Source organism: Eupeodes corollae, chromosome 3 (genome assembly GCF_945859685.1).
Source record: "Eupeodes corollae chromosome 3, idEupCoro1.1, whole genome shotgun sequence".
Lineage (NCBI taxonomy): Eukaryota > Metazoa > Arthropoda > Insecta > Diptera > Syrphidae > Eupeodes > Eupeodes corollae.
In genome coordinates, this window is record NC_079149.1 from 16,382,853 (window position 1) to 16,443,800 (window position 60,948).

Here is a 60,948-nt window from a genome sequence, read left to right on the forward strand (position 1 = left end):
TTATTGTAGGTGCCAATTTATTTTTTTGGAGTGCTGTATTTGGTTTCTCCAGACTTTTGTATGACCATCACAACGGAAAACGTTAAGCTTACTCTCGTCAGAGAAGAGTACATCATCCCAAAAAGCGTTTGGCTTGCTTCCGTACTCAAAGGCATATTCCAAACGTATTTTCTGGTTAACTGGCGAAATCATTGGCTTACGCCTAGCAATACGTGTATTGTATTATTTTATTTAATTCTAAGTTGACTTCAGCAGCTATTTCACTTGATGTAATTTGAGGGCTAACTTTTACTTTCCGCACAATGCGGCTGCATTCACGAGCATTCAAAACCCCAGGACGACCAGAATGATCCAGAATCGGTGCATAACGCTGCGAATTGTGTATCGACTCCTGCCCATAACTTGTCCAGTCTCTTCATATAATCTGCTTTGACTATGCATGCAAATAATTATTTTTATTTCCGATTCGGTAGTTTCCTTCTTTTTTTGGGCTTATTTTAATATTGAAAAAATAGCGTGTTTCCAAGGCTCAAAATGTTGCATCAAAGCTTAAATAGCTTGCTGTGTATTTCCTTTTATTTTTACAGTTCAGGAAAACTCAACAAATTATTAACAAAATCATCATCCACTCTGAAAACAAGGAAGTCAGAACAAGGGTAATTTCTTCCCTTAACCTAAACTACCAACTTTTGTTTGTTCTAATATTCCATATTTATCAATCCTTTCTAGTTTTTAGCCTTTTCCCAGCAAGTTCAATCAAATATTCCAAATTTTACTGTTTTTGAATTTTTTCAATTAGATGGATCAGTTATATTTTCTGTAAGTTTTTATTCTTCTTAACATTAGTTCAAGACATTAAAAATAGTTTATAATATTCTAGATGTTATCAGCAACAACAACATACTTAATTATTTTGATTCAAGCTCTTGGAGGTACAAGTCAAGTGGATCTATTTGTTTCAGCATTCGACAACCAGACTTCAAATATTTAATTTCGAATCAAAAACAAGATGATAACAAGTGTACCTATCTTTTTTAACCCCAGTGTTAGAAATATGATCTTTCAATTATTTTCTTATCAAGTTTAACGGTTTAAAAACTAAACAAAAGCTTTTCAATACTCTAAGATTTCTGCATTTAACATAATTTTGTATTATTAAAATGTATAAAAAAAGACCCAAGCCATGCGTTTTGTTTGCTACATCGAATCTAACTACTTTGTAAGGCTTCACATAATGAAGATACATTTAACATTAAGAATTAAAAAAACGACCTTTTTGAAATAAGTTGCATTTTCAAAGGATTCCAATTTATATATTTTATGGTATAATGTAAATAACTGCCTGCTTTCAGGCTAAGTTGAAAAAATTCGCATTATTTATGCTTAAATTGAATCCCTTCAAAAGTCAAACACTAGAAGTGTCTTTGGACCAAACTACCTGTCTCTATTGTGGAAAGACCGGTTCTGAAGTTGTAATTCACCAGGCAACGCATACAAAACTGCTGCACGACGCGAACGATCGATGAGAGAGGCAGTGGTAGTGGCAGAGGCAGAGGTAGAGGTAGAGGCAGTGGCGGTTAACCCAAAGCCAAAGCAATGCTCACAATTCACAGCTCACTCTCAATAGTGTTCTTCATCATCTCGGTTTAGCATTATTGTTTATCATTTATCTCTTGTCTTGTAGTCTTTCGTTTTGGGTTAGTCGTCTCGTCATCGGAACGACCAACGTCGTCGTCTTCGACGTGAGTGTTTTGTTTTGTTTGAAGTGCATTTCAATCAAAAATAATATTTGTTTACTTTTTTTTCTCATCCGGATGTGAACTAGGAAATCGATTAAAATTATTCGTGGATCTACATAAGGTCCCAGAAAACTAACTTGATAGTCTTTTTCTGCTTTTACATAACAACATTCATAGTGTATTGTGACACGCACGCGAAGGCAGAGCAAGGTCTTTCGGTCTTAATTCGTGTGCAGCACAATCTGTGAACTGTGGATGCTGCTGTACGCGATGATGCATCGACAGAGTGCTCAAGTTCTTGGAGTGTCTAATGTTTTAAACTCGAATAATTGCGGTGGCAGTGCTGCTGGTGCCGGAGATAATCCAACTGACCTTAAGGGCCATTACCCTTTGGAGACGCTGCCAAAACAGTTTGTAATGTCGATGAAGAAACTCTTCGATATACTGGACGATCAGAGAACTGGTTATGTGAAATTTTCCGATATACAGAAAGGATGGCAGGACGATGGGTGTAAAGGGCTTCCGCGGGGTGTTATTGAAAGTTTGCGCAAAGTCACGCCAACAAGTGGTCTCTTGTCGTTCGATAGATTTTGTGCGGGTTTAAAAATTTGCCTGCTGCAAAATCAACAAGTAGATATTTCGAATGCCACTCGCTCGGACAATAAACCACCGAGACCCCCGTCAGCCCCTCTATTGGACATTGAGAATCCAGTTCCTAATGCTCAGTGGTCGTCGAATACAAATTGTAATACAGCCACAGTTCGTCCGAATAATATTATTCCCAGCCAAAGGGCACTGAGTTTGCCTCAACTTAGCCCGGAAATCGAGTTGGATATAATGACCCACACTGACTTGGCTTCGAGGGATATCTACAGCAGTCCCCCGCCCCCACCGAAGCCTCCTCGCAGCGCAATGACGGCAAATAATGGAAATGCCATAGATAAAGCTGAGATTCGTCATGCTTTGCAAAATTGGCAAATGGGAATTCTCATGAACGAAATGGATGCCAAGGATAAGAGGAAATCATTTCAGGTGCTGAGGGGTACTGCCGATGGAGGATCATCGACTACACCGGACAGTGGGGCACAATCTATACCGAATGGGGGTTATCAGAAGAAACGAAGGGAACCTCGACGACACACCCTACAAAATGGAATCGACTACAATATGCTGAAGCGGATGAAGCAGTTCGAAGAGGAACGTGACGTGTTGCTTCAGGGTCTTGCAGCTGTTGAGAAGGCACGAGAATGGTATTTGCAGCAGATATCGAATGCTCAGGAGAAGATCAAGTATTTGGGACGAATGGGATCTCATGTGGTGAGTTCGAATAATAGAAAAAAGAATTGAAAAGCTCTTGAATTTATAACTTTTTTAAGAAATGAGCGTTTATATATCTGAATATAGAAAAGGAATTATATTTAAAATAAGACTTTTTATTTTTATTTCTTAGGAACAATGGTCTGAGGTGCAACAAGAGAGGCTAGACTTTCAGCGTGCCAGAGTTCTGGAGATAAATCGCCATCTCTCAACTCTCGCTGAGACTTGGGAACGTGGCGGCTTCCCAACTCACATAAACCTTGCCATACGCCCCACAAACCATCAAGGACTGCTCCAACCAGTCGATCGTCTTCGCCAACAGAATCGTAACCTAACCAACGAAGTTAACCAGAAGACCGATCGCATTGCAATGCTCGAACGAGAGAAACAAACGCTCATTCGAGAGCTATTGGAACTACAACAACGCAGTGCCAATCGAGGATTGATAAGTGTCGTTTCACAAGGATCTCCAGGTTGCATCAGTTCATCTGGGCTCGTAGATGCCGATGTGGTGTACTGATTCTACATATTTTTGTGCTATTTTGTGCCGTAACATGATTAACTTTATTTTATAAAAATAAACGTTCTATTAAACTTTTTTTTTCAAAAACTATTTTTACTTGGGATTAGGATAGAGACGCATAAATTTGTTCAATTGTTTGTAATTAAGATCCTTGCCAGGAGCGACTATACCCAAACTATCTGTTTTCTTGGCCTGGAATTTAGTGTCCATGTGAACTTTGTAGCACTTCTGGAAGGTGGCAATCTCTTTGGGACAGAGCTTTTCAGCGAATTCGTTGTCCTTCAAGCAGGCGAATAGGACAGCCATTTCCTGGAGGCATGCCACATCCGAGGAGGAATCTGATTTTCCACTAACCCTATTACGAATGCTGAGAGGGAGAAGCTCTTTGAAGGGAACCCTGTGTTCACGTTGTGGCCGGCGTCCTTGGCCCTGGACGATTCCAACAAATGGCATACGCATCCTATCAAAAGCTTTTTTTATAAATAAATAAATAATTCTGTACTTTTTACTTATAATTTTTACCTAATATATTTTTTAAGAAGCAAGGAGCACCAGGTTTCGAATTGGAATTTTTTGACAGATAGAGAAGAGGTAGTGCAATCAGCTGTTCTTTGGAGTTATAAAACACAAGAACAATTCACAATGAACGGAATCGTACAGCTCTACATTAGTAAATATTTTGCAAACAATACTTTTACAATACCAATGGTTAGTCTTTTAATTTTGCATTTCTTGCAAAAAGGAAAACAATTCTGTAGTTTCCCTTTATTTTGTAGCATCTCTTCAAAAATTACAAAAACTCTTAATATTATGAATAAAACTAAATCCCTACCAAGTGACGTTTACTAAGTTAAACCACCGAAGAAGCTATTTAGCGAAGGAACGTGTCAAAATTGTTTTGAAACAAAAATAAACAAGTGAACATTGCTTATTTAATTTTGTTTTGAAAATAAGTAGTAGTTTTTAAACCAGTTCCAATTATTGGACAATCAGCTATCAACCAAAAGTAAAATATACAAAACTAGGTATCCAGCGCAAGTGCTAAAAGAGGAGGATTTCAGGAAGAAATATAGTTTCTCCAAGAAAAATATGAGCAAACTTATTGTGGTTGTTGAATATGACCTAAATGGAGGTACGGGAAGTTTACATATTCCTTTAGGTTTGCAAGTTAAGGTTTCTATCAGACTTTGTGAAATCATAATGTGATATTACTAAAATAAAGAGGTTTAATAGCCTTTTCACACCAAACCCAAAACCTGGTTTTTGGCAAAATGTTTTCGAAAGCCCGAAAATCGTTTACACCGAACATTTACACGTTTTCTTTTGACATTTAAATTTGTTTAACACTGGCTGCCAAATTTTGTATTGATCAAAAAATTTGTTGGTAAAAAGTTTTGTTCTTCACAAATTATTTGTGAAAATAAAATGAATTGTAACCAATTCAAATTGATTTTAACGTAACACTAGCTCGTCAAGAAAAAGAGTTTCAACTGAAGTTCTGGGGACGGGTGCAATGGGCTCACGACATGAACCAACAGCTATCCTCGTTGTTTACTTCAACTAGTCCCAACAATTCGCTAAGGAAAAGCCATTTGTTTAAAAAATATATGTATATCATAGAATAAACTAAAAAAAAAACTGATTCAATTAAAATGAATTTTATTTAAAACATTTTCTTCCTCTTTCATAACAAATTCAATCCAAAATACTGAGCTTATGACTATTGCTTCTGCTGGCCAAATGTCCCTTCAGATTCGTCATATATTGTGGATGTCCGAGCATTTTATATGAGGGGTCGAGAAGATTCTGAACGATTTCGTGTAAGTCATTATGGCCGGAGCAGAAAAGGTCAATTCCTAGTTCCAGATTCGAACTAAAACCACACTCATCAGAACGATCACTGAAGCTGTTATGATGGGCTGCAATTTCTCCGTGACTATCTCTTTGGTTTCTTCCTTTGAGGACTCACCTGGCTTTTCCAAAAGACTGAGGATCTTCTTAATGCTGTCCATCAAGGGGCGATAGCCCACTGTTGTGGTTTTATTTACTGGTACAACGATTCCCACATTGCCTCCACCAGAGATTTTCTTTCATACTTATTCTCCTCCACAAATCAATTTATCGCCATTCTCATATTCTCCCAAACCCTTGTAATTGAACGGAGTTACCGAAAGGTCTTTCTTGTAGCGACGAGTTTGAAAACGCATCCCTTAGAAATGTTATTACGAACTATGAGCAAGTAGCCATAGTGAATTTCGATTCCTCGCATAAAAATAAATGATCCATTTAAACAAATAAAAACAAATTAGAAAACAGACAGAATGATAATAATTTTGACACAGAAACATATGAACAAGATAATTCGTAGATATGTTTACAAATAATCACAATTTGATATCAAAAACCATACGAATTTAATGTTAAAAATAGGAATCGAATTATTAGTAGTCGATTTTCTTAACGGATTTTTGGTAAACCTCTCTTTACTATTACACAAACATTTTGGTTTTATTCATGGAACTTATGGAATACGAGTTTTTCTTATTTATAAGGTTGTAAAGGTATAATCACAAGTTTTTGTGGCCAATTGCGATCAACTCTTCATTGTCAGGAAACTTTTCACAGATTTTGGAGTGAATTTTAACAATTTTAGTGCGTTGTTGAAGCTTTTGTTGTCCCATTTAAAAATATGAAAACTTCAAAGGTGACGTAATAATCAAAATTAAGTCATTTATTAGAAAACCCTTTACATTTATTGAAAGAAAATTGACGACCACTTGCATTTTCATTTATGTTTCAAGCTTCATAGTATTTTCATGGCATTTCTGTCTCTTATTTTAAAGTTTTTGGATTGTCTACAGAATATAAAGACAAATCAATATCTTTAAAAATTTCAAGTCTAATTTTCTGATAGAAACTATTAATAGAGATACGAATGTTAAAAATTTGCAAAAACAAAAAATCCTTTTCCCATTAGCAGAAAACTCAAAGAAATAATAATAATAATAAAAAATAAATAATAATTATTTGTGCACTGAATGATGCAATAAAATGAAAATTTATGAATGGTGTAAAATATACCACTGTGACTGATCCCCATCGTTCGCCGATAATGTAGTGCACATCTATCAAACAAAACAACTACGACGCTGTCATCTCTAATCCCATTCTCATCTGTCACTTGTTTTTTGTTTTTTGAAAAAGAGAGAAAATTTATTTCCTTTTCTTGTACTGCATTTTCTGTGCTAAATGTGTAAATAAATAAAGAAAAATATAAAATATTAAAGCCCAATACCGCCAAATTAAGGCGAATTTAATATCCGCTAAAAGCGTGTATATCTATCAATTCAATTTTGCTGCCATTTCCTTAAGCCAAAGTCATTTTATCACAAAATAAAAACAAAAGCACACAATAAAAAAAAAGAAAAACACAAAAACATGATTTCATCAACATCAACTTCAGCATCATCTTCTTCGCTGAGTGCGCGTCAAACGAAAGCTACACGGCAGGCACTTTCTCGATTCCATCCTTACCATGGAGCCAATATCATCCTTTGCGATGACAACACAGTGGCTCTGCGGAAAGCTAGCTTTGCCGATGCAGTCACATTCTCCGAGAAGCCACTGATGCCCGGTGAGATATTCTTGATTGAGATTGAGGCCAACGAACGTGGATGGTCAGGTCATATGCGATTGGGACTGACACAGCTGTTGCCAGAGGTTATAGTCTCCTCAAATGATGGTTTGCCACAGTATGCTCTTCCTGACTTGGCCAACATGGGTACAAGTTGGATTTATCCAATATCAAAGTTTGAAAGGCTATTGAATGATGATGGTGCAGCAAGTAGCAGTGCTAGAGATGCCAATGGAAAGAAAACTAGTAGTAGGTGGTTTTTGTGGGTTTATTGAAGATTTTGTTAAACTTTTTTATTTTTATAGCTATTCTTGGAGATTCTGTTTATGTAAGAACTCCACGTGGATTGATTCCAAGACGAATTCTCAAACCAGAATCTGATTATAATTCGGGAATATTGCTGACAGATAAGGGATCGAGGATTGGAGTGGTGTTCGTGCCGACCGACACGGACAAGTCTAAGGCGGAAATGCACTTCATCATAAACGGGATCGACCAGGGTCCGTGCACAAGAGAGATCCCCTACCAAAATGGACCACTTCATGTCGTTGTCGATGTCTATGGCACCACAAAACAAATCCGCATCGTCCAGCTTTATGGAAGTAAGTTAAATCATTTTTCTTAGTTTAAAAATGTTCAGAAATAAGTTACTTGGCTCAAAGAAGTATCCTTAAAAGTCTCATATTTTCTGCCTACTAACTCCAATAATTGTGTCCTTATTTTTATCTTTCAGTTATTTCTCTTCAAAATGCATGTCGTGATGCAATCCTTTTGAATCTGAAGAAACACGACGTCGACAAGCTGCCCCTTCCAGATAGACTCAAACAGTTTCTCATGCGCTATGACTAAAGCAAAGCAAACAAAACATCATAAATGAAAGGACAAAATATCTTCAAATCAAAAAGAAGAAGGAAAAAAGCTGCTAAGAGCACATCAGCATCTTTAATTTTTGAAACAAAAAATCTAAAATTTCGAAAAATTGATGTAATTTTCATTGCGCTAAAGCCTCCATATGTTTTTATAACAAATTACATACATACATTTTTTCAAAAATCTTATTTCAAGAAAATAAGATAAAAAAGTTTTAATCCCACTTAGTTGGTGTAGTTGATTAAGTTAAATGGCTTTGGGGCCGCATCTTTCATGGACTTTCATTCCTTTCATCATCGTCGCCGTCGCCGCCATCGCCGTAGCCGTTGCAGACCATAAATTTGCATTTAAATTAACAAATTTTTCCTCTATATATATTTTGCCGCACCATGTGATAGTATATGTTTTATACATTTGTACATTCGATTATAAAGAAGAAGAAAAAGAAAATGCATAAAAAGAATAACATTACAAAACAAAACAAAACTAAGATGTTATTAATTTGTTTAGTATTTAGTTACTAGAACGTACACATTATAAATATATATAAATATAAATATATTATATTATTTTTTTTTATAATAATTTTGAAATATTTATTTAAATAATGAGCCTAGTTTTTATTTTTGTATTTTTATTAGTTTTTTTTGTATTGTTTTTGTAACCTCTTCTCCTTCAACTAATCTTGGAGAACTATATAATCCAATTTTATTAATTATACAACAACACATTTTATGTATACATTAAAAAAAAAGAGTACTGTAAAGAAAATAAAGAAGAACTATATATACACATTTATGTATACTATAAAATATATTATGTATTATTAATATAAATCAGAGAGACAGTTATTATCAATATACACACTACAATTAATACGAATTCAAAAAACAAAAAATAGTAGAAAATGTTAAAGAAAACAAAACAAAAAATCAACATTATTTTTATTGAGAAAGAAAAACTACAATAAATACACAAAAAAGTCTATACATTTGCTCTGTGAAGAATAAAGTTTATTTTTTATTCAATAAGATAACAAAATAATTGTGTTTTATTTCTTTTTCTTGCGATTTCCTAAAAAATTAATGAGTAACTCGATTCTACAATGAAATTGTTCGAATTCGAAAAATTGGTACTATGTATCTATTTGACTTGTTTCGAACCAACGAGAACGTTGGTAGTGCCAACTTTCGAATAAACGAGAAACTATTAGAAAGTAGAATTCAAAACAAGGCAAAATCGAAAATAATCACTCTATATCAAATTTGATTGCGAGCGAAGTTTTTTTTTGTAAAAGTGTAGGTTAGGTTGGACTGGCTGTCCAGATGTCATTGACGCACGTAGACCTCAAGGGTCCTTCTTAATCTCCGAACATGGTTTCTTATATTTAAGATGGACTTCATTTCAGAATTAGTATGACTTTGCAGTCTCAGGTTGTGCGATACAGCGTATTTTTTAAGAGCTTCTGTAACCATTTCTATTTGTAAGTTACGATGTAGATCGGTGTTTCTTATGTACCAAGGTGCATTAACTATTCAACAAAGGACTTTGTTTTGGAATCTTGTTATCCCCTTGCAGTTTGTACTCAAGTCCCTCATGCCAAAACTTGTCAAAAGCTTGAGCAACATAGAAGAAAATAGCTGAACATACTTGTTTTTCTTCTAATGCTTTTTCTATTACATCCGATATTCTATGAACTTGGTCTATCGTGGAATGTTTATTTCTAAAGCCAAACTGATGGTTTGGGTTTAACCTTCTTTCTTTTATGATTTTGCTAAGTCCCTTCAGAAGCAGTTTTTCAAAAACTTTTGCCATAATTGGTATAAGCGATATTAGAAGCTGTCACTTCTGTAGGTGGTTTATGATGAATAATTCGCAGTTTTCTGTAAAAGATAAAAATATTCCAGAAGAAAAAAACACAACCAGTCGTCTTGAAGTTCGTTATAAAAAGGCACAGTTTTAATTTCAAAATTCAATAATACCAAATAGCTTAAATAATGTTTTTACAAAAATGATACCAAAACAACATCCCCACTAATAACTTATTTCATTAACAAACCAATTAATACAATAAACTTTTTGATAATAGGAGATGATAAAGGCTTCGTTAAAATATCTGCTGCCATTTCATCGGAGCGGACTGATTTCAGCTGGATCTGTTTTTCTGCCACTATGTCTCGGACGAAATGATGTCGGATGTCGATATGTTTCGTGCGAGGACGATAACATTCATTCGATGCCAGATGAATGGCACATTGACTGTCACAAAAGATTTTCATAGATGATTCAACTCCTGTTAGTTCCTTCTGGATTCCTTTCAGCCACATTGCTTCTTGTACAGCGACTCCCATAGAGATGTACTCAGCTTCGGCTGTAGACAATGCAACGGTCGCCTGTTTGCGTGATCCCCAGGATATTGCTCCTCCTTGAGCCAGAAACACGTATCCACTTACTGATTTCCTTTCATCTAAATCATTCGCGTAGTCAGCATCACAAAATCCAACAACTTCTGAATTTCCATTTCGATTATAAGAAAGTTTCAGGTTCAAAGTTCCCTTCAAATACCTCAAAATTCTTTTTGCTGCCAACCAGTGAAGTCGTCCTGGATTATTATTAATGAATTTACTCAAAAAATTTACGGCGAAGCAAATATCTGGACGACTGATTTGGGCCGCAAAAAGCAAACTTCCAATTAACTCTTGATAGGGCACATTCGACATTTCAAGTTTTTCCTTTTCAGATTTGGGACAATTTTCCTTGCTTAACTTTACATTGACATCCATAGGACTTGACACTGGATTACAATTATTCATGTTAAATCGATTCAATAATTTTAAAATATATTGTTGTTGATTTATGTTTAAATTTTCATTCTTTCTATCATAGTCTATGGTCATACCCAAAAACGAACTAACTTCTGGTATCTCTTTCATATGGAATTCTGACTTTAAATAAGACTTTAATTTTTCGGATACTTTAATGTCTTTAGAAAAAATTAACAAGTCATCTACATAAACTGCCAAAAATAAAATCGATTCAGTATTTGTATCATTATAATAAATACATGGATTATATCTTGATTGCTTTAAATTAAATACTTTTAAAGCCTTGCTCAACTTAAGGTTCCATGTCCTTGAAGACTGTTTGAGTCCGTAAATGGACTTCTTTAACTTTAAAATTTTATTTTTAGGTATATCTAAACCTTCAGGTGGATTAATGTAAACATTTTCAGATAACTCACCTTGTAAAAAAGCGGTGACCGCATCAAGCTGCTCGATGTGAAGACTCATTTTTGTTGATATCTCAATGAGCTGTATCGAATTACCGGTGAATATACTTCGTCAAAATCGATACCTTTCCGCTGTGCACATCCCTTCACCACTAGCCTTGCTTTGTAACGGATCACTTCATCGTTTACTCCTCTTTTGGTCTTGAATACCCACTTTAAATTCAACGGTTTTATTCCATGGTGACGATCGATAACATCCCAAGTGTTATTTGCTTTCAAAGAATCACACTCGTCAATGATTGCGTTTTTCCATTTCAAACCATCTGATCTTGAAACCGCCTCATCGTAAGTAACAGGATCATCAGATGAACAGACTTCTTTTTCGTTGACAAACGCTACGAAATCTTTCAAAATCTTAGGTTTCCTAACACGACTTGAACGTCGCAAAGATCCATCAGCAACATCCCCACTAGATGATAAATTAGTTGACGGTTCATAACTTGAATAAGTTTCGATATAACTTTCGTTCACATCAGCGCTAGCATCGTCGAACATCTCATCATCCGAATCATCAGCGAACATCTCTGTGACATTGTCAACATCATCACATGAATTTTCAGATGAACAAATCTTTTCACCAACAGCAGGCTCAGTCTCAGCAACAACAACACGTTCATCGCCAACAACAACAGCATCATTCTGAGCAACAAGAATAGGATTTGCTCCAGCAACAACAATAGGTTCAGGATTTCTTCCCAAATTCCCCACTAAATTCTGACCGTCAAAACGCTTGCCTTCCTTGAATTTAACTTCTCTGGTTATATGCAGTTTCAGAGTAACCGACCATTATACATTTAATGGCTTTTGAATCCAATTTTGTTCTCTTTTGCTTTGGAACTAACACCATTCCAACAGAACCAAAAACTCGCAAATGTGTAATGTTCACTTTTGAACCAGTCCACACTTCTTCTGGGCAACGATTATTTAATGATTTGATTGGAGTTCTATTTATCAAATAAGCTGCTGAATACACTGCTTCACGTCAGTAACTTTTGTCTAAACCAGCATCGAAAAGTAGACATCTCGCTTTCTCGACCAGCGATCGATTCATCCTTTCCGACTTCCCATTTTGCTCAGGACAATAAGGTGTTGATGTTTGATGAATTATCCCCGATGATTCAAAGCATTTTCGCATCTGGCTATTTACAAATTCGCCGCCATTGTCTGAGCGAAAATTTTTAATTTTTCTTTGCATTTGATTTTCTACCATATTTTTAAAATAAATAAAATGCTGTGGAACTTCACTTTTATTCTTCATGGCAAACACAAATACCTTCTTTGAAAAATCATCCAAGAATAAAACAATAATACCTAGCACCTCCAATCGACGGCTTCTCCATCGGACCAGCAACATCTGAATGAATTAACTCGAGAAAATCTGTTGTCGAACTTGTAGACGCTTTGAACATTTTCCTACTCTGCTTACCCTCGCAACACACAATGCAACCCTCACCACCAGTACTATCGACCAAGTCCAAAGAGCGCATAACTTCAGCACCCGGATGGCCCATCCGTCTGTGCCATAAATCAGCTTGAGATTCTGTTGCCACCTGAGCAGTATTGTCTTTCTGTATGTTCAATCTATACACCTTATCAATCTCAGTAGCCGTAGCAAAAATATTATTTTTGCTGTCAACAATTGTACAACCCTTTTGATCAAATTTAATTATATTTCCATTGTTAACAATCTGGCTAATAGATATTAAATTGAAACTTATTTCAGGAACATGCAGTACGTCACGCACAAGAACTTCATTGATGCCACCTTCACCATGTACACGGATTGAAATGTTGCCTTTACCAGCAACTTGCAGTTTGGATCCATCAGCCAACGTCACAAATTCTTGCGAAGAACAAGGTAAGTAGTTTTCGAACCCAACAGAACTTCTTGCCATGTGCGATGATGCCCCAGAGTCCACGAACCACAAATGATCAGCTTCCTGCACAGAAAAAGATGCAAATATAGCAAACTTACCTTGCGTGTTTACATTCTTGGGGCAATCTTTCTTGAAATGTCCAAAGCCACCGCAACCAAAACACTTGACTCGGGTTTTGTTCTTGTGTTTACCTTTGATTGCTGCCATTGCCTGACATTGACGACGAGAATCACTCCCATCAAGCATTCCATTGTAGCATTCAAAGTCCTGCAACAACTTGGACTTAATTGAATCACCTGTGATTTTTATTCCGCTACTCTCGATTGCCATAATCATTGGCTGGAATCTGTCTGGCAAACCACTCAAGAGCAAACTACCTATCCATTCGTCATCGACTTTCATTTTGATGGCGTTAAACTTGTGGGGCGTCCCAATGATCTTGTTCACATACTCTGTGATTGATGAACATTCATCTAGGCGAGTAGTCGTTAACTCTCTCAAAAGCCCAACCCTTCTCGTCAGTCCAGAATAGTCGAATGCTGCGGCCAATTGGTCCCATACTTCTTTTGCAGTCTTGGCTTCCTTGATATGAACGTACAACGATGGTTCAACCAGCAATACCAACTTTGCCTTTGCTATGGCTTTCTTTTCTTCCTTGACTTCGGTTCCTTGGACAGATTTCCACAAATCGTCCAACACCAGATAATTTTCAACCGCAAATTTCCAGCTGTCGTAATTTTCACGACCCCTGAGTCTCTCAATCGTCGGAATATTCCCCATGGTTTCACCAAATAAAAAAATCGAAAATACAGCAATTTATTTTTCGTTTTAAACTTTATCTTTACTTAACTTGGCTCATCTGGGCCCATAATCTGATGAATAATTCGCAGTTTTCTGTAAAAGATAAAAATATTCTAGAAGAAAAAAACACAACCAGTCGTCTTGAAGTTCGTTATAAAAAGGCACAGTTTTAATTTCAAAATTCAGTAATACCAAATAGCTTAAATAATGTTTTTACAAAAATGATACCAAAACAACAGTTTACCCTGCTTTGGTATGAAAATTACTTCAGCAATTTTCCAATGGTGCAGGACATAATGATGCTTAAGGCACGCATTTATTATATATTGGAGTTTTATGAAGGCTTTCAGTGGCATTTCTTTCATAACCTGAGCAGTAATTAGATCGTAACCCGGTGATTTTTTATTTGATAGTTGATGTACTCGTAAACGCATGCTTTTATTTCTTTAAGTCTTACAGTTGGTATTTCACTTTCATCTATCTTATCAACAAACTGTAAGCTATTTTCAGCCGCATTTGATGAGTATGGCTTAAGAACACTCTGAAGATGTTCAGCGAAAAGGTTAGCTTTTTTTTCGGGTTACCGATGCATTTCCCATCTTAAGATTTCAAGGGTTACTTTTGTAACTGCTTGACAAGCTTTGGATTACTTTTTTCTAGTACTTTCGATTCACTTATTGATAGAATCACTGGAGTATGATCTGATGACAGGCCATAATTACCTTCGACACTAATTTTATTTCGTTTAATTCCTTTAGCTACGAAAAAGTCAATAAGGTCTGGTATTTTGTTCGTATCGAAAGGCCAGTAAGTTGGCGACCTGGAGGAATAGAATTAGCAATTGTATTTACGGCCTGCTTGGAAAAGTCTTTTGCCTTTTCTTGATATAAGTCTTGAACCTCAATGGGTGTGTTTCGCATTGAAGTCTCCACCAACAAGAAAGTTATGCCCAAGAAGAATAAATAGATCTGTATAGTCATCTTCTGTCGGGAAGCGACTTGGTGGGCAGTATTTAGCTGCTATCTTAAACTCTTTTTTTTTTACTACCAATACTAATAATTGTTCTAAAAAGACTTTTAATTCGGATAAATGTTGTATAAGACCGTTTGCATTCCATGTAGCGATTTTAAGTGTTCTGTCCATCATTGTTTTTTAAGAACGACTGTTTCGCTTAGCTGTTTGATATTCAAATCGGGAGAGCACGAGGAATAAAGAACTATGGCTACTACTTTTATTGACCTTGTAGCTTTGTTCTCATATAAGTGCCATTGTATTTGGTGTTTGCTCAGTTCTTCAGTGACAGATCTATAAGTTAGGTTAGTTTGGAGTGGATGCCCAGATGTCATTGACGCACGTAGACCTCAAGGCTCCTTTGTGATACCACTAATGAGGTTACTCATGGGAGAGTAATGAACTTAAACAAACCATTTCGTACTTTTAATAAAGCAAGTTGGACTGTTTCCTCTTCCTCCTCGTCCATGCAGCTTCTACAGAAGTCATTTGTGTAGACCCCTAGCCTCAGAGTATGTCTTCCTATGAGGCAGTGTCCTGTTATTACTCCAATTGTAGAGCTTATACTTTGCTTAGTTGCTAGGCAGGTGGTACTCTGTGACCATCTAGCATTTGTTTTTTCTAAAGCATATTGCTTGAGAAGATATTTGCATGTAGCAAGTGGTGTTCCTATGTTATCTTTTTGTCAAACATTAGGCAGAAGTGTTCCGTTTTTGGCGAGCTCATCGGCTTTGCAATTTCCCGGAATGTCTCTGTGGCCCGGCACCCAAATGATGTGAATGTTAAACGGATCCGTCATCTCATTCAGAGGTGATCGACAATCGTGGTCTGTTTGAGAGTTTGTGGAGACAGACGCGAGAGATTTAAGAGCGGCTTGGCTGTCTGAGAAGATTCGTATATCCTTACAAGATATAACGTTTTCTTTGAGTCAGGATAGTACTTTTTTAATCGCCATTACTTCTGCCTGGAATACACTACATGGATTGGGAAGTCTATAGGATAGACTGAGATTCAGTTGTTCTGAAAAGATACCACTTCCAACTCCGTGATCGGTCTTTAAACCGTCAGTATGGAAGTGTACAGTGCATCGTCTTCCAGGGGTCCCTCTTCTTCCCAGGAGGATCTTGAAGGGATGGACCCATGGAAGCTTTTACCGAATACCATTTTTGGGGTGGTATAGTCTAAGCGATATGGGATAGATCTGAAACTGTCTAGAATAGTAGTATGTCCAGTATTGTTACTGGTCCATTGAGAGGTGGCTCTAAGCCTCACACATGAGTTGGCTGCCACCATTTTGGAGAAAATGTCAAGAGGTGTTAGGTTTAAAAGCACTTCCAGTGCTGCGGTTGGTGTTGAGCGAAGTGCTCCTGTAATGCACATACCTGCTGACCGCTGGACTTTGATGAGCTTATTTAGATTTACCATCTTGTCCAGTGCGTTCCACCATACGACAGCTCCATAAATGAGTATCGGTCTGATTACCGAAGTGTTTTTGGGGAGAAGCCCCATTTGGATCCTATGGCCTTTTTACAAGTAAAAAGCGCTACAGTAGCCTTTTTTACTCTTTCATCAATATTTGCCTTCCAATTTAGTTTTTTTGTCTAAAATGAGGCCTAAATATTTAGCTTGGTCGGAAAAGCTTAATGGTATTCCTCTAATCTTGGGTGGGCTAATCTCAGGAATTTTATATCTTTTCGAAAAGAGTATTAATTGTGTTTTATGTGGATTGACGTCCAATCCACATTGCTTAGTCCATTTAGTTAGCCTGTTTAGGGTATTTTGTAGGAGTTCCGAGAGAACTTGGGGTGCTTCCCAGATACGGATATCACAACGTCGGCTGTAAGAACTTCCAAATTATAAACATGGTGTACAAATAACCTAACAATCTTTTAGAAAATTGAACGATTTTATTATCTATAACAAATTAGATTAACCCAATACTTTAGTTTTAAGAAAAACAATATTTAAAACAAAATTCATTATTAAACACTTCATGACAGTCTTGAAATCAGAAAGAAAATTATTTCATAAAATAAAAATAATAATAAAGAACATCAAAGAAAAACTGTTACAACTGGAAAAACAAGTATTTTTCGAACAAGTAGACAATTTATTTTATGATTTAAAATCTTATAATCTTAAAAATTTAAAAACTATTGAAACATGATAATTAAAATATTATGTCTTGATGACAGTACTTATTCAATATATTTCAGATGCGATTATTATAATTAATTTCTTGCTTCAGGTTCAAATCCATTTCAATATTAAAAGTTAATACATAATTATATTGTTTAGCTATAAAAGTTGTTACGAGATTAATGTACGTAAATTCAAATTTTGTTACAAAGTTTCGGACCTGGAATTTTCAAGTTATATTTTTCAATTGTCTAAAGACTTGTATATTTTCTGTATGTAAAATTAACATAGCCTCTTTAGCTCAGTGGCAGAGCACTGGTCTTGTAAACCAGGGGTCGTGAGTTCAATCCTCACAGGAGGCAACACACAACTTTTTTTAAATCAGTTTTCTGTTTCTTAACATTTTGCTTAATACCGCTAGAAAATATTTGTCTTAAATTATTAAAATTGATCCGGGACTAACATAAAATGAAATTGTTATTCAGCCCAATTCTAAATGGCAATTCCCGGGGAAATATTTCCATTTTCCCTACTCTCTCATTCTAAATAAAAAATTCCCGGGGATTTTGTTCCCTTTTCAATTTCCCTTATTCTAAACAAGTTCGAAAATGGGAAAAAATACTCCGGGAATTTTAGTGTAGTGTTTTATTCATATGTCCATAACTCTTTTAAAAGTTCTTTCATTTTAAACTGGAGTTTTTGTGTAAGACTACAGGAGCCACAATATGAACCTGCAAGGTTTTTTTTTCAAAAAAACATATAGTTTTGAATAATTTACAAAAAAAGTATACTTGGTCCCCTTTCAACCCCTTACATTGTTTTGTCTGTCGGCGCGAAATTAAAAGACTTTTTAGGGAGTGCTAGGAAAAGAATAAATAAAGCTCTGCATTGTCAGAATTTTTTCGAAGTAAGGATATTTTTGTACCTACATAATTTTTCTGGAATATTACACTTATCGGTTATTTAATTTTTTTAATGAGAAATAATACGTATACGCCACAGTGAACCGTTGTCTTCTTCTTTTGATATTGGTTCATTTGCAAAAAGATGAGTTCAAGCTCTCTACTCACTTTTCTGAGAACTTTCTTAGATTGGTATGCAAAACAAAATACAGAGACCGAGACCGATGTCAAGCTGTGAGTTCGAACTCAAAAGGTTGAGGTCGATCTCTCGACTAAAGCTCTATGTAAGAAAGTTCTAGTTTTGATATGCAAAAAGATGAGCAAACGCTTGATTGCATGAGATCGATCTCATAAATTGTTAAGTATGGGTTTTCTCTTACTCAGTTGATAAAAAAAACTATCAAAATGGCCGATTTTCTGAACAATTTAGTTGCAAATCGTGTTTTAAAAAAAAGAAGATGTCCAATTGGTGAAGATTTTCGATAATTGTAAAGATTTAGTGAAACAGGTGTGCAATTATTGACAGATGAATTTTTGTGCCCAACCCTGAAAACACGCGGTGGTGCTTTGACGCATCAAGAAAAAATTAAGATTTTTCTGAGTTGTGTAGGAGATCCTGGATTTCAAAGCGGTGTTGGTGAAGACATTGGTGTCAATCAATCAACGATATCTAGGGTGGTACAATACTTACTTACTAACTTAAGGTGGCACTACAGTCCGGGCGAATATAGGCCTTAACCAACATGCGTCTTCAGCCAGCTCAGTCCCTTAGCTAACTGTCTCCAGTTTCGCATGCCAAGTTGGTTGAGGTCTTCACCACCTGCGTACGGGACCAAAAATCACCCGAAGAATTTTTCTCTCGAAGCATCCTAAGACGTTTTCATTTTTTTTGTCCAGGCCTCAGCGCTATAAATGAGAACCGGGATGATAAGTGTCTTATAGATGGTGATTTTAAATGCTCGAGAGAGGATGCTTTCATACGCGGCTTTAAAATCGATAAAGAGATGATGGGTATCGATTTGAAGTTCCTGGGTTTTTTCCAAGATCTTCCGTAGTGTGAATATTTGGTCGATAGTGGACTTTCCTGGTCTGAAGCCACACTGATAAGGAGCAATCAGGTTGTTGACGAATGGCTTCAGACGTTCACATAATACGGCAGAGAGGATCTTATACGCAATGTTAATGAGACTGATGCCTCTGTAGTTGGCGCAGTTTAGAGAATTTCCATTCTTACGAGTATGTATTGGGCACACTATGCTGAGATTCCACTCATCGGGCATGCTTTCTTCCGACCATATTTTGCAGATGAGTTGGTGCGTGCTCCGTACAAAATCATCGCCTGCTGCTTTGAATAGTTCGGCAGCGATGCCGTCAGCTCCAGCAGCTTTGTTTGACTTAAGTTTAGATATAGCTATCTTCATTTCGTCAAGGTCAGGTAGGCGGAATTGTTGATCTGCGTCGCCGAGGTTGAGTGGTTCTATCTCCCTTACAGCGGAATTCGGTTCGTCATCGCTGTTATATAATTTGGAGAAGTGATATTTCCATATTCTCAGCATCGACTGCGCTTCTACTACGATGTTCCCCTGATCGTTTTTACAGGCTTCGGTTCGAGGCTGGTACCCTTGGGAGGTTTTTTTACCTTTTGGTAAAATTTACGAACCTCATTCCTGTTGTGACATCCCTCTATCTCCTCGATCGCGCGCTTCTCATGTTCTCTTTTTTTCCATCTAAGAAGCCGGTGTTCCTCTCTCCTCTTCTGCTCGTAGAGCTCGCAAGCATTCATCGTCAAACCAGGGGTTTCGCTGTTGTGGCCGTGTGAAATTTAGAACTTTAGAGGCAGCATCTCTGATGGCAAGGCAATGTTGCCACTGGTTTTCAATGCTTGATGCAGGCAGCATAGGACTCCTTAAGAAGTTATTAGAGACTCGATCGGAAAAGGACATGGCAGTCTCTTGCGATTTTAGCCGTCTAACGTCGAAACTTCTCACAGTACTTCCTTGTTTTGGCTTGGACCGGGATATCCAAAGCCGTACCTTGGCTACAACGAGGTTGTGGTCCGGATATCCTGTATACTGGAGATATGTCGTGCGCCGACCGTAATGTGGTCCATCTGGTTGACGGTTGATTTATCAGGAATTCGTTGTCGGATGTGGTGTCTTGCAGGCTGTATCTTCAGATTATGCCACCAAAGATGTCTTCTCTTCCTAGCTTGTCATTAAAATCTCCTAAGACAATTTTAATGTCATAGCCAGGGCACTGCTCATATGACTTGTCCAAGAGCTCGAAAAATATGTCTTCATCTTTCTCCTCTGTTGGGGCATGCGCGCATGCCTTGATGCAGATTGTCGTGATGCGCTTGTTTACACTGTTGAAACTCAAGACTTTTTGCCTCAGTCTAGTTCCAGCAATGAAACCACACCCAAATAGACGCTGTCTTTGTTCTCGGTAGCGCAGTCACCGTTTTTTTTGTTAAGTTTGCGTTTGCCCGGCCCATATCATCGTATTTCCTGGATGTCGGTGATGTCTGTTTTATAGCAGTCTAGGGCCTCCGCTTATTCTTCGGACGCACGTGGTCTGTTAAAAGACCTAAAATTCCACGTGCATATCCGAAGTTCGTTGTCCTTAATTCGTTTGCGTAAGTTGTCAATAGTAGATCCGTTCTTATCCCAGCCTTGTTGGTGCTTCGCAACTATGAAAGCTTTTACGTGGCCATGAAGTCACCGCGACGGCACAACCCCCAACCTGGAGGAGCAGATCCTAAGTATAACTCCAAGGACGGGGAGCCAAGCTCCAGTTGAGGTGCTAGGCAACTGCTGTTAACCGCGGGGAGGTGAGAGTAGGAATTTATAGCAAGAGGTGGTTTTTTTCATATTCCCCTACACTTCTGAAGAAATAGAAGAAATAGAAGAAGCGCAAAAGTTATGGAGCAGTAAGTATGAATTTTCTTACGCCATTGGTGCTCTGGATTGTACAAGTTTCAGACTCTATCAAAATAAGCAATTCTTTTTCCCAGTCTTTAGGAATTATTTTCTTATTTCCAGTTTTTTAAAATCAATTTTGGTTTTTAAGCAGGACTTCATATTTGATACTTTTTTGGAATTTTTTTTTAACTGATGCCCTCGCCAAATTTGTTTTTAAATGGATCTATGATCGAGTCAAAAAGGAAAAATGTCTCTATCCCACATGCGAGTTCAAGCCCGTCAGCTCTGACTCTGAGAAATTTCTCATCTTTTGTGCTGTTTCTGTTGTATTTAATATTAAATTTGAAAATTTATATAAAAATATATTAACTACTTTCAACGACCCACCCTGTAGCTAAGCCGATTCATCTATACAAACAAAATATCACTTTTTTCTGTTATTCTTGTTGTTGATTAAAAGAGCTTTTAATTAACAGGCGCAGCACAAGTGCTTTCCGATTAGATACACATACGTACATATGTACATGAGTACAAACTACAAACAAACTTTTATTAAACCTGTCGTATGTTCGTATAAGTTTGATGTTTGTTTTTATTGTTATTATTACATCGCAGCGTAGTTCGTAATTCGTTTCGTAGAGTAGAGAGATATATTCCATGAACAGCAAGCAACAGAGACAAAATATCGCTTCGCTCCCCTGAATCAGTTGATCGTTGTGGTTCACTTGTGCTTGACGTACTTTCTTGAAGCACATTCTACTTTTCTGTTTCTCAAGAAACCAAAACAAAGAAAAAAAACATAAAAACAAAATAAGAAAAAACTAAGGTTAGTGGATGATTAAAATTTACATAAATAATTAAATTAATTCGTATAAAAAGTATACCTCTATGCATTTTTTAATTATAATTATTATTTGTGTAGATATTTTGATAGTTATACCTTCCGACATATATATCTTTTTTTTATTTTATGATCAGTGGAAATTTCCCCTCGAAACAGAAACGAAAAAAGAAGAAGTGCGAATTGTTTGATTACAATAAACAAAGATACAAATAATACAAAAAAAGTGCCGGCTCCGAATTAAGTAATCTTTTTGTTTTGTTTCTTTTTTATTTATTTTTTGTGGGGATGGATTAGATAACAAGAAACGGAAGTTGATATTATAAAATATAATATAATCGTAGGTATATACCTACATCTTTGTAAAAAGACTTTCTAGAAAATGACTACCACGTAATTGAGTTGTATACCTGAATTGTGAAGCACTTTGTTTTTCTTTTTTATTTTAAAGTTAGTTATAGTTTAGAACACATTTATTTTTTACCTACATACATATTATATATTATATATACATATCAACCTCTATCTGCAATAATGAAGTCAATTAAGTGCAAAAAAATAATAATAACAAAAAATCTGAACGCGATCGTAGATATGTACTTAAGCTCGTATGTTCCATAGACACACTCAGTATTTTTCAGTTGTTTATTTTTTCTCATGCTAATGATAACGACAATAGGGTGACAATGCAAATTTCTTTAAAATAATAAAAAAAAAATATTTTTGTTTATAATAAATCGAAGTGACGAAATTTTGATACGATGAAAGAGATAATAAGAAAGTGATGCCAAGAATACGATAACTGAGGCGACAGGATATTATAAGGAAATTTTTTAGAACAGTTTAAAATAAGTATTTTTTACTATTAAAGGGGGGTCTATCTCCCCCGGTTCAGGCGGGAGGGGCAATTTAAAAAAATTGTTACTTAAAATGGAAAAAAATAGTTAAACAATAACGGTAATACTTACAATTAAGTTTTATATGTCGTTTTAAAGCCAACATTCTGTTCTATTAGTCACTTTTTAAATAATGTCAAAACTATGCATAGTTTTTGAAAAACGTAATTTTAAACTCAAAATTTAAATAAAAGTTAAAAAAGGTTTAAAGTGTAAATTTTCAATACTTCAAAGTTAACTTCTATTGTTTTTATTTTAGAATTGATTGCTCAAACAAATAATGTTTTTGATCAAAAACAGAAAACTAGATGATTTTATGTTTGATTTGAGAACAATTAAAGTGATGATTCTCATCGGCTTGTTGATCTTTTTGATGATTAAATGAAAACAATTTTCATCTGATTTTTCCTCTAGATGATTTTTTATCTTCTAGTTCTTGAGAAAATTGAAAATTTTGCTTGAGTGGTCTTATTTTGATTGTTATAATGTTAGATGTGAGTTTGGGTGTATGCAACAGTAGAATGTGTTAGGGGGGCAGCATGCTATCCCCCCTGCTTGGGAACACTATAGGATTTGGGGTGGGTGCAGGGTAGAATGTGCGGTGGGTGCAAGATGTAGTGCATGCAAAGTTTCTTTTGCATTTAAATAAGCAGGGTTTAAGAAAAATTAATTTACCCTAGCTAAAGGGTGATTTTTTTGAGGTTAGGATTTTCATGCATTAGTATTTGACAGATCACGCGGGATTTCAGCCATGGTGTCAAAAAGAAAGATGCTCAGTATGCTTTGACATTTCATCATGAATAGACTTACTAACGAGCAACGCTTGCAAATCATTGAATTTTATTACCAAAATCAGTGTTCGGTTCGAAATGTGTTTCGCGCTTTACGTCCGATTTATGGTCTACATAATCAACCAAGTGAGCAAACAATTAATGCGATTGTGACCAAGTTTCGCACTCAGTTTACTTTATTGGACATTAAACCAACCACACGAATGCGTACAGTGCGTACAGAAGAGAATATTGCGTCTGTTTCTGAGAGTGTTGCTGAAGACCGTGAAATGTCGATTCGTCGCCGTTCGCAGCAATTATGTTTGTGTTATTCGACCACATGGAAGATTTTACTCAAAGATCTTGGTAAAAAACCGTATAAAATACAGCTCGTGCAAGAACTGAAGCCGAACGATCTGCCACAACGTCGAGTTTTCAGTGAATGGGCCCTAGAAAAGTTGGCAGAAAATCCGCTTTTTTATCGACAAATTTTGTTCAGCGATGAGGCTCATTTCTGGTTGAATGGCTACGTAAATAAGCAAAATTGCCGCATTTGGAGTCAAGAGCAACCAGAAGCCGTTCAAGAACTGCCCATGCATCCCGAAAAATGCACTGTTTGGTGTGGTTTGTACGCTGGTGGAATCATTGGACCGTATTTTTTCAAAGATGCTGTTGGACGCAACGTTACGGTGAATGGCGATCGCTATCGTTCAATGCTAACAAACTTTTTGTTGCCAAAAATGGAAGAACTGAACTTGGTTGACATGTGGTTTCAACAAGATGGCGCTACATGCCACACAGCTCGCGATTCTATGGCCATTTTGAGGGAAAACTTCGGAGAACAATTCATCTCAAGGAATGGACCGGTAAGTTGGCCACCAAGATCATGCGATTTGACGCCTTTAGACTATTTTTTGTGGGGCTACGTCAAGTCTAAAGTCTACACAAATAAGCCAGCAACTATTCCAGCTTTGGAAGACAACATTTCCGAAGAAATTCGGGCTATTCCGGCCGAAATGCTCGAAAAAGTTACCCAAAATTGGACTTTCCGAATGGACCACCTAAGACGCAGCCGCGGTCAACATTTAAATGAAATTATCTTCAAAAAGTAAATGTCATAGACCAATCTAACGTTTCAAATAAAGAATCGATGAGATTTTACAAATTTTATGCGTTTTTTTTTTTAAAGTTCTCAAGCTCTTAAAAAATCACCGTTTACTAATAAACTGAGTAAATGCCTTTTTCTAATGAGACATACAATAATCCCTACGCTTAACATGAGATTGCAACATGCAACTTGACGTAATGTTTTTCATGTGAAATGTTTATTTGTTAACGTTCTTGAACTTCACCCAAATGACGATGTTATTTTTACAAAATGCTTCAACAATGACATTTATTTATTGCATTGGGTGCGTTCACAGTGAAAGTTCAAAGTTGTGTAGTAGAATTCATTAGTAACTATAACTAACTAACATTTTTAACTCAAAATTAAGACTCGTAATTTGACTTTAACTTTTAAAAGTCACTGGTTTTTTAAAGTCTTCAGAGTAATTTAATTTAAGTCATGTTAAAAGTTGAATCAATTTTTGAAGTCAGTTAGAACTTGCATTTTATAAGTTTGAAATTGACTAATAACTTTAATATAAAAAGGTAATGTTATTTTAGAATTCAAGACTTAAAAAAATGAAAGTCATAGCTTAACAGCAGTCACTTAAATATTAGTCTTCAGTTTTAGAAAATTATTGTATTACGTCTAAAAGGGCTTATTTCAATGTATGTAGCTATAGGATCTTAACAGAGTTTCTTTAAGCGTTTTAAATGGAAAATTTAACTTTATTATAGTTTTAAGCATATTCATAATATTCTTAATTTAAATGTATGTATAAGAGATTCATGGAAAATATTTCTAATCTAAGAACCTAAGTTTTATATTGTAAACATCATTTCAGATGGGAAAGCCAGCTTTATACTATGCCACCCTAAGTCCACCTTCAAGGGCTGTTATGCTTACAGCCGCTGCTCTTGGCGTTGAATTAGAAATGCGGTAAGATAAAAATTAAGAATGACAAATTCAAAGAAAATAACTTTTATTTAACACTTTTGCATCCCTCCAATACAAAAAGTCCAATCAACTTGCTCAAAGGGGAGCATCTTACACCGGAATTCATCAAAATGAATCCACAACACACCATTCCCACTTTGGACGACAATGGAGTCATAATATATGACAGTCATGCAATTTGCTCCTATCTAGTTGGCAAATATGGCAAAGATGATAAACTCTATCCCAAGGATTTGGCTAAACGTGCTGATGTCGATGCTCGCTTGCACTTGGATTCAGGACATTTATTTGCTCGTTTAAGGATGCTTTATGAGCCTATTTTATACTATGGCTCAACTGATTGTTCAATCGATAAGATTGCCTACATCCAAAAGTGCTGGGATATTATGGAGAATTTCCTAAAAGAATCACCCTATTTGTGTGGCGATGAACTGACCATTGCTGATTTATGTTGCATTGCAACAATTACATCGGTGGATGAAGTTGCACCAATCAATGAAACCAAATATCCAAAGCTTTTGGCTTGGATGAATCGAATTTCTGAATTACCTTACTATAAGAGTGTTAACGAGGAGGGAGCTGAAGAGTTGAAGAAGCTATTCAAGGAGAAATTGGCCGAAAATAAATCAAAGAAATAAAAACGTATTTTTTTATATTCATAATTTTTTGTAATTATATTATTCTTTAATTTTTGTTTGAAAATAATTAAAAGACATATTAATAAAGTGCTTTGTTTTTACTAAGGTCATAAAACATGGTGCATGCTTCATTGAAAAAAAACTACTGTAAGTGTTTTGAAAGTCAGTTTTTCATTAGTTATGAGTCTTCATTTTACTCTATATCATGTTTTGAAAAACCCTGCCTTCAATACGTTCCTGGTTTTGAAGAATACAAGCATTGGAGTTATTTTTTAGTGCTAATTTCGAATTCGAACATAGACTTCAAACTTCCATTTCGACGGATAGTTAATCTGATCAAATTTAAAAAATATCCGTTTTCAACATTATTTATATATTCGGTACAAAACTTAACATTTCACTATAAACATATCGTTTTACCTTTTTCTGTTTAAACCCGCTTTAGCTTAAATGGTTCAAAGTTTCTTTAAGATTTATATAAAACAGGTAACAAATTCTGAAAATTTTTCGAAACTTATGAACATGAAATACTATCAATATTTCGAGTGATTATTGAAGATACGGATTACATATGTATTTGGAAAATCATCACAAATTTCATTGATAACAAAAAACGTCTTCAAGAATTTACAAAAAGTCTGAAATATGTTCACTTTCTGACAACTTATTAGCGCCTCCTCTAATCTTTTAGAGTACATAGATGCATATTACTCCCAACTTTCAATGTGTATCGTGCTTAATCTTTTTCATTCTCCTCTATTTGCTCTCGCTCTAAAAAATACATTGACTTTTGGAAATGAACCGTTATTTTGTTTTGCTTTATTTGACAACATTTAATGCATCTTTTTTGATAATTTTGAGTTAAACTTAGTACCTAAATATAGAATATAACGTTAAATTAGTCTGAAAAGCCAAAATCAAGACTTATAGTGAGTGTGGCCAATCAATCATCAAATTAAAAAAAAGCGGCAGACGGAAAGTGACTTCCTCATTCTTACGCAATAAGCATAACTACGGAAAGAATATGAAGGGCCGGCCATCTTCATGTGATAACAGCAGCGGACAAGCCAATTATTTTGAGACACGCTTCCAATTCGCACGACTTTGCAGCCAAAGTAAGAGCAAAACCCAATGTTAAAGCAAGTGTTCAGATTGTGCAAAGAATCATTTTAAATATTTAACATTTCAAACATCTAAAAATAAAAAAACACCTCTTAACCCATTCGAAAGAGCTTGATTTCTGTAGACTGCATATGACCTGGACGAAGTTGTGGCAGCTTGTAGTCTTTTCAGACGAAGAACAAAAGTATTTGGAGAGTCTAGATGGCTTTCATGAACCTCGGAAGGAGGAGCATACTTTAGATAGCTGGTATAGCCGTGCTGGTGGTGTAATGGTATTAGGAGCCATTATCTACTATTGCACCATATAATTGCAATTTCTTACTCGTCGCGTCGTATGAATGCCACAGCATATAACAAGCTTATTTCGTTAGCCTTACTAGGAGTCTTGAATCTGTTCATTCAGCCCGAAAGTGGTGGAAGATTGCTAAGCAATTACGCGGACAGTCGATTAACACCACAACGTCATTTAAAGCAAATTAATTTAAAATGCATTTTGAAAGCTTACTCTCGCAATCAAATGATTCAGCTACTATCTCATACGCTCTTCCTCAGCGACATGTTCCAGAGTTAGATTACCCCATTGATCTGCATGACACATATTCTCCTATATCTTCATAAAAAGATCTGAAAACTCCTGGTTTTGATGGAATACCGTATGAATTGTATAAAAATGCATGTCCATCTCTTATTGACAACACTATCTTCTTACAGAAAATCCATTATATACCCGCTGGTCAAGAAAGAAGATACAAATGTTGTGTCAAACTATAAAGGACTTTCATTTCTCGATACGCCCTATAAGCTATTTACTACAGTTCTCTTGAACAGACTGTCAGCGTCAGCTTTGTTAGAAAAAACAACATCATAAATGAATTTCAAGCTGCATATAGGACCAACTATTCTTCTGTGGACCAAGTTTATAATCTTTCATGCGTAATTCAACTTCAACTCTGCGAAACGAAGGAACTAGGCTTTTTTCAGCATTGACAGGAGGGCTTATTTATGAGCTATCGACTCTGGGAATATCTTCGAAGATACTGGCTACTATAAAGTCTCTTTATAAGGATACTACTGCAACTGTTTGGGATGGCGTATTGTTCAATTACAACATGTCTTGGAATGAGCATGTAAGAACAGATTTGGAGCATCTAAGAATTCCATCAATGCAACGTGGTCGAGACTGCTGCGAGACAAAACTGTCCAACACTCAACAAAGTTCAAAATATTCAATGCCGCCTCAAAAGCTATTATGTTGTACTGTGCTTAAATTTGGGGATACCGCGAATACAACCGAAAAATTGCCTTCCGATAATGCGCCTAACTATGATCTGTGCGTTGAAACAGGTTTACTGAAGGGTTTTCTAACGTCCCTCTAGCTACATTTTTTTTTCATAAGACGAAATTTAAATCTTCCTAAGAATAGATTACCCAACATTTTATTGAAATCCATTATAAATAAGAAAGTCCTTTGGGATGGGGAATGGTTGGATCTTCTCATGGATGTTCGTTGGATTTTTCTTTTGACAAGAATCTACTTGAATGCCCAGCTTACATAACATTCTTTTACTGAAACTGGAAGAAAAACACTGGACTGAATTTACACTTAGTGCGACACAGTATCAATTTCACGATGAATATTGCAACTTGATGTACTCTGGCATACCAAACTACTTTGTTGACTCCAATTCCAATTTTAAAGGTCGCTGCAAGCTCCTTAATATCAATGGAAGATCCTTTCAAGGAGATACAGATGGAGTATGTACATTGTGTAATATGGATGAATTGGAAAATAATATGCACTTCATTGGAACCTGCCCAGTATTCGAAACGTACAGAAGAAAATTTTTTGAAAACCGCATGCTTTCTTATTCTCAACTTCTCAACGTTCTTAATGGCTACTGCTACTCAAACTTAAAAGCGTCAATTAAATATTCAATCTTATTATAAATGAATTTTCATAACATATGTACCTATGTAGCTTAATCTACTTACTAAGCTTATATATTTTTAAATTTCCTTTTTAACCTGACAGGCAACTTAAAATTATTGTCAAAACTAATTCAAAACCAGCAATACTCATTTTTTATAAAATCTTTTTGAAAATTAAATTATATATCTATCCATGCCCTTGGAATGGATGTTCCAGACGATAACACTCATATCTACACCCCTAAGCTCGTTAAATCTTGAATTGAGCTTCAAAAGTGGTTGTTATTAACTCGGCATACTCACCTGGCCACAACATAATATAATAGTAAAAGCCAGAGGCGCCCTTAGACTTTTGGGAGTCCTGAACCCAATAGGATATGGGGGCCAACAAAATTAGGCACAATATATTTTTTTTAATTCTTTAGGTTAAAAAATCATTTTAATATGAATTTGTGTGTGTTTTTTTTTTTTAATGTTTTTACTTTTTAAATAGAACTAGTAAAACCTACCTGGTAGCACTGTGTTTCGAAGTTCAGTTTGAAACCATCAACGATATAAAAATTCTACGGGCAGTTTCTGCATTTGGAAATGTTTTCACAATTTCGTCCACTGTTAATTAATTTTGATATTGTAATAAGATCTTCATTTACATCTTTATTGAATTCTTTTTAATACTTTACGAGGTGCAGACAAGTTCCTTAAGTTCTTCTGCATTAACATCTCTATGGTTTATGTTTGAAAACTGTTCGCAAAAATTTTGCAATTCCGCTGAATTCAATTATTGCAATCGACAAAAAAAGCCAAACAATTCATTAATGTCTTGATAGCAATTGGATCGTATTTTTAATTGGAAAAAAGTTGATATTTAAAGCTGGACGGAGGGTGCAGGACCATCAAAATATATTCCATTTTTAATTAGCATCCGGATTCTGAATTTCGGCACACGCTTCAAATTTATCAAAAATCTCCCTTAGAAAATAGTGAACAATGCAAATTGGCAGCAACTACAATCGTTATAGTTTCTTTTTGAAGACTCTTGCTGGTTTTATGAACTCTTTCTAATATTGTGCTCCAAATTTCTGTTAAAATGAGGAACTCCAGTTTTGACATTTTCTTAGACATGCCTAGCGCTTCGCTTTGTCGGGAACTTGCTTTGGTCTCAAGGATATAGCAATTTGCTTATAACCATGATGAAGCGTGTTAGCTGCATCAGCTCGTGCAAACCATCTTGTTTCAGAAAGGCTTTTATGAACTCTATGTTAACCTAAACATTCATTCAATTTATTCCAGCGAGGGGTAGAAGCAGAAAAAAAAGTTGTATATTTTTTGAACCACTTGAAAGAAACTTGTTGCCTCCTGCACACAACCAGCCGCATGAAGGCCAACTAAGTTAAGGCGGATTTGGAGTTCAAATAATTGCGGGGCCCTGGGCCCTCTCCCATGCCTAAAGACGCCACTGGTATAAGTGGGGGTTTAAATCAAATTTCTCACACCAAATTTTTGAAAATTCTGTTTAAAAGTTAATAATTGAGTTACTACATATGTACGTTAACTTTTTCGTTTCTCGAATAATGCTACAAAATTTTAAAATTCCAGGCCAGATTCAGGCCATCCAAACGAATTGGAAAGGTGCACTTGCCGACCAGTGTTATTTCATAGCCCAATAAACTCTTAATGGGTCATTGAATATATAAACAGTAAAGTGAGTGTAAAAGGGGTCACATACCCTCCAGAAACCAGCCTACAACCCACCGCTTTGTCACATTAGAAGATAGGCGAGAGTTTGGGTATAAGCAGAGTTTTTTTACATTTACAGCCTAAGTTACCGTATATTGTCCAAGATCTTTTGGGCAAAACTTGAAGCTATTTTTTCTTAAGGTTTTGTAAGCAGATATTTTTGGATAAGCAGATCGTTGAAAATTGAGTACGATGAGAACAATTCGTTCTTTTTTTTAATTTCAGAATTTCCCCTACAATTGCTATCTTTAATTACTCATTTTAACACCACGAATCAGATAATATAACTTTTGTACCAGTTGTGAAAAATATGGGAATAAACATGGCCTTAGTAAATTTGCTGAAGACAAGTTAGTAGATAGTAATTATACCGCCGATTTAAAACTGTAATCCCACTACAATCGAGGCAAATTAAGTTATCAAAATTCCAGTAACCCAACGTATAACACGACTTTTCGCTGGTAACACAGAAATAACTGAAAAAAAAAAACAAATTTAAAACCATACAAATATTCCCAGAAGCACCACATTACACCACACTCCCCTATACATATTCTTTTATTAAAACCAAATATTTTAAAAGCAAACAAAGTTTCACCTGTTTTATAAATAACAAGCCTATGAAGTCAGAAATCTTTTATTGAATGATAAGATCTCAACTTCGCGACAACGCCGTATAAACGTGTGATGAAGTTCTTAATAGCCTAATTTAATATTGATTATCTCAATATTATTTTTCAATCTTCGATTATAAGATCACATCTCTATAAGTCATTGACTTGTGGTTATTTATTAAAATTTAAATTTCTCTTGTTCTGTCTTTAACATCCAAGAAATTTGTTTAAACAAATATCCGTTCATTAAATTTATAATTGAAATAAACCCACAGGCATCAAAAACTTAGTTTTAAAATGGGTAAACCAGTCTTATATTATGCCACCCTAAGCCCACCCTCAAGAGCTGTAATGCTTACAGCAGCCGCTCTTGGTGTTGAATTAGATTTGCGGTAAGTTTAATCAACATATTATATACGCACACAAAAACTCAATAATAAAATTAATCTTTTAAACAAAAAGTCCAATCAACTTGCTGAAAGGCGAACATCTTACACCGGAATTCATCAAAATGAATCCCCAACACACCATTCCCACTTTGGACGATAATGGAGTCATAATCTATGACAGTCATGCAATTTGCTCCTATCTAGTTGGCAAATATGGCAAGGATGATAAACTCTATCCCAAGGATCTAGCTAAACGTGCTAATGTCGATGCTCGTCTACATTTTGATTCAGGTCATTTATTTGCTCGCGGTAGAATGCTATTCGAGCCTATTTTATACTATGGGTCGACTGATTGTTCAATTGATAAAATTTCCTACATACAAAAATGCTGGGATATCATGGAGAATTTCTTGAAAGACGACGCATATCTTTGTGGTAATGAACTGACCATTGCTGATTTGTGTTGCATAACAACAATTACATCGGTGGACGAAGTTGCACCAATCAACGAAACTAAATATCCAAAGCTTTTGGCTTGGATAAATCGAATGTCCGAATTACCTTACTATAAGAACATCAATGAAGAGGGAGCTGAAGAGGTAAAGAAACTATTCAAGGAAAAATTGACAGAAAATAAATCGAAGAAATAATTTATTTATTTTGTTCTTAATAATTACTAACGTACATTTTATTGCTCCTTAAGTTTGTTGTTCTACCCCATTTATAGAAAGAAAAAAAACCTCTTTTAATTTTGATAGGAAATTTATGCCAGCCACTAAAACCTCTCTTTTTTAATTAAACACAAACTAATGAAACTCTTATCAATCTCTGTTCGTTACCTTATCTCCTCCTTAAGATACGACTATTGTATCAGAAAACTTCAATTTCAACTGACTTTATTTTTAGTTCGTTTCCATAAACTCGATAAGTCTCTATGACCAATCGATGGTGAATATAATTTTTTTTTTAATTTGGCATTCCAATTTTCCGTGAAGAAAAAAACAATAATTTAATTTTATTATTTACTTTTGCATTTATTTGTATTTTATTATTTAAGGTAAAATATAGCAATAAAGAAGAATGTATCCTTCTTTCGGTCTGTGTTTCTCTTTCTAACAAGCAGGTAAATACTTTATTTTTGTTTATTAAAAAAAAAAACAAGAAAACAAAATAATATTATCTATAAACTAAAACTACTAACATATATTTTTTGTATTGTAAATGAAACCTTTAAATAAACATAAAATAGTTTCTATCAATATAATGGAATTATCATTTTATCAAACTAATGCCTTTTATTTAAATTTTGAAAAACAAAACAAAAACTCAAAAGCGACTAGTTTGTTTCAAAACATGAAGAAAATAAAGAAGTATAGATTAGATAGTATATAAACAAAATAAGCAGCAATAAAAATAATAATAATAATTTAACGAAAAAATATAAACAACATTTCGCGAACTAGAATTTTATCTTAACAAACAAAAAGAAAAACACATACGTTCTAAACGAAATTTTGTTTTACAAAATAATAATTAAAAAAAAAATATCATCCCTACATAATTATACATCATTTGTTTATAATCAATTATCATAGGATTCAAAAATCCCTATCTTACGTATTATTAAATTTAAAGCACCGCTACACAACACAGGATCTGCTAACCACTGGTATGGATTGGAACGAGAGTTGATAAATAAGATTGTTTATCTAGTAGATAACTACAAAAATATATAAGCTTCATTTTTCACATAATTTCATATTTAATAACTCTTTATAACTCTATTTCTCAGCCATGCTGCGCTTTAGAGCCTCCTCGAGGTCCGTATCAAACGAATCCGGATTCGAATAGTCACCGGCGAATTTTTCAGCAACTTTCACACCTCCACCGCTTCCTGCTACTGCTGCTGCGGCTGCATTTATGTTATTATTTTTGCCAAGGTTATTCTTCTTCTGGACTTTCGATTGCGAGACATTCAGATTTTTTGAATTATTCAAAGCAGTTCCGAACTCATTGCTACTGCTGTCTGATAACTCTGCAAAGAGGTCAAATTTAGCAAAGTTACCGTTATTTGCCGCCGTCAATGATGAGGATGTTGTTGTTGATGATGATTTTGAAAAGTTGTTATTGACAAGAACAGGAGCTGCAACAACAACGTTGTTGTTATCATTGATCTTCATCTTAAAGAAGTCATCTTCAAAGGCGTTGTCGTCGAACATATCATCGAAAACTTTGATATCTGAGGTCTTAGTCACTTTGTTCATTGTCGATGAGGAACCGCCAAAGGCGTTATCAGTCAAAGTATTGTTGGTGGTAAATGCCTTTGAAATGTCACCAAACGCATCGAATGCAGAAGTTATAACATTGGGAGGATTATTGTTGTTGTTGCCAATATCCTTGAAGTTGTCATCGAAAGCATCAAAGAAGTCTGCCGGTGCAGTAGTTGTTGCTGTATTCTCCTGCAACGCTGACGTAGGTTGTGATGGTGGTACTGAAGCGAATGCATCGAAATTAGCAAAATTATCGAAGGGAGTGTTGCGGGCCGAAGTCTTGGTGGCTCCTGAAAGAGACGATGATGGCACAGGACTAGGATTTGCATTGAATGCATCGAAATTATCCAGAAATTCATAACTGCTAGTTTTTGTATTTGAATCAACTTTTGGTGTATCACTGCTGAAAATATTCGAAAGTGGTGATTCTGAGATGGATACTCTAGTTTTCTTCTTTGTCTCATCTGTAAACGAAAAACCATATCAATATATTAAAACTGATGTGAATTTATGAAATGTGGATTTATTACCCTCTGAACTATTTTGTTCTATAAATTCCTCATCGGCAAATGGATCTTTTATGCTTGCAAGATCGACATAACGATAATCTTTGAATGGATCATCAACAAAATCAGCTGGACCTGTTAGACCGAGGACAGTAGTTGCAGAAGCAGGAGCAGTAACAGCAACAACTGGAGCTAGAGCTGATAACTGATTTGTTGTTGGGGTAGTTGGAAGTGGTGGTGGTTGTTGTAGGGGTGGTGGTTGTGGTGGTGGTGGTTGTTGTTGTTGGAATAATGAAGTTGAAGTTGTAGTTATTGTAATTGGTGGTGGTGGTTGTGGTGGAGGGATTGAGGGTTGCTAAAATAGTGACAAACGCAAGAAAAAAACATATAAACAAATAAATAAAATTATATTTAAAAATCATATATAAAATAAAAATCAAAAAATTATTAATAAATATGCAAATAATAACAAAACAACAAACAAATATAAAATACAAGACAGGAGAAATAAAACAATACAAATTATTATGACTGGATGTGATGGAGAAAACCAGTGTTTTAAAATTATACTATTTGGTTAATAATACATATTTTTTTTTAACTTTTCTGTGAAGTAACGCAGCTAAATTCTTATTTAACTGGGGAAGTATTGTGATTTGTGTAATAGAAGTACTTAAATTTAGTCATAAGGAAAATGTTTGTAGTATATTTAGACCCTAGAATACGATTTAAAATGTGACAATATTTTTGAGGACCTAACAAAATATTATGGTCGAGAAAACTTCACTTTCACTCGGTTTTTGATAGTTTGTATTTTTTTGGAAAATACATTATCATTGCGAAGTTCATAGTCACTTAAATAATCCCGTTCTTATAATCTGTATTTATTTTACACTATTTTTAATAAAAATTCCCTATTGTTTTGCCTCAATGTGACCTAAGGTCTTAGAGACAAATGTGTATCCTTTGCAGTTTAACAATTATCATGTTTCGAAAAACACAAAAATGTATGTTTAAAAAGTTTCGTAAATATTATTAGCGGAACAACCTAGATACTCGAATATTTAGGTCATATCAACTTCTCTTTCTGAGAAAGATAAAGTTAAGGCTTTTATTATGAATACAGAGTCGATTATTTGAAAGCAAGCGAACTCATTTCACAAATCCGATATCGATGTTCAATTCAAAATCTATATTTTTTGAAAAAGAGATGTTGCTTTACTTGTATGTCAAGGTTCAAACATTTTAATATCACAACTTATTGGTTTTTTGCAAACTTCCGCTTTGAGTCAATTGTTCGATTCGCCATTCATAAGGGCCTAAAATTAATAGGTTTGGGTGGGATTTGTCACATTTATTGTTGTCAAATTACCGCTGGTTTGTGGAAGTTAAAGGAATTACTAATTTTCGTATTATAAAACATAAACAACATTTTTGTATTTTTAAACTTTTATCTGCTGTCATAAGAGTTTGGTACAATCATATATTGATAAAGCAGCATAGAATTGCATTGTAAATGCTTTTGCCATTTTTGAAAGCAAACAATGAAATCTTAAAAACAACAAATTTTACATAGGATGTTCCTATTTTCGAAATCAGACACAATTAACTAATCTGAGGTTTTCGCTTCTGCAAACAAAAGTTGTCTTTATTCAATTCAAAAAATGAACAAATTCGTTCGCACACGTTACAAAACCTAATATAACATTGGCGCTAAATTTCTTTTTAATTTTGAAAAACAAACGATAGTTTTCGTTGGCTTTTTATCTTAATATTGACATTTTTATTTTAGATATTTTTGTACTAGACTGGAATTCGCTGCATCTGATAACTAATACGCAATCCTCACATTTAGCAAGGGGGCCAGGACGTAACTTAATACAATCGAGGATTGTCGATCATCAATCAACTCGAAACAAATTACTCTTGACAGAACGTAATTTGAGACGAGTTCCATTGTGACTTTTACTTAAAAAAGACATTGTGAACTATAAAATTAAACATCCTAGCCAGTGGAAGTTAGCAAACCAATGTTGGAACAAAGTGTGGTGCTAAGTATGGCACAGACAACAGTTTCCAAGTTCTTTGGCCGAAAGTTGATTCTCCTGCAAATGAGTTTTGTCCGCAATGGATTAAATTTGATAGCTCTAAATTTGGAGACAGCAAGGAGTATTATTATAGGAAATTTAAACTGCCGGGAATAGTGGGCTGCGTTGATTGTACTCATATTTTTCCTCCTTTGGGCAGTTTTAAGAATAACCCTCGCTAAATCAACGTGAGAACTCATAAAATTGGTCAAAATCTCAGTCTGTTTTTTATTTATTAACACATTATTTTGTTTTTCCATTTTTCTCATACTTAAATCACTGCTGACGATAAATAATTTCTGTCGAGTGAAAACTTTTATTTCAAACGTCAATTTGAAGTTTGTGTGCTGCCAAATCTGGCGAAACAATCAAGGACACTCGATTGAACCAAAATATGTGCTGCCAATGCTCGATTGTATCGACTAGTCTTGGTTGTATCAAGTTACGTGCTGGCATCCCTGGATTACTACACGCAGGTTTAAAATTTTAACGCTCTGACCATATTTCTTAGAATTTTTAGGACCCAGTAGCTGTTGCTACCTTAAAACCATTGAAAAATGCAATCTAGATTGGGATGTACTAGCTAGAGGGTATAGAAGGATTGGACAGGATTCATATCGGTAAATTAAATTGCGACTTAAAATGGTGCAGTGGAAACTATATAGGCTACATTGTATGTACATATTATGTCTATGGAATGGAACGCTGTTTGTGATTAGTGGAACTCAAGTTCACACCTTTAAATTTGTGTAGTTAAGCTCAACATCGACCAATGCATTAATCCCAACCCTAGAAAATAAATAATTCAAAAACATATTGAAAACAAATCTAGTATCGATATTAAAATTCTTCTAAAATAAATGGATTTTCTACCTAAAAAACCAGCACTTTGTATCTATGTTATTTTTGAACTAAACTACTAAATATGTATAACTTTTAATATATGTATATTTAAACTGATGATTTCATTGATGATTTATTCTGTAATTTCTGCGTATTAAAGAATTGTTTAAAACACACAGAATTTGTTAACTTCGAAGTAGAATTCGATTAAAGAATAAGGTTTATGTTAAATCGACAAGTATGATTCGAAAAAACGTACAAATTGGTTCATGAAAAACCGCAGCTGCAGACTAGATTGAATGTAAAAACGTATGGAAACAAAACTTTTATACCAAATAAGAGGTTTGATAAGGCTTAAATAATATAAGCATCAAAAGTATCCATTCCTTAAGTAGATTAACTATTAAATGTGTGTGTTTTAAAGGGAAATAAAAGAGGACTTAAAAATATCAAATAAATTAGTCTTGTAAGGATTCAATTGGAATCACCAAAAAACCCATGACCACCAATTTTGATAACGGGGTCTCTACTCCATGTCAATAAAATATGTTCAAAAATAAAGCATGTTTCTAAAGTTAAATGCTTTTATTTTGAAAGCTGGCTTTAAAAAGTTACCATTTCCTGATGCCGTTTTATATTTTGAAAGAAACGAACTTTTAGTTTACAATATCTCAAAAAACTCATATGAAAATAAAAGGATTCTAATTTGAAATGTCTACAAATTTGTTGAACATCTCTTCTGGAGCGGAAATTTTGATGCCGAATCTTTGTTTTTGATATTAACGATAAATTTCTACACATTAGCTCTGAATTGTACTACACCAGGTACTAAGTCTGGAACGTAGTCCTAAGGTAGGAATTACTGCGTTTAAGACTTGCCTGATTATGATTTTGTATTAATGATATGCAAAAATATTAACATCATAGATAAAAATGTCATCATTTAATTCTTAAATTTGTTATTAGATAAATCGAAAAAAGGATTGAATAGGTTTTTTATTTTTCAAATTGATTAGCTTGTTACTTTCATTAAAGTTCAAAAAAAGTATGCAATGGTTGAAAACATTCTAAGTTTAAACACGTTGAAAAACTGAACATCGTCCCAAATAATTATCGCATTTCGGTTTACTCAAATGGTTGAGTATTTGATCAAATTCTCATAGTTCACGATATATTCAAAATCTTGAAACAAATTTTCACCATCCAAAATCAAATCCATTTTTAAAATGGAAATGGTAAAATGGACACAAAATAAAACGAACTTAAAGATAAGAAAACCAGAAAATAGTTTTCAGTATTGCCGATTTATGGTACCAGAAAATTCCACAAGTTCTAACTTGTACCCGATACCTATGTGACGATAGCTGAAGAAATCAATTGGTACCGATTCGAGTACTAAAAACTTTTATCGGGTTTTTTAATAGGTAGTTGATAACTTTTGAACGCACCCTTTCACTGATCATTGAACTTTCCTTGTCAATTTATTCAGTAAATTTTGTATTTTTATCATGGTAAGGTACACTAACAAGGAATGTCGGCATTACAAAGAGAAATTCGGAGTTGTTAACTTAAATTGTCGGCCATCACACTCGCCCTAGTAGAGAGGCAACAAGAACTTTAATGGAAACATTTGGGTGTACATATTCGTTGTGTGATATTGCCCTGTCAGTGAAACAACGGGTTGGTCGAAGTGTGGAAAATATCGCAGCCGTTCAAGAGTCCGTAGCAAACGACAACAACATTATGGAGTATTTTGCGTAGAGATCTTGGTTTACACCCGTACCAGAAATGAAGTCAATGGGCCATTTGGAGCGAAGTACGTTCTCCAACTAGGCAAGTGGACAAGTCCTAATTGGAAAACCCTTTGTAATAACTAGGTACTTATTTTGAACACTTACATATGATTATCATTTTCGTATGTAAAGAAATAAGTTGATACCGATTTGATAAACAAATTCTAGAACTAGTACTGTTCCCAAACTTAGAACTCTGTGAAGAATTTCGGCGTAAGAAAGTTAAAATATAATTCAAAAAATCATTTTTAAGGATTTTAAATAATTTAATTTTTTTTTCTTTGATAATATTTCATCGTTTCCTACTTTTGTAAACGTTTAAGCAAGATCTATTCACGAATAAGATGATTTATCCAGCAAATTTGTTTTCAAAGTTCTACTTATCATCAATAGTGCCCTTTTGAAAATAACTTGTAAGTCATTTGCATAGGTTCTTATTTGCCTAGTTTGAAGGCCAAAAATAACAAGAACTTATTCTGAATTTCGCTATCGCTCACTTGCTGCAAAGTAACTCAGCATTTTTCGTTTTTGAATTAAGTATATCGTCCCTACAGAAGCAAACTTTTTTTTTAAATTAAACTCACATATTACTACAAATGCTTTAAATTTCTTGCAGGCAAAAATGATAGTTTCAGAATTAATACCTTGAAACTTGACAGCAAAATTTTGCTTCTAATTTAATTAATTAAAAAAAAAACAATTCTTTAGGAAATAGCATTTATCTCAAAATGATGAATTTTGAGTTATGACTTTGTAAGTAGTCCAGTTAATAAAGGTTTTTCCCTGAAAGAAAAACCAACAGTTATGAAAATTGGCACACTTACTAAGGAATGTCTGGTGATGACCCAAAAAAAAATTACCCAAGAATACGACGTGAGCTCTAGCGGCAGTTAAGAGAAACATGGAGATTGTTTTAGTTTTTTCCCGTTTATCTCGAAAACTATTTATCGTATCAAAAAATTTTCTTTTCCAAAATTAAAGCTCATTAAATTTTATAAATAAAAGCTCCTATGATTTTGTTCGTATCTGTTTTAGTTTATAAAATAACTCTAGCGGCGGTGAAGAGAAACATACAATTTTTTCGGTTTTTGGGTTTATCTTAAAAAATATTTGTTGTATCAAAAAATAATCTTCTACAAAATTAAAGCTAATTAAATATCCTACAGAAATATGATTTAAATTTGTTTGTACTTGTTTTAGTTTGTAAAATAACTCTATAGGCATTTAAGGAAAACATATGTTTTTTAAACGAAAAGATTTTTTTCGTGTCTCTAACTGTACACAAAAATTCAGTTTTTATGTTACTTCTTACTTCTGAAACTCGTTGGCTCACTAAATGGCTCATTGCCTGCATGCTTATGGAATAAGCATTGTAGGAAGTTACTTTATCATCTCCGATGCCGCTCGCTATTGACATGATTTCATTTGTAACTGGAAATGGAGGATGACTTTGGAACCAATTTGACAGTTTTGCAATGTTTGTATTATCTCTAATTTTACGTGCCTCCCCAAAATCTTCATGTTGCTCACTAGTAGAAAAAAGAACGCCAGTGAATTCTTCGAGCGATGAGAAAATTTTATGAGTAGCAGTCAGCCCTAGAACCCATGTGCTATCAATGATTCAACGCCCTGTTGTCAAGCCCTCCATACTATTCATTCCTGTCCAAAATCGGTCAATTCTTCTCATAGTAAAGTAACCCTAAGTTTTTAAATTCATCTGGGGCCATCACAGAAGACAGTTTTATCATGTTCTGCAAATACAGGTGAAATGATTTGGCGTACGAGAAGTGTCCGACGGCATGGAAATATGGAATCATTTTATTGTTTACACAGTTAATATGGGCATTCTAAACGCCAGACCGCTAAGCGAGAATAAAATCTTTAAGCAATGTAATCATATTAAACAACTGAATCCATAAGACTGCTGTTAGTCCATTAGATTTGACTTTGTTAAGATTTGTTTGTAGCTTATCACTATTGGATCAAATGAGGGCTTTGTTTTAGTGCACATAACGGACGAGACTCATCAAGAAAATTTGTCATGTGATTTTGGGTTTCCTCTAACTCATGTTGACTTATGTCGACTTGTTCCATTATTACATTAGCTAAAGATGTCGGTATAAGCATTAAAACACGAACTGCTGTAGCAAAAGCTTTTCCTTGCAGCATCTTTTCAACCGGGGCGAATATAGTACTCATTTAATCTTGCATGTCACTTTCACTCATCAGAAAACCTATTGGAACAATATAGGACATTAACAGGTGAAAACTATCCAATCTGACTACGCATTTTGATAGACGGGACTCAGATGAAGCTGCGGCAACGATTTCTTTACTTTGTATATAAAGAGGCTGGTCAAATGTTACCACCAGACATTTCTGGTAAAATTTGCAACATAAACTGCCGGATTATATGGAATCTCAATTTATTCGAGAAAATATGCGTCAAGACAAGGTGTAATGGTCATCTTCTGATAAGCCCAACCATTACATCGGGGCGAAACGCATATATGAACACTTATGCTCGTTTATTTTTATTTTCATTTTCATGATTTTAAATCATATTTATTAAAATAAACGGTGTTCAGGAAAAAACAATTCGACTGTTTACAGTCAAATATTTCTTCTTCATATGGTTTTGGCTGCAACATTTCTTCGGAAAACGCAATCGCATTCTCAAAAACTAAATTTTTAACCCATCTGTTTTCTGAAATGTTTCCAAAGGAAGTACTCCAAGTTATCCAGTTGTTTTAGGACAAGGTAGATTTTTCAGCTTTTGCCTTCGTGTATCGGTTTCTTTTCCTATGGAAATAGATGCAGCGATGCTGCTTAGTATTGGAGACATAAATGATCTGGAACGCACAACTGATATAATGCTAAGCCCTATTCCGATGAATTTCCTTTTTTTATTTTCAATGTTCGTTTTCTTTAGTATAAGAGTTTCCAGAAACGTTTTGGATACACAATAGCCATTAAAATGCCTATAGAGTTATTTTACAAAATAAAAGAAGTACAAACAAATTAATATCATATTTCTTTAGGATTTTAATTAGCTTTAATTTTTTATAAGATTATTTTTTGATACGACAAATAATTTTTAAAATACCTAATCCCGAAAAACCGTATGTTTCTCTTCACTGCCGATAGAGTTATTTTATAAACTATTTAAAACAGATACGAAAAAAATCAGGGAAGCTTTTTTTTATAAAATTGAATGAGCTTTAATTTTGTGGAATAACATTTTTTTATACGACAAATAGCTTTTGAGATAAACGAGAAAAACTGGAACAACCATAAAGTTTCTCTTAACTGCTTTTTTTTGGTTCATCACCAGACATCCTTTAGTAAGTGTGCAAGGTTTCAAAACTGTTGGATTTTTTTTGAGGTGAAGGCAATTTTTTTCGTTCATTGACTGGACTAAAGGCAGCTAATGAGCGTTATATACTGGTCCAACTACCTATTTAAGTTTATTTTATACCAACTTTGTTTATTGTCGTGCTTAGATGAATGGTTATTCATGTTTCATAACGTTCTTGAAATGGTCAATACACAATTCGATTGACAAAAGGGCCTTCATCTTTAAATCTAAATTGTTTTAAGAGTTTTTACCTACAAATCACGAATATTGAATGCGAATTTATGAAATTGCATAAGCAGATAATTCTAAGAGTGATACTCTTAAAAATAAAAGAAAAATAAAACAAAACAAAAATCAAGAAAATCATAAAACAGAAAACAAAAAAAATGCGTAAATATACTCGCAAGTCTATTTTTTTTCATATATATTTAATTTTCTTTTTTTATTTTGTTAAAATGATATTTTATTTTTTTTTAAATACACATTTAAGACGTCAAAAGCACTTAAAATGAGATAAATATTAATAATAATTCGAATGTTACTATTTATTTGTCTGATTTGTGTTTTTGTTTGTTTATTTAATTTTAATTATGATTTCGCAGGAAGATTATAATAATAAATTTATTATTTGAAACAATGTTTACAACTAAACAACGATAAAATGCTTTTGAAATATTTTTGTTTTCTTTAAATTGTTTTTTATTTTTGTTAAATTGTTCTATAACGCGTTTGTTTTTTTTTTTATTTTTTAATAATAAACTACCTTTATACTATTTTTGTTGAAATAAGTGTTAATATTTAAGAAGTTTGATTAATCATTTTATATTAAATTGGATCGTAATGTTTTGGGGTAATGATATTAATCGTATTTTTATGTGTGTGTGTGTAAGTTGGTTTCTGTTTTGTTTGAAATTTAACTACTCAATAATATTATATAATAATGAATATATTTATATTTATGTATATTTTTTGTTAAACAATAAAATATGAACACTTAAGAGTTAGGTACAGGTTAATTGTGTGTTTTTGTTTTGTGTTTTATTTTTGTTTCGATAAGTTTTTAATTTAAAGGGGGTGGAATTGTTATAGATATACATTTAAAAAGAGAGTGGAGATGATGTTCACTGAAAATAGAATTTTAAACATAAGCCATTTGTTAGTCAAGCGGAAACAAATGTTTGTTTATTATTTATGTTTGTTTTTTTGTTTCAGTTTATTATACAACTGTTTCTTTTTTTGTTTTGAACAAATAAATAACAACAAAGGAATAACCAATATGAATGCAAATCGAGTAAAGGAAACGAAAAACTGAAAAAGAATACAAATAATAATAAACAAAAACAAAAACACTTGAACTAGCGTGTGAATTTACAAAACTTTGATTTCGATTTTATTGTTAGTAGCAGCATTTGTTATTTTTCTTTTTTGTTAACTTAAAAAGAACTAAATCTAAATCATGCAATTAAGGGTGGAAAGCGTCCTCTTGGGGGCTGTATTTTATTTTATTTTAATATCAAGCTCAAGAGAAGAAACTACCACCACTGAACCTTAATATGTAAAAGGCATGCTTATTGTACGAACCTTATTGTCGAAATCAGCAAAATCAGCAAAGCCACCACCTCCCGATGGTGGTCCGAAGGCATCACCAGTTGGTTGAGATGGACGTGGTGGACCCTAATAACACACAAAATAAAAGCCCATTAATTTTTAACCATGATAGAAAAATAATTCTATTAAATATTTACTTGAACAGGACGTGGTGGTGCTGGTCTTGGTGGTGGCTGTTTAGATTTCTTTGGTGGTAGAGCAGGACTTGGTGACTCTGGCCTTGGAGGTGGCCCAGAACGTTGGGCATTTGGACTGAGTACTTGTCCTTGGCCTGTTGGTGCATGAAGGGCAGCAAATGGATCACTTCCAAAGTCATCTTTCCCAGGCTAAACATTTCAAAGTATACCTACATTAAATTCTATTCCAACTTAACTCTGATATTTCTTACCTCAGGTGTAACAGCTGTAGATTTTTTATCGCCAAATGGATCAGCAGCACCCGCAGCTCCGAATGGATCTCTTTGTTTAGCTGCCCCAAATCCAGAACCCCCAAATGAATCATCAAAACCACCAGCATTAAAGCTACTGTCATCAAAACCACCTGTGGCTCGTGTGGTGCCGTTTGTGCTCGATGTGAAGGGATCTGCAGCAAAGCCATTCGAGGCAAAGGCGTCGGTCTTACCAAAACCATTGGTCTTCTCCTGAAATGGATCATCGGCTTTGGGCTCGACGGTGAATTTCTTCTCCAGAACCTGTCTGGCTTCTGTTAAATCTCCCTCAATCTTCAACTGATAATCGGTTACTAGTTCGGTTTGATTTGCTTCAATGGCTGCTTTGCACATAATCAGGGCGTCGGTCATTTCACGTTGGGATTCTAGGAGTTGTGTTACCATTGAACGTACCTTTAATTCCATTCATACAAAGATTAATCATTGTGAACAAAAATTAAAACAAAACAAAAAAACCCACTTGACTGATTTGGAGTTGAGTGTCTTGAAGATTTCTTGATAGATTATCTAATTCCTTACGATTTTCTTCGTATTCCTTCTCGAGGGAAGCTTCTTCGTCTTTGAGTTTTTGTAGTTCCGAACGTTTCGAGTTCAACTCGCCTTCTTGTTCGTTGATAGTTTCTTCTTGTTTCGTGCATTGTTCACGAACTTTATTGACCTTCACGAAGGAATGACAAAAGAAACAAAAATTATTCACAGAAATATGTAAATTTTTGTCTAAAACAAAAGAAGCGACATTTTTCAATACTCAATCACCAAAACTACAAACAAAAGTGTAAGAAACAAAACAAACTTAACAAATAAGTTAAAAGAATAAACAAACAAAAAGGAGAAAAACAAAATATATACACAGAGTAAATAATAAAGGAAATGAAATTCAAGCCAACAAACCTGATTGTGTACTTCGGATATTTCTAAATTAACATTATTTATAGCTTCTTCGTATTCTGATTCCTTAATTTTGTGTTTATGTTTATTTTTTACAGAATGTCAGAATTTGTGTGTAGTTTGTGCAAGTTTGAAATTTAATATTTAAATTAAATTAAAAAGAAAATAAACCAAAACCGGGAAAAAAATAAAACAAAAATATTAAGTAAAAAAATAAAAATAGTAGGTAAATATAAAATAGGGAAGATATGTAAAAAGTTAATGAGAAATTTTCGTTTTTTGAACATTAGGAAGAAATATTTACAAACATAAATAAATGGTTTTGGAATAATTTATAGAAACGATATTGGTATTGTATAAAGAGTCGAAACATGTCGCCGACAATAATGATACAAATTATCTACCCGAGATAATAGGATGGTTTTATACAAGTATGTCTTTAGCAATGAAAGGTTTAAGGGGAGTCTTTACACGTAATCAAGTTGTACTTCATTGCAATATCTTAATATTATCTTCGGATTAATTATAGTTTTGTAGCGTTTATAGTTTGGTGCTTTTTGGGATTGGGTTATTTAAAAATTGATAAATTATCAAACTTTTTAAATCTTAATGTGCCATAGGTTTGGTTAGTTTAAGGACCAAAAGTGTATCTGTTGTAATACCACATGGATCTTAAGATCTACCTTATTCTTATATGAAGTGTTTGAAACGATTTTTTAGTTTACTAGGATCTTAGGTGGACTCTTGATCTTTGTGACAGGTCAGGACATGGAAATAGAAAGTGAGACACTGTCTACTTTTCGTCTTTATGCATGCAGCTTCGACAAAAATCGTTTGCAGGAGCTTTAAATTGAAAAGCATGCCAACCCATTAAGCAGTGTCCCTTTTTTTCAAGTTATCAACGTGAGAATCAAACCATGGTGGACCACTCAAGTTATTTCGAGCCTTTTTAAATGGAATCGTTTTGTAGAAACACTCGAAAAGAGTTAATAAAAAAATGTTACACATATCGTGAATATTTAAGTTACAAAATAAGTGATCCCAATTGATCGTACATAGATAAAAAGGTTTTCAAAATAACACCTGCTAAAGTTGAATTTTAGTTTGTTGTTATTAGATAGCATATGAGATGAAGCGATGTTTAAATTTAGTGCTGTGTCTAATGCAGGATGATCGCTATCTTCGCCCACAATTTTGACAACAGAAGAAATAACAGCTGCTTCAGAGCATATGGTTTCGGAGAAAAATACCAGATCGAGTGTTTTTCAAAACGGTTCTTCACACCGTTGAGTTGACTTAAGCCACATGAATACATACCATCTGATAATAAAAGATCATTTGAAGATGACGCGTTTATTGGAACGTAGAAGTTATCGTCGTCAATTTAATTCCAATTGCGATAGATGGGGTAGTTGGTGATTTCCTAAAACTTGGTTTAGGCCAGCAATGCAACTTTCTTGCCATGTCGAAGTTCTTGGTTTACCTCCTCGTGGTGGCCCCGGGAAATGATTTGTGTAACCCAATATACATAAGTTAGCAAAAATTGCAAGTGCGAAGTTTCCTGACTCTTCAGGATAGGTTACGGAGATTAGCACTCTTCGTAACTGAACACCATCCCGCAGAAACCGAAATTAAGCCTCGGATAATTAATGATAACTCGTTGGACGACTTTTGGTTATTGTACCCGGACAAAGATTGGTTTCTGGAATGTGAGGACGCTTCTGGACGCAGAAAGTGATGCCAGATTCCTCCAATTAGAGAGAACTTTTGCGGTACACGATAGATATCTTAAAGTTAAGCGAAGTGCGATATTTGGGAGCGGGAAAATACTAGTCACCGACACGTAACACTGTACTACTCTACTCTGGTTATGATCCAGAAAACACTCGAGAAGCTGGAGTTGGGTTACTCCTTACAAAAACAGCAACCAGAAGCCTTATTTCGTTGGAGCACCTACCTTGGGGAAGGCTTATCAAAGCTAGGTTACAGAGTATAGTACGACCCGTCACCATTATACAGTGTTATCGCAAGAAAAAGAGAAAGGTTCACGGCAGTGTGCGCCACGACAAGCGTAACTACATCAACGCATCGTCGCAAGAAGCAGAAGATGCTGCAAAAGGGGCGACAGCAGGACCGTTTACAGAATAACCAAAGAGCTGACCGGTACACGCAGCTCAAAGCAACACCTGATGAAAGAAGTAGATAAGATAAGTTCGGTGGATGAGCAAGTCAGTAGGTGGAAAAAAAACAATTTTCCTCGGTTTTAAACCGAGTGTTTGCAAACATCGTAGCCTGAAGAAACTAATCCCCGAATCCGCACAGCACCTCCCAGTAAAGATGAGATCATTGCCGCATTTAAAGAACTTTAGAACAACAAAGCGGTAGGACTTGAAGGAATTCATCATCAAGCAAACTGCTTCATCCGCTTATAAAAGCAGGCTGGACCACCGAAAGCTTCCCCCATGAGTGGAAGAAGGGAATTATCATCAAGCTTCCAAAAAAAAGAGATCTTAAAAAATGCGAAAACTGAAATGGAATTTGCGTTCTACCAGCCGTTGCCAAAATAGTATCTAAAGTTATACTGGAACGCATCAGAGACCACCTTCAGGCCACACTCGATACCGAACAAGCAGGATTATGCGGTCCTCCAGTATAGAGCGTTGAATATTGATCACCACTACACCTGCTGTTCATCGACTTCAAGAAGGCCTTTGATAGCGTTAACAGGGTATCTGGTTAGCTTTGCGGAGGAGAGGCATCCCAGAAAAACTAATTGCTATTATTAAAGCAGCATATGATAGATCCAAGTGTCACGTTCTGCACGATAGTAGGTTGTCAGATGACTTTGAAATCGCCAATATTGTTTTTGTTAGTGATAAGCGATGTACTGCGCTCAGCACTATCAGATAGCGGAGGGATCCAATGGACTTTGACATCCTATTTGAAGCACTTGGATTACGCGGACGATGTTTGTTTACTCTCCTATAGGATCATGGATCTCCATCAAATGACAACAAGTATGGAGAGAGAAGCAGAAGTTGTGGGGCTGAAAATTAATTCCGGCAAAACAAAAATGATCAGCCTTGGAACCCGACCAACCTCTCAAATAAATATTTTCTCGCAAAAAGTCGTGTAAAAAGTCGAGAGCTTGCAATACCTTTTAAGTATCGTTTCCATCGAAGGCGGAACCGAACAAGACGTCATCTGCCGCATCGGCAAAGCAAAAGCGGCATTCGGGATGCTATCAAACATTTGGAGGAATAACTCTATCAGCTTAAGAACAAAGCTACGACTGTTTCGCACTAATTTCGAATCTGTGCTTCTTTATTGGTGCAGTACTTTGAAGGTTACTTCAGCCGTAACAAGAAAGCTGCTAACATTCGTAAATAGATGTCTTCGTAACACCCTAAGGATTTTCTAGCCAAACCGTATTTCAAATGAGGTCCTTCATAGAGGACAGGACCTATAGAATCTATAATACGAAGACGTAAGTGGCAATGGATTGGACATAGCCCAAGCTATGTAGTGGAATCCGCTCACACTAGGAGGAGGAAGAGCTGGACGACCGAGAAGCACAAGGCGCAGGACAGTCGAGGCGGAATCCCTTAAGGGTTCCCAACGGACTTAACAGGTCTGGGGACCTAAGTCACTACTAGTACTTCGTCTTCAGGTTCCAAAAGGATATAAATACTTTCGATACAGTTGTTTAGTTTTTCATAAACCTCGTTCTTGGAGCTTGGAGGTATATGTGCTGATACAATAAATAAATGTCCTGTTGCCATTTTAATTTGTAAGCATAGTATTTCTGTTGATCGAAAGTCGTCAATCAGGTAACCTGTGAAAGTATTGGTGAGAGTGACAAGAATTCCGCCACCAACGGCGTTTGAATCGTCTGAGTTAATGCGATCACGTCTAAAGACTTGATAAGAGGAGTCAAAAAGCTCCGAGTCCGAAACACAGTTGTTCAGCCATGTTTCCGTTAATATTATGATATGGTGAGGAAGATTGTTTATGTTTTGTAAACCATGTTGGTCTTTGTCCGGAGTCCATTTACGTTTTGGTAGTAGATTAATACCTTTTGAATCTGCCTTGACGATGGTTCAGCGTTGTCCGATACTGACGAAAAGGGTTGTTCGACTTATTCATAATTATGAATTATTACTCCTTTAGGCCAAAACGAGTGTGAATAAAAAATATGAAAAATTGAGTCAGGTTCACGTATTTTATAGGACGAATACTTAGTATGGTTACGATGTAAAATTTTCCCACCATCTAACATAAATGGGGAACCCAGCTCTTCGAACATGTGATTTTTTATGTCTAGTGCAATTGTAGACGGTACAAGTTTAAAAAAAAAAAAAACAATATTTTTTGCCCTTCAACAGCCTTTAGTCCGGATAAAATTGGAGATATTAGTGAAGTATTTTCGTTGGTAATTTTTTGCAAAAATATGTTTTTCGATAAGGCAGAAGTCGAAGAATCCACATACAGTTGGGTCGTTGAAGGAGATGGTAAGAGATTAACAACATAAGGTGCTGAAATTAGTGGTAATGATAAAGATGAAATAGGTTACGGAGCAGGTACATTGTTTTTTGAGTTATAATTGGCAACTGAGCGTGATATTGAAAAGCCTTTAAATACGGAAGTTGCAGCTTTCTTTGGTGAATGTCATATATCAGAATTTTTGTCCCCTATATCATCGGTTTTTCGTTTGGTAGACTATTGTTTTACTTAATAAATGAGGAGTTTTGTATTTATTAATTTAATTTTCAATATTTCCGTTGGTTAAGGTCAGATTTTCAAATCTCTTTAAAAGCAAAGTAAATTGTTTCTCCAATTTTTCTAGGTCCTTAATATTTTTTATGACGTTCCGAAAAATTTTCTTTTCGGCGATTGGGTCGCATTAATCACAAAAGAAGAAAAAAGATTTTCTTTTAGCAAATAGTTTTATGCAGCTTAACGGGGTGTCAATATATAGTACATGCAAAACTCTTCGACAATTACCGCTACACATAATGGAGTCGATCATGTAATGGTATTACAAGTACCACAATTAGCCATAGTAAAAAATCGATGTTGAAATTTTTAGTGTGAATGCCGTTTTATGTCTTTGTTTTTAAATATAGATTTAAAATTTTGGATTTTTAGTGTACTCATAAAATAAAAATTTTGTCCTCTTATGTGCAATTTACCAACCAAAATGACTTGTTTAAAACGTTTAACATCAATAATTGCCCAAATTAGTTTAGTTAACCCACAAATGGTTGTATTAGACCATCTGTGTCTTGATTTCTTTATTGTACCATGCCTTAGCATAAGTTTACAAGCAAATAGGGCTATATCGATGTTTGCTAAACTTCTTTGCCATTTTCACCAGAGGTGATTATCAATTTAAGGTGTTAGTGAGTATATTGAAACAAAGTCCAATGGTCTTTTGGGCAGCATAACTATCTGAAAAGATGCTTTTATCGGTCGTCGATATCACGTTGTGTGTGAGACAAGAAAGAGCTTCTTTGATGGCCAACAGTTCTGGCTGGAACACTCTACAGTGTTTGGGGACACGAAATGAGGGACAAAGATTTACTCCGTCGAAGTGTACGCCTTCACAAACCACAAAAGGTATAAAATTTCCTGAGATTTTTCAATTGTGTAACCCAAAGAGCAATTATGCGATGGACTTGAAATTTAAACTGAGTATTCTAGAATATATTTACTTTATTACGACGTAGGATATTTTTGATTGGATGCACATTGAGTTTTTGACATTAAAGGCAACGTTTTTATAACGATATGACACAATTTTCTTAGATATTGATTTGTTTCGAAAATTATAGGTTCAGCTACTCAATCATCAAAATCGGAATTAAGGGTAAATTGATGACTCTTTCTGTATTCCGTGTATTACTTTTGTTTTGATTATTACATGGTTTGTGAAAATAAGAAAACGACAAACTTTCCGCGATGTTCAAGAGTTGCAACTGTTTCAGTTAGACAGCAGATCCATTTTAAGAGTTTATGTTTTGAATTCTGTCGAAGAGACTCACAGAGGGTTACTAAGGCTCTACTCAAATATGAGAATTCTACTCGAGTTTCGAACGAACAAAAACTTCTTGCATCGCATCGTTTCAGAAAACTTAAACCCTTGGCAGCATTTTTGGATTAGTATTATATGTGATCACTACATGACAGATGAACTGTAATGCATAGCTTTGTTGTCTCTTCTTTGTAAGTGTTACACAGTAGAATGAATTTCTACACGCCTTATAATTCGCCATTGGTCATAATGTTGTTGGCGAATCAATTTATTGGATAGATTTCTGGCAAAAGATCATTTTATAAAAATAATGAAGAGTGTCGGAGACAAAACGGAGCCCTGTGGCACACCAGCGTTCATTTTGTATTTCAAAGAACATTCAGAATGCAACCATTTTGGATAAAAGAGCTTGATGTTCAATATCAATTTGCAACAAGTGCAATTATCTAACTTTCTACAAAAAGTTTTTAAGATATTTTTAGAAAGAAGTACGACCTTGCTACGAATAATATGGATCCATATGAATAATATGTGTTCAAGTATAAAAATTTAAGTCCGCGTTAGAATTTTTTAAGATTTGTTTTCTTTTTAAAGTTTTACTATTAAAGGTATTGCAATGTTATCCATAATTGTCTACTCCTCAAAGCTTCAACAACTCCGTTTATAGCATTACTGTCAAGTTTTTGAAATTGGCCTGACTCATAACTCAGACAATTTAAAAAAAAAATGATTTAAAATTTAGAATATACAGTGGTGAACACGAATTTAGCACATTGGTAATAGTAGAAGCGTATTCTCACTTTTTTGTAGCACATTTTCAATTACATATCTTTCAACCATGGTTGTATGCGATCAACATGATAACTATATATAAACCGTTTTGAAGATAATTGCGATTGCTTATGATTTGCGTTGCTTTTAGTTTTACATAAATTTAGCACGTTTTGAAACTTAGTACTTTGTTGTATAACTATTGTTTTTTATGATGCTTCGCATATACGTGGCATCGAGTCCACTAAAACCTTACATCTCTCGACTGGTATTGCGTTCCACAAATCACGCACTGCTTTTCACAATTCTCTCGTATTCTTGGGATTTTGTTTATGAATTGCGTTCCTAACACCCCCCACAAATTCTTGATGGGGTTAAGGTCGGGGGATTGAGCGGGCCACTCCATAACGGATAACTTCTTCTGCGCAAACCATGACATTAAATTATTTGACCTATGCTTTGGGTCGTAGTCGTGTTGGTATACCCAAACCAACGGCATTTTGTCTTCAACATAGGTTAACATAACCCCCTCGAGAATTTGCACTAAGTCGGTTGCATCCCTTATTCCCTCGATAAATTAAATAGGCCCCACCCCGTAATATTAAAAGCAAGCCCATATCATAATTTTTTATCCACCATGCTTCACTGTTTTTATAGTGTATAGTGTACCGTGGATCGATTTCTGCATTTTAGGGTCTTGTCACATATTCCCGACGAACCTTGGACCCAAAAAGGACGACTTTGCTTTCATCGTTCCACAGAACATTCCTCCATTTCTCTTTTACCTATCTCTATGCACTTTAACAAACTCCATTCTCCTGGCCATATGCCGTTTGGTCAAGAATGGTACTTTGCGTGGACTTTGGGCTGGTAACTACTTATAAAAGACGTCTTCGTATTGTGACAGCGTTAACAGGCAGTTGAAGTCCATTTCTTTTTTTCCTAGAGCCTATGCAAGGGTTCTGTTTTGCTAACTGAATATTTTTTTGTCAGTTTTTTCAGTAGTCATTCTTTTTGGGCCTAGCGTTTTCGGTTTATTTTGCTATTTTAAGGCGTTACTGACCATTTTTGGTAAGCAGCCTGGGATGTCTTGGAGGTTTTTCCCTCCAAACGCAGTTTTCTAATAAGTTTTCGAATTTCTTCGGTGCAGTGTCTTGACCGTTCCATTGTTTATTTTTGAGCTAATATTTATTAATGTTTTATATGCTAGTATGTTACAAATACTGTAAACTTTATATAGTAAAATATTCATTTAACGAAAAATAAAAAAAAATTGAATTTTTAACACTTTTTAATTATAAAATAAAAAGCACTGCTATTTTTATGAACGCTCTATATCCAGGGAATTTGAAATAATGGGTGTTCACCGGGAAAAGTAGGGTATAACTTCAAGCTAAGTCTCTAATATTAAAACGAAAGACCGTTAGATGCAAGTAACATGGTAATTTTTTTTGTAAAAATTTCTGTGATTTAAATAATTGACAATCTAATAAATTGGTCCAGCACTGCTATTTTTATGAACTGTATATAGCCATGTCTAGTTTTGGCATCCCTGCCAAACTCGCCCGTTTGAGAAGGATGACCATTGAGAATTTACGTTGCTCCATAAAGGTTGGAAACAACTTAACAGAACCTTTCAATGTCAACAAAAAGGTTTTAGACAAGGTGATGCGGTGTCATGCGATTTTTTTAACATCGGACTTGAAAGAATAGTGCAGAGCTCATCACACCAATTACTAGCATATGCTGATGACATTGACATAATCGGAAGAACTCAGCGTGATGTCAATGGAGCTTTTGTAAGTATTGAGACAGTGGTGGCAAAAATGGCTTTAACAGTTAATGAGGGCAAAACAAAGGTGTCGTCAAGAAAGGACATACGACACCAACTTCTTGTTCAAAACGTCACCATCGACAGACGTAACTTTGAGGTAGTCAAGGACTTCGTCTACCTAGGCTCCGCTGTAAACGCAGAAAACAACACCAGCGCTGAGATCAAACGCAGAATAACTCTTGCTAACCGCTGTTTCTTTGGGCTAAGAAAGCAATTGAGTGGTAAAGTCCTCTCTCGAGGGACAGAAGTGTCGCGTTATACGACGCTCATTATTCTTTTCCTGCTATACGGTGTAGAAGCATGGACTATGAGAAAAGTGGATGACAGCACCTTGGGTCGGTTCGAGAGAACAATTCTTCGAGAAGATGGAACGACGAGCTGTACGGGCTGTACAGCGACTTTCTCTTAGCTAGAAGGGTAAAAGTACAACGACGCTCACGTAGAGCGCATGGAAACCAATGCTTCGGCCCGGAAAGTCTACTAATCCACACCCACAGGACAGCTCAGTAGAGGATGACCGCGCACTAGTGGAAAATGACCTCACCCAACTTGGAGCGCGAAACTGAAGACATCTAGCTGGGTATCGAGCTAAATGACGTAGTTTGTGGGATGAGGCCCTAGTTCACACAGAAGTGTAGCGCCACCTTAAATAAGTAAGACCAGAAAACAGGGAGTATGATTGAAAGTAAACGATTAAAACGTTGACATGGTGCTGGCAACGTTATGGTGTCTGCTTTTTCATGGCACGGTGGCGTTGGCGTCACAGTGAAGATTCAATCCAAAATTGCTCAGAATTCATACAGAGATATACTGGTGGAGCATATGATACCCTATGGAGAAGAAAATTTGCCGATCTTATGGCGCTTCATTCACGACAACGACCCTGAGTACACTTTAATGTCAAGTGTACATTAGACGTTAATAATATCGACGTTTTGAAATGACCTGCACAATCACCCGATCTTGATCTTAAGAAAGAAAGTAAAGGACTTTTTATCAAATACTGACGTTAATGATGATGATTCTTCAATTTATTCTTTGTTTTCTTGAAAATTTAATTAGAAAAGTCATTGCAAAGACGCTTCACAGTGAAAGTAAATAGCTTCAAAAAATGAACTTAAGAAGCCGTTAATATGTTTACAATAACTTTTTTAATTCTTATTTTTCAGTATTTTAAAATGCGTATTTTTATCGGCGTTTAGAATGCTAGGAACGCTTTGAAAGTAAAATAACATAAGCAAGCTAACTATGTTAATTATCCTTATCAGAGTAATGCGTTAGAGTAAAACTGTTACAACAAAAATACCAACATTTGGAGTTCGTGAAATGTGGCATCTCTTTAAATCGGTTCTTCGGTTAAGATTGAATCTATCAATTTTTTTTTGTCATTCAAATGAGTCTTCTCCGACGGGGCCTTTAATAAGTCCGTTTATTCCGAAACTTGGAAACAAACTTCTCATGCCAACAAATGTTTTTTTTCTATAACAATGACCCTAAAAATGTTCTTATACATAAACAAAAGTATTGAACAGGATGCAATTAATCACTCATGTCTTAAATTGTTTGAATTGCACTAGAATGAGTCGATGGAAGGTTACACTGCCGTTATTTCAATCGCAGCTGAATATTTATTTTAAATTAAATAAATAGCATGACTAATTATTAAAAAGAAGAGCATAGTTTGAATAAAACCGAAAATAAGAAAACTAAATTATAACTAATATGTATATATTTACAAAATATCTTAACTTGTGTCTATATCTATGTTGTGCGTTTTTTAATAAAACAAAAAACTCTTTTACTAAATTTTTAGTAAAGAAAATAAATAAAAACCAAAAGCGCATTAAGTCAATCAAAAAGATTAAAAAAAACTAATGCCAAAAAAAGCTTTGTTTTATTACCTATTTTTTTAAAATATTGTTTTTTACCTGAGCTTTAAGATCATCCAAACGTTTTTGAGCTTCACCTCTTTGATTCTCCAATTGTTTCAAAGTAGCTGTAAGAGTATCAAGTTCACTCTAAAAATTGAAAAACAGAAAAGAATTTTTGAATATCCTAGAAAATACATTTACAAGAAAAATTCAAATCAAACCTGTAAACTACGAACTTCTCCCGACTTAATACGAATATCGGCTTCCTTTTGGGCAATTTCTGTTTCTAGAGCTCGTCTCTCTTTGGCTAGTTCTTCGATTTCCTTGGAAATCATTTCTAGTTCTGGATTGGAATATGTTGGTTTAGGTTCCTAAATAAAAATAAAAAAGAGTTTGTATAAATGTCAAAAAGTATTAAAGATAACCAAAAAAAAAGTACTACAAACCTGTGGAGTGATATCAACACCTTGAACAATGCCACGCATTGAAGGTGGTACCATATTCGCTGTGAGTACTTGTGGTGGTTCAATTCCTTTTTGTTTGCGTTCAACCATCCACATAGCCAAAGCAAATTGCTCAAGAGTTAGTTTTCCCGATTGATTTGTATCGCAAAGTGCCCTTAAAAATAAGAAAAGACACAAATGAACTACAAGCTTAAATTAGAAGCTCAAAAACCTACCAAATATGAGCAAGACAATTTTGTGGAACACCTGATTGCAAAAATACATTCTTCACCTCCAAACCAGACACCAATCCATCCCTATCTTTGTCCGAATCACGGAATATAATCTCGAAGCGCTTCAACTCAGATGGCACAACAACCCAATCGAGTGCTGCAGCAACTGGTGCCGGAGCACCAATTGGAATCAAAGGATCAGTTGAGATGAGTGGTTGCATGGGGATTATTGGTGGTGGAACACGTTGCATTGGTGGTACAGCGACTGGTAGTGGTGGCACTGGTGGTGGAGCGATATCAGTTGGAAAGTTTGCCACGAATCCACCATCTCCAAAGCCTTCACCACTTGGAGCGCGAGGCATTGCCGCCACAACCGGTGGAGCTGGTTTAACTGGTTGTGCTGGAATTGGTGGTGGTGCTCCAGGTTTTCTCATTTGAAGCTCTGGTGGGAGTACATCGGGTACGGCACGCTTCTCCAGAGCCTGATAGACTAGATGCATGGCAACTATGAACTCGTGTTTGTCTAGGTTTCCATCTTTATCCTGATCGGCTAGATCCCAAATTTTACCCAGTGTCTCCATGGGCAATTTTGAGTCCATGAGGACTCCCTTGACTTTGTTGCCGGCGAGGAAGCCATTCACGGGATTCAATGACTCAAAGAGTTGTTCATATTTCAAACGGTCAATCACTTTCATGGACCAATCCGTGTTCATAACTGGAACTGGTTGAACTCGCTGTGGTACAATCTTAGGAAGGTCACCCTTAACAACAAAAAAACAAGAGACGTGTGAGTACAATAGTTCATTGTTCCCGTTACTAGGCAATGAGGCATTTAGGTCTAAGAAAACATCCCTATTTTGAAGGATTACAAATAAGAAAAAGTCATAACAATAAATTCTACGTTATAAACTTCTCAGTCTTCCGATGAGTAATAGATGAGAAATCCCGGCCCTTTTAATGACACAAATGCAATAAGAAAAAGGGAAAAACCTATTGCACAACAATGCTCTACATTTCCCACATGAATGGGAATTTATAAAACCTTAATTTTTGGCAAAGTTCAAACAGAACAACAAAAAGAAAACAAAAACTATTTGAAACTTACAACTTTTGGAGGATTAGCAGTGTCTGCGAATATATTACTCATGTTGATGGTTAGGCCAGCCTGTGCCAAGGATACCAATTTCAATGAAACGAAGAAACCAGGTTTATCCAGGTATCCTCTTCCGGCGGGATCGGATAAGTCCCAAATCCTACTCAGAACTACATCGCTTAGTCCTGATTTCTTTAAGAATTTAGCAGCAGTCATAGCCTCAATTGCTCCGGTTCCTTTCGGGTCAATCTGAAAATAGGAGGAGTGAATATACTTTTTATAACCAGATTCCAATGGACAGAAAGAAGATTCCCTTACCTGTTTGTAGTAGGCCTCGAAAATTGCATTGTGCTTGCCAGATACCTAAAATTGCAGAACATAAAAGAGAAATACACATTCATTCGATTAATCAATTTAATCTTCATCATGTTAGTTTTTGTGGGAGGAAGTGGAATTAATATTCTCATTCTTTTCTTTTTTCTTTTTATAAAATTTTTCGTTGTCGTTATCACAAAATCGATAAACAGAAAATCTTGAATTTTCCTTTTGACAGATGGTGACACCCTTTCCAAAGGAAAGAAAAATCGACAAAGCAAAGAAATTTTTTTGTTGAGGAAAGAAAAATTTTTGTTTTACGAATTTTATGCACTTTAATTGAGAGAAATAGTTGAAATTTTTGCGTAAACGAATGGAGAATTGTTTAATGAATGATTTTTGATGGGTTTTAATTTAAATTGAATTTATATTTTAGGTGAAAATCAATAAAATAAATTTACTTGAATTGGATTTGGTAGCGAAGCCATATTTGTATTTTTTCAACTGCGACTGAAAAGCGATGTGCACTTGGTTTTGTTGGATGAAGTGAGTGGATTGGATATGAAGTTTTGTTGACATTTTGGCATAGGAATGAAGTGGTAATAGAATATAAAGCTTACTGCACACTGGAGGTTATTTTTGCTCGCAATTGCTGCAATGATGTTCCAATTTGAAAGACTTTCCAATAAGGGGTTTTATTTTGATAGATATGTTTTGAAATTAACAAGGAAAAACAATATAAGGGCTAAAACGGATACGATTGCAGTAGATTATAATTTTTTATATTTTTCATTATCAATTCGTAGATCTGGAAAAACAGGTTTTCAATATTTATTATTTTTAAGGTGTCGAATAGAATAAGAATTATAAAACAAACAAAAAATTTCAAGGTGTGAAATCACAAAATCTATGTGGACAATCGTGATTACCTCTTCAAGAAATAACACAGTTAGGAGACACTTCTTGCAAATTCGAGATTGTTTTGTTGCTTATGTTGCACACAGTTCAACCACTGCCATCTCTTTGAAAATAAACACATTTCACTTACTTGATATTGATTGTGGCCATTGAAAATCATTCATCCTAAATCACACCTGCCTAGTTTTCAAATAAGTAATCAAAAACAACAGCAAGCTTTTCAACAATCATTCTTGGATTTTCCAAACTTCAAATCCAACAATTCTCCCTTAAAAAGAAATGAGCTTCATATCTGAAGATGATAAATATGCAGATCATTATGATGCACTTCCCAGCACCTTAGGGGCCAGTTATAGCTATCATTGAAATCGATGAGGTAAAATGTTTAAATCGATATTTGACGGTGTTTCCCTTTGATTAGAAATGAAAATTATATACTGACCGATCGGAAATCACACAAATAATTTTTTTTTGAGAAAATAATAAAATAATTTCACACATCTCAATCAGAAAATTATTTTCAATGACAGAAATTTTGAATGAAAACTATAAACGACCTAAAAAAAATTCCAATGTTTGTTTTCAATGATGAAAACCAATGATAGCTATAACTGGCACCTTACTACTGAAGATATGAAGTTTCTGATGACCAATTGACTTTATTTCTTCATAAATAGGACATACATTTGTTTCAAAACAAGCAGTACTGTTGTTTGTAAAATTACTTTAAAAGGAACCGACAAGCTGGGGCTTCGTCAAAGCTACTCGCAAAATAGTTCAAGTATCTTCAGTTGTTCTTGACGTACATGGTATCTATTCTTCACATTTTACAAACTTCTTCAAACAATTAAAATTTGTTTAACAATTTCACTAGTGATCGCTGAAATTTTCTTAAGTTTTACGAACTGTGACTGCAGAATGTTCACTATTTTTGGAAGTGAATTTTAAAAATGTGTTGCTTTTTCTTGATTCTTTAGTAATGGTGAAGGTTTTTAGTTGACAAATGTTAGAAGATGACAGCTCCAAAGCTATAAAGAAAGCGGCCAATTCAAACAGAAACCTTTTATTCGGAGACAGTTTATTTAAAATCTTTTGTATGCTCTTAATCTTATTACTAACATTACAAATTTGAAAGTAACTCTATCTGTCTGTTACTCAATCACGCCTTCTACTAAACCAATTTGCATGAAATTTGGTATGGAGATGTTTTGATACCCGAGGATCAAAGAAGGACATAGGCTACTTTTTACCCCGATTTGACGCATTCCCATGGGTAAATTTAGGTGGGCCTATCGCTTTTACGCCCAAACTGCTGAACAGATTTAAATACGAGATAGTTTGAGACATAAGAAAGGATATGAGTTACTTTTGACCTCGGAAAAACAACGCATTCCCTTGGGAAAAATTACTTGCCGGGGAATCTGATCGCTTTCACTCCTAAATTACCAAAGATTTGAATAATATTTGTATAAAATTGGTATTACAAACAAAAACAACCATGAAATAAGTTGTCGAATATGTAAAACTTATCATACACGTATATTAACGCTGGCTTGGCACGCCACGTACCTCGAGCTCTCAATGTTAGACGCAAACTATGGCTCGCACAAA

At 34.9% G+C, this 60,948-nt stretch overlaps 8 protein-coding genes and 1 non-coding gene across 13 annotated transcripts in view; 6 read left to right on the forward strand and 3 right to left on the reverse strand.

Annotated features, from left to right (window-relative positions):
- LOC129952942 (uncharacterized) overlaps positions 1-1,114 on the forward strand; it is a 7,460-nt gene extending 6,346 nt beyond the window's left edge. Inside the window, exons 4-6 of the mRNA XM_056065924.1 lie at positions 588-656; positions 730-819; positions 881-1,114. Coding sequence (XP_055921899.1) covers positions 588-656; positions 730-819; positions 881-991 — 270 coding nt within the window. The 3' untranslated portion in view covers positions 992-1,114. The remainder of the gene's footprint in view (positions 1-587; positions 657-729; positions 820-880) is intronic.
- A 375-nt stretch (positions 1,115-1,489) lies between these two features.
- Positions 1,490-3,647, forward strand: LOC129952935 (suppressor APC domain-containing protein 2). 2 transcript variants are annotated; one of them, XM_056065916.1, is made up of 3 exons: positions 1,490-1,742; positions 1,826-3,056; positions 3,190-3,647. In XM_056065916.1, the coding sequence occupies exons 2-3, from the start codon at positions 1,995-1,997 to the stop codon at positions 3,574-3,576; spliced, it is 1,449 nt and encodes a 482-aa protein (XP_055921891.1). In that variant the 5' UTR covers positions 1,490-1,742; positions 1,826-1,994; the 3' UTR covers positions 3,577-3,647. The 2 variants fall into 2 exon arrangements, with proteins under 2 accessions (XP_055921891.1, XP_055921890.1); XM_056065915.1 differs by lacking the exon at positions 1,490-1,742 and having other exon boundaries at positions 1,752-3,056.
- On the reverse strand, positions 3,641-4,215 carry LOC129952953 (uncharacterized). Its single transcript, XM_056065935.1, has 2 exons — positions 4,102-4,215; positions 3,641-4,039 (listed from the first exon to the last, which is right to left on the reverse strand). The coding sequence occupies exon 2, from the start codon at positions 4,036-4,038 to the stop codon at positions 3,673-3,675; it is 366 nt and encodes a 121-aa protein (XP_055921910.1). The 5' UTR covers position 4,039; positions 4,102-4,215; the 3' UTR covers positions 3,641-3,672.
- Positions 4,216-6,743: 2,528 nt separating this feature from the next.
- LOC129952939 (neuralized-like protein 2) lies at positions 6,744-8,568 on the forward strand. Its single transcript, XM_056065920.1, has 3 exons — positions 6,744-7,462; positions 7,519-7,815; positions 7,947-8,568. Exons 1-3 carry the CDS (start codon positions 7,018-7,020, stop codon positions 8,060-8,062), a joined length of 858 nt encoding a protein of 285 aa, XP_055921895.1. The 5' UTR covers positions 6,744-7,017; the 3' UTR covers positions 8,063-8,568.
- Positions 8,569-10,125: 1,557 nt separating this feature from the next.
- Positions 10,126-10,896, reverse strand: LOC129949190 (uncharacterized). The gene has a single exon (XM_056060478.1). It carries the CDS (start codon positions 10,894-10,896, stop codon positions 10,126-10,128), a length of 771 nt encoding a protein of 256 aa, XP_055916453.1.
- A 6,594-nt stretch (positions 10,897-17,490) lies between these two features.
- On the forward strand, positions 17,491-17,562 carry Trnat-ugu (transfer RNA threonine (anticodon UGU)). Its single transcript has one exon. It is a non-coding gene; the product is annotated as a tRNA-Thr (tRNA).
- Positions 17,563-21,696: 4,134 nt separating this feature from the next.
- Positions 21,697-26,320, forward strand: LOC129952945 (glutathione S-transferase 1). Its single transcript, XM_056065927.1, has 3 exons — positions 21,697-21,849; positions 25,483-25,577; positions 25,657-26,320. The coding sequence occupies exons 2-3, from the start codon at positions 25,483-25,485 to the stop codon at positions 26,231-26,233; spliced, it is 672 nt and encodes a 223-aa protein (XP_055921902.1). The 5' UTR covers positions 21,697-21,849; the 3' UTR covers positions 26,234-26,320.
- A 5,499-nt stretch (positions 26,321-31,819) lies between these two features.
- On the forward strand, positions 31,820-33,428 carry LOC129952946 (glutathione S-transferase 1-like). The gene is made up of 2 exons (XM_056065928.1): positions 31,820-32,027; positions 32,098-33,428. The coding sequence occupies exons 1-2, from the start codon at positions 31,933-31,935 to the stop codon at positions 32,672-32,674; spliced, it is 672 nt and encodes a 223-aa protein (XP_055921903.1). The 5' UTR covers positions 31,820-31,932; the 3' UTR covers positions 32,675-33,428.
- On the reverse strand, positions 33,033-58,966 carry LOC129952929 (epidermal growth factor receptor substrate 15-like 1). Of its 4 annotated transcripts, none has more exons than XM_056065904.1 (13): positions 58,881-58,966; positions 58,423-58,467; positions 58,117-58,353; positions 57,015-57,772; positions 56,782-56,953; positions 56,557-56,706; positions 56,393-56,482; positions 45,398-45,595; positions 44,878-45,330; positions 44,627-44,815; positions 44,463-44,555; positions 34,825-35,005; positions 33,033-34,758 (listed from the first exon to the last, which is right to left on the reverse strand). In XM_056065904.1, exons 1-13 carry the CDS (start codon positions 58,905-58,907, stop codon positions 33,806-33,808), a joined length of 3,546 nt encoding a protein of 1,181 aa, XP_055921879.1. In that variant the 5' UTR covers positions 58,908-58,966; the 3' UTR covers positions 33,033-33,805. The 4 variants fall into 4 exon arrangements, with proteins under 4 accessions (XP_055921879.1, XP_055921878.1, XP_055921880.1 ...); XM_056065903.1 differs by having other exon boundaries at positions 34,825-35,155; XM_056065905.1 differs by lacking the exons at positions 33,033-34,758; positions 34,825-35,005 and adding an exon at positions 37,625-37,676.
- Positions 58,967-60,948: the final 1,982 nt, after the last annotated feature.

What these genes read in the sequence shown, in the direction of transcription:
- LOC129949190 (XM_056060478.1), bottom strand. Translation starts at nt 10,896, where the DNA reads ATGAATAATTGTAATCCAGTGTCAAGTCCTATGGATGTCAATGTAAAG.
- LOC129952939 (XM_056065920.1), top strand. Translation starts at nt 7,018, where the DNA reads ATGATTTCATCAACATCAACTTCAGCATCATCTTCTTCGCTGAGTGCG. An exon ending in CAATGGAAAGAAAACTAGTA is followed by an intron (nt 7,463 to 7,518) that starts GTAGGTGGTTTT and finishes TTATTTTTATAG; the next exon opens with CTATTCTTGGAGATTCTGTT. An exon ending in CATCGTCCAGCTTTATGGAA is followed by an intron (nt 7,816 to 7,946) that starts GTAAGTTAAATC and finishes TTTATCTTTCAG; the next exon opens with TTATTTCTCTTCAAAATGCA.
- LOC129952935 (XM_056065916.1), top strand. Translation starts at nt 1,995, where the DNA reads ATGCTGCTGTACGCGATGATGCATCGACAGAGTGCTCAAGTTCTTGGA. An exon ending in GACGAATGGGATCTCATGTG is followed by an intron (nt 3,057 to 3,189) that starts GTGAGTTCGAAT and finishes TTTATTTCTTAG; the next exon opens with GAACAATGGTCTGAGGTGCA.
- LOC129952929 (XM_056065903.1), bottom strand. Translation starts at nt 58,907, where the DNA reads ATGGCTTCGCTACCAAATCCAATTCAA. An exon ending in CTACAGCTGTTACACCTGAG is followed by an intron (nt 44,816 to 44,877) that starts GTAAGAAATATC and finishes TGAAATGTTTAG; the next exon opens with CCTGGGAAAGATGACTTTGG. An exon ending in TTGCTGATTTCGACAATAAG is followed by an intron (nt 35,156 to 44,462) that starts GTTCGTACAATA and finishes TCACTATTTTAG; the next exon opens with CAACCCTCAATCCCTCCACC.
- LOC129952946 (XM_056065928.1), top strand. Translation starts at nt 31,933, where the DNA reads ATGGGTAAACCAGTCTTATATTATGCCACCCTAAGCCCACCCTCAAGA. An exon ending in GGTGTTGAATTAGATTTGCG is followed by an intron (nt 32,028 to 32,097) that starts GTAAGTTTAATC and finishes TTAAACAAAAAG; the next exon opens with TCCAATCAACTTGCTGAAAG.
- LOC129952953 (XM_056065935.1), bottom strand. Translation starts at nt 4,038, where the DNA reads ATGCGTATGCCATTTGTTGGAATCGTCCAGGGCCAAGGACGCCGGCCA.
- LOC129952945 (XM_056065927.1), top strand. Translation starts at nt 25,483, where the DNA reads ATGGGAAAGCCAGCTTTATACTATGCCACCCTAAGTCCACCTTCAAGG. An exon ending in GGCGTTGAATTAGAAATGCG is followed by an intron (nt 25,578 to 25,656) that starts GTAAGATAAAAA and finishes CAATACAAAAAG; the next exon opens with TCCAATCAACTTGCTCAAAG.